Source organism: Ziziphus jujuba, chromosome 11 (genome assembly GCF_031755915.1).
Source record: "Ziziphus jujuba cultivar Dongzao chromosome 11, ASM3175591v1".
NCBI lineage: Eukaryota > Viridiplantae > Streptophyta > Magnoliopsida > Rosales > Rhamnaceae > Ziziphus > Ziziphus jujuba.
In genome coordinates this window covers 21662326-21734414 of record NC_083389.1, presented here as the reverse complement: position 1 = coordinate 21734414, position 72089 = coordinate 21662326, and the positions used below count along the sequence as shown (strand labels likewise).

At 29.0% G+C, this 72089-nt stretch overlaps 4 protein-coding genes and 2 long non-coding RNA genes across 7 annotated transcripts in view; 4 read left to right on the top strand and 2 right to left on the bottom strand.

Annotated features, from left to right (window-relative positions):
* The first annotated feature begins 39887 nt into the window (after positions 1 to 39887).
* On the top strand, positions 39888 to 41547 carry LOC125419653 (uncharacterized). Its single transcript, XM_060812999.1, has 3 exons — positions 39888 to 39990; positions 40082 to 41191; positions 41323 to 41547. Exons 2-3 carry the CDS (start codon positions 40085 to 40087, stop codon positions 41458 to 41460), a joined length of 1245 nt encoding a protein of 414 aa, XP_060668982.1. The 5' UTR covers positions 39888 to 39990; positions 40082 to 40084; the 3' UTR covers positions 41461 to 41547.
* A 5057-nt stretch (positions 41548 to 46604) lies between these two features.
* On the top strand, positions 46605 to 50088 carry LOC112489898 (uncharacterized). Its single transcript, XM_025069010.3, has 2 exons — positions 46605 to 48894; positions 48979 to 50088. Exons 1-2 carry the CDS (start codon positions 47701 to 47703, stop codon positions 49186 to 49188), a joined length of 1404 nt encoding a protein of 467 aa, XP_024924778.3. The 5' UTR covers positions 46605 to 47700; the 3' UTR covers positions 49189 to 50088.
* Positions 49889 to 53371, bottom strand: LOC107405245 (uncharacterized). Of its 2 annotated transcripts, none has more exons than XM_016012275.4 (3): positions 52917 to 53371; positions 51467 to 51635; positions 49889 to 50155 (listed from the first exon to the last, which is right to left on the bottom strand). In XM_016012275.4, the coding sequence occupies exons 1-3, from the start codon at positions 53094 to 53096 to the stop codon at positions 50088 to 50090; spliced, it is 417 nt and encodes a 138-aa protein (XP_015867761.1). In that variant the 5' UTR covers positions 53097 to 53371; the 3' UTR covers positions 49889 to 50087. The 2 variants fall into 2 exon arrangements, with proteins under 2 accessions (XP_015867761.1, XP_015867759.1); XM_016012273.4 differs by having other exon boundaries at positions 51374 to 51635; positions 52917 to 53292.
* Positions 53372 to 57881: 4510 nt separating this feature from the next.
* Positions 57882 to 59054, bottom strand: LOC125419611 (uncharacterized). The gene is made up of 2 exons (XR_007238470.2): positions 58829 to 59054; positions 57882 to 58502 (listed from the first exon to the last, which is right to left on the bottom strand). It is a non-coding gene; the product is annotated as an uncharacterized LOC125419611 (long non-coding RNA).
* Positions 59055 to 59236: 182 nt separating this feature from the next.
* LOC132800085 (uncharacterized) lies at positions 59237 to 61351 on the top strand. Its single transcript, XR_009634984.1, has 2 exons — positions 59237 to 60026; positions 60957 to 61351. It is a non-coding gene; the product is annotated as an uncharacterized LOC132800085 (long non-coding RNA).
* Positions 61352 to 70448: 9097 nt separating this feature from the next.
* Positions 70449 to 72089, top strand: part of LOC107409807 (cation/calcium exchanger 2) — a 2345-nt gene continuing 704 nt past the window's right edge. The window contains exon 1 of the mRNA XM_016017231.4: positions 70449 to 72089. This exon is cut by the window's right edge and continues 704 nt beyond it. Within this exon, the coding sequence (XP_015872717.3) occupies positions 70814 to 72089 (1276 nt within the window). The 5' untranslated portion in view covers positions 70449 to 70813.

The window sequence follows — 72089 nt, the reverse complement described above, 5'->3', positions numbered from 1 at the left end:
CACCTTTCCATCTCCATCAAGGTCCTATTTTTTCTCTCACAAACACCATTTTGTTGTGGTGTATATGGTGTTGTGAATTGATGCACCATTCCATTTTCTTTGCAAAACTCCTCCATAGCCAAGCTTGTATATTCTCCACCATTGTCGGTTCTCAAGCACTTCATCTTTGCATTGCTTTGGGTTTCCACTATCTTCTTGAATTCCATGAACTTCTCAAGCACTTATGACTTGGTTGTTAGAAAATATACCCAACACATCCTTGAGTAGTCATCAATGAAGGTTAGGAAGTACTTACAACCTCCAATTGATGACAAACTCATCGGTCCACACACATCCGAATGGACTAGCTCAAGCTTCTGCTTAGCTCTCCATGAACCGGCTTTAGGGAATGGAAGCCGTGTGGATTTCTCTAGTTGGCATACATCACATAGGCTTCTCATCTCCTCGATATTTGGCATGTCCTTCACAATGGCATTGGTGTTTTTCATGGAACCATAGCTAGAATGCCCAAGCCTTTTATGCCAAAGTTAAGAAATGGACTCCACTTTGGTTTTTAAGGCTTGTTCATTCTTAACTAGGTCCAATCTATAGCTTTTGTCCTTCAATGGTACCTTAAACATCTCATTACCACAAGCATCATATATAATACATCCATCTTTTGCAAAATTTAAAGCAAAGCCTCTTTCTACCAATTGTGCTACACTAAGCAAGTCTTCTCACAAACTAGGAACATATGGCACATCTTATAATTTTGGTACCTTCCTTGGTGTTCAAGCACACATCTCCTTTGCCTTCTACTTCCATGAACCGGCCATCACCAATCTTCACTTTAGTTTTGTAATTTCGGTCAAGCTCCATAAAACCATCCTTTTGGAAACTCATGTGGTGTGAGCAACCACTATCCACAAGCCAACCGAGACCACTACTTGTGGCCTTAAGGCATGTGGCCACAAATAGGTTCTCGGCTTCTTCATTAACCACATTGGCTTGTTGTCTCCTTTGCTTGCATACTTTGGTAATGTGGCTTTTTCCTCCACATCTTTCACAATATGCATCCGGCCTCCAAAAACACTTGGATGGTGGATGTCCAAGCTTCTTGCAATGAGGGCAAGGTGGATGCCCTCCTCGGTTTTGATGGCTTTGTTGTTGTTGTTGTTGATTTCATCCACTTTTGTTGTTGTTTGTGTTGTTGTTGGTTGTAAAACTAGTTTGGTTGGTGTTGTTGCTCTTCCTACCTTTATTCTTCTTTTTGTTGCCGTGGCCACCATAGAATGCACTCTCTATGGTCTCCTCCTTTCTAATGGCTCTCCTTTGTTCGGTTGCTTAAAGAGCATTGATGAGCTCACTTAAGGTTATTTCACTAAGATTTCTAGATTCTTCAAGGGAGGAAATCTTAGCTTCAAACCTTTCCGGTAAGTTCACCAATACTTTCTCTACTACCCTTTGATCGGTCAATTGCTCATCAAGGACCCGAATTTGATTTACCACTTTGAGCATCCTTTTCGTGAAATCCTTGACAAGCTCATTCTCCTTCATTTTCAAGGTCTCAAATTCTCTTCTTAGGTTTAAAACTTGCATTTATCGAGTTCTAGTATTTCCATGGAACTCCTCTTGAAGCTTTATCCAAACCTCTCTAGCACTTGTGCATGACATTATCCTTGTAAAAATGGAATCACTCACGGAGGAGTGCAAGGTAGTGAGGGCCTTGAACCCCTTGGCAACTTCGGCTTCATGTGCATTTTTTTGTGCTTGGGTTGCATTAGCTCTCAACTCTTCCACTACATAACCTTCTTCTATGACTTCCCATAAACCAAAGGCTTGAAGGCAGGCTTTCATTTTTATACTCCAAATGGAATAGTTTTGGCCTTCAAACTTAGGTGGTGTTGGAGTTGCAAAGGATTGTGAGGCCATTTGAAAAAATGGTTTTTGAAAAATTTTGAAAAGTGGACACAAGAACAAGCTCTCGGGTGGTGGTGTTTTGGTGAGTTTCAACTAGCCTTTTTGGCAGGTTTGGTTTCAGTTGGAAGGCTTTAGGTGGGGGATCCTCTCACAAATAAAATGGTCTAGGTTGAAAACTCACAAGGTCCTAAGAAATTACACTATGCTCTGATACCATGATGGAATTTGGTGTAGGTTTATGTTGTTGTACCCTAGAGCACAATCATTCAAGGTATTAGTCAAGAATGAATGTTATTGGTTCTTGGTTCCTGATTTTGTTTTTTTTTTGGTTTGTTAAGGTTTTGTTTCTGGGTTTAATGGCAGTTTGGGATTCTTGAGAAGGTTGTTAGTGTTTGGAAAGAAGAAGAAAATAAATGTAGTAGTCGAGAGAGAGAGAGAGAGAGAGCCGAAATTATTGTTTTTCAAAATTTTTTGAATATTTCTTTCCCCTTTTTTTCATTACAATTTTCATATTTTTAAATACATCAAAAAAGGCAATAAGACAGCTGCCATATTGAGCAATAAATACAAAAGCATTAAAAGTAACCAACCAAGCCAAACTACCTCAACTAACTCTAATCAATGTGTTGGGCATGCAAGAAACTTTTTTTAGTGGGCAGTTCGGCTTGTCTAAGGCATTTGAATTTGAAAACCAGCTGCATTTGACTTGAAAAATGGAGGGAAGCCTTTTTGAATATTAAACTATGTTCTAGTCAAAAAACAGATAAAACAAAGTCCATTTTTCCATTCAAAAATAATCAAACCCGAGGCAGTTTTGCCCAGATTTCTGGGCAACAAAACTGCACAAGGGTCAGATTGTTTAAGGCTTAACTCAACCTTCCTAGCTCCAAATTGGGCCCTTTTTTTTTATGTTGCTTCCTCTACGTTCCTAGCTTATTATATCCAAAATTCAGATCCAAATCCCAAACCTTCTTTAAACGGCATCCAAGGAAATGGACTTATGTTGCTGGAAATACAATTTCAACAACTAGACAAAAAGGCCCTAAGCTTTAGTTAATGAGCTTAGGGCATTACAAAAAGGATATTGTTCTTAAACATTACAAGATAAAATAAAATGCATAAACATAAATAATGTTTGGTCTTTGATGTTACAAAACAAAGAGTGCAAGTGTAACCGAACTACCTTGCACATTGTGGCAAGATCACCACATTTCAACGGGGTCTTCTTTTCGAATCCTTCACAAGTGAATCATCTAACCTCTATTAGAAACTCTCTACTAAATGACAGAGAACATTGGATATCATATGCTATTTCACTATCTTTGCTTTGTTTCATGTAGTGGATTAGAACGATATTTAATAAATCCATATGGATTTTCTTGATTTTCCATCCCCTCCATCCCAAAGCCAACTTTACTTGACAGCTAAATCAACATGGATAATTATTTCAAAATAATAATAATAATAATAATAATAATAAATGGTCATAAATTCTTTTTTTTTTTTTTAAACAAAACAAAATCTATTAATTGGGTAAGGAAAAAACAAAGATCAGTTTTTTTTAGATATGTACAAAAAACTTAGCTTTTAGTGTTTTTTCATGCCTAAATAATAACAAGTTAAGCTTTTTTGTGTACCTTTTTACTGTTAGAAAATATTTCATATATGTCTTTTGAAATTTGGTTTAGTAACAAAACTTTCTTCAAGTTTCATAAAATTCATCCACACCCTCTACCATCCATGCATCATTTGCAACATGTAAATGGCTCTACTATATGGCCGCTGAAATTACTTGTATACCTTTAATATAAAATAAATAATTTTTTAAAGTTATTTTTAGTTATGTACAATTAATAAATGACTTTTAAACTAAAAAAAAAAAAAAAAAAAACTGAAATGATTTTAAGATAATTTTTTAAATAAATATTTAACCAAATAAATTTTTGAAAAATATGCATGTTTTTATTTTAAAAAGAAATAATATACATAAAAATAAAATATATCAAACAAAAAAAAAAATATATATATATATATATATCAATATGAATTGTATGTTCTAAAATATATATGTACAAGGCATGGTGTAACACCCCATACAAAAAATACACATATTTTTTTACTTTTTTCAATGGTTAATATTTTTTATTTGACTAAGGTATCATTGTGTAGATTTCATTGATACAAGTTCATAGACTAATGGCACATCAAATTCCGAGTTACGGATAAAAAGTTATGATCCTGAGAAGTTTTAAGCATATGTTTTATATCAGTGTCCAAACCAGTCTCCAGTTTTTGTCTGTTAGTGACCCAAGGCTCTACATAATACCCATTTCATCCCCAAAACTCGAAAAATTCCTTCTCCAAACCCGTGGGTCCGAATTGGGTCGTTTCGACCAGTTTAACGGGAAACCATGTCACCGTTGTTTCTGCCCATTCCAGCAACCAAGCTGTTATACGCACCATCCGTGGAGGAAGACCACATTGAGGCCAGCTTGGTTGTGAAATTTCATGGCGAACAGCGACCGGACAAGCCCAGATCTAACCGGCGAAGGCAATGGTGGTTGGCAAGGTGGGTCGCTGGATTTTCCCATTTTTCAGCTGTTTCAGGCCAACCCATAAATCTTTCTTACCATATTTAAACCCTGTGAGCTCATTTCCTTGGTTATTTTTCCTAGATTCCTCACCGTTTGAGAGATCTGACAACGGGAATTCTACCGAAGCTTTAATTGAGTTTTTGGGCCACCGGAGAAACTTTTGGACCAAGATACTACTGAGTTCCTTGTCTCTTAGGCTTTCCGTCAATATAAAATTTGTGAATTTTGGAGGTCGTTTGATAATTTTTTCATTTCTGGATAAATTAGTTAATTTTTAGATAAATTCGGATTGTGTTTGGACAAAATTGGTTAAATTGGACAAAATTGGAGTTGAATTAGTGAAATTAAATATTATTAGGACCCATTAGAAGGTTCAATTTTGAAAAATTAGCTTTCGGATGAAAAGACCAAATTTTGAGTACCGGGTCCTAAAGACACATGGTGTTGGACCTCCCTGTGTTCAATTTATATAATTTTATAGTAGTATAAATTAATTTGAGACATTTTGGTCATACAAGTGTCTTTGGTTTAGTTATTTGGAGCTTGAGAAATATTTTATTATATACAGACACTTGTATTGAGTCTGGAGGCGATCTTGCAGGGGAGTAGGAATGAGCATCTGCAGTACTGTGAGTGGTTATTATTTTTAAAATGTTTTGTGTATATAGAATAATATATATATGTGGTTGGATATTTTATGTATATACAAATTGATTGAAATGATTGCTTTATGCATAGATAATATCTGCTTTCACTTATATGAGTTATTATGTTATGCGGATTTTAATAAGATTTTTATTGATTTTTAATTTTGATAAGTTCATAGTGAACTTGTGAATTATGTTAATTAAATATCCTAGTATTTGTATTGAGATTTTAAATTATTTTTGAAAATAATTGATTTGAAAAACAAATTGAAAACTTATAAGATTTTAAGCATATGTTCAAATATTTCCTAAACTTTTAGTTACTTAAAATCGATTTATGGTGAATATATTTCACTGTGGTATTTCTGGTTTTCGCATGAAATGATGATTTGGAAATTTGGAAATATTTAAATAAGCAGTGGAATTTAAATATTAAATTATGATTTATGATACAGTATCGTTTGGGAAAAATATATATGATTTTACAAGAATATTTTAAGGATACTATATTAGTTATTTTTAAATTGATGTACCATGTAGTGCTAATATCTTGGATCGATATTATATTATATTATATTACAGTGCACTGGATTTTGCCACGGTACCATGAGGTTGGGTTCAGCCCACAGGATATTATTACCACAAACCGTGAGGTTGGGATAATCTCACAGGTTATTATTGCCACGGTACCGTGAGGTTGGGTTCAGCCCATAGGATATTATTACCACGGACCGTGAGGTTGGGTTTACCCCACAGGTTATTATTACCACAATATCGTAAGGTTGAGTGCAGCCCACAGGATATTTATTGCCATAGACCGTGAGGTTGGATACGTCCCGACGGTTTACTATTTTCATGATACCTTTCGTTTATTGAGGATCATGAGGTGGGTGTATCCCACGGTTTTTAGTTTGGTACATCTTGGTATACATTTGAATATATTGTTGGTTTCAAATATTGTGGTTATTTCTGCATCTTCATATATTTTCGTGGAAATATATTTATAAGATCTTATGCTCAAGATTTATATCTTGTTTAAGATATTTTCTGATATTATATTGATCATTCATTTTTTTTAATACTTTTGAGCATCATTTTTATGATATTAAATTGGGGTAAAAGATCGGATTTTATGAAATGATTTTTAAATGAAGAACTTTTTAGACGAGTGGAACGAGAGGTCTTGAAAGAAAGATTTTTACAGAAATAAATTAATATTTTTTTATTATATTATTCCATTCATTAAGATTTTTTTATCTTATGTTTTATTTGTTTTAAATTCTTTCCCTTAGGCCTAGGCAGCTAGTAGCAGTCTACCTCGCGCACCATTTATCACTTTGTTCTTCCACGACAGCAACAGTATTTATCTTTTCTTATCTTGCCTTTATCTTTCCGGACTCGTTCATTGCTTATTTGTACTTCTAAACTTTGTTAACATTCTTAGAATGCTCTAATCTATGTTTTGGACTCAGTAGAGACCATATTACTTATATGTGTAGTTATGGCCTGTGGTACTATAGGCCGGTTGTAGACTTGTGCTGTTGTGGATTCATTTTATATTTGTATATTAAAGTATTATTGATATTGTTGGTGTTTGTTATCCACGTTTTAATATGAGGTTCTATTGAATATTCTTTATGGGTTGTCCAATAGAATTTCACTAAACGGGACCACCCGGGAGATCCTGTGAGGATTCCCAGGGCAGATCCTGTCACATGGTCACGTGCATTGCATGTGGACCGCCATTTAATAATGTTAAATATTGTTTTATTAATTTTTTATTTTATATAAAATTAAACAATTTGATTTATCTAATAAATATTTATTAACTTAGAATACACATTTAAGATATTGCAAATGATACTATCAATTTCAAAAAGGTTTTATCCAAAAAATAAAAGTATAGAGAACTAAAATTAATATGCATAAATCGTTGTATGTATTAATATTGTTATTATTTTTGGTTGATGAATTTTAAAAATTTTTATTTGGAATAGGATAAAACAATTTTGTCCCTTCTTCTAAAATGAATGAGACTATTGGATGGGGATAAGTTATATGTCAAGTCATGCTGACAATTTTTATATTCAAGTTTAAAATTCAAAAATTAGAATTAAAAGATAGAAAAGATATAAAAATAATTTAAATAATTGAAAAAAAAAATAGCTTAAACCGCTTAAAGACATATTTAACTTATATATCTTTAAAGATAAAGAAGTGAAGTATAAAAATTTTTCACCACTTTTCCTCACCATTATAAAACTGATATTCATCTATATATTTATTTCACTTTTTTTTTTCAACGTAGCTATTTTTATTTATTTAACTAACTAAAACTATAATAAATTTATATAATATAATTACAAAACTAATACTGTTCAAAAACTAAAATAATAAATAAAATTTGATAAATTAATAAATATGTATCGTTAATTAATTAATATGTGAATTATATTTTTATTTCCTTTTTAAGTTAGAATCTTTTAATTTTTTTATTAAAATTCCCCTTATTTTTCATTCCTACTCCTATGATATTTTTTTATTAAATTATATTACTTTTATAAATCCATTTATAATTTATATTTTTTATTTTAATTAAAAATAAATGAACAACTATCAAATATTATTGTTTTCTTCATTTTAATTATAAAACAAATTAGCATTACTTTGTTAAAAAAATTTAAATCTGGATTTACATTCCTGTAAAGGAAACGCCTGGCAGTTTCATAATATATACTAAATTCTATAGCTTTTATTTTAATTAAAATATGCTTCGGTTTTGTAAAAAGTAGAAGACACGTGGTGGATGTATGAAAGGGTAAGTGTATAAGCGCGTGCCGAAAAATGTGCCTTTCACTGAAATCATTGTAATGTCCAATTTGGCATTTATGCAACTTGCGACATAGTGTTAAAACAGTGCAATTTGAGAAGAAAAAAACCGGCACATTTATATTTTCAAGAGGGCCCAAAAAATGGAATATTGTTGGAGAGCGTAGCTTTTATATATATCTATAAATATATATATATATATATATATAGAGAGAGAGAGAGAGAGAGAGAGAGATAGTAAGTAATTTTATGGTGCAGATCATTCGCATACGGAACGCATTCAAATCTGATATTTTTTGATAAAAATTATTTATTTTACTGTATATGTATACATAGCATATACATATGTAAAAATTAAATGCGATCTGCATGCAGATGGTCCACATTATAGAATTTTTATATATATATATATATATATATATATATATATGTTTTCTTTGTTACTTTTAATTTATTACAAAGTATCGACTTTGGATACAATCTGCATGCAGATGGTCCATACCGTAGAAACTCTCTATATGTATATATATGTTTTTTCTGTTACTTTTAATTTATATATACATTCTACTTACTCCAAATATTTTTCTCTCTCACTTGCTATTAATGGTACTTAAAAACATGCCCGAATATATATATATATATATATATATATATGCGAAGGGTCTAATAATCTTCTCAATGCCAAACGATGTTCTTCTTCAAGGTCGCAGGACCTCCTGAGGTTGAAGGCGGAGGACATCTTTTTTGACTTAGTTGTTGATGAACCTAGACATAGAGCATCAACATCCATACATTTCATGAGAAACCTCACACTATTGCAGCCCCAAATTCTCTCCCTTTATTTCCTATCGCCATTTTCTTATATTTTTATTTAAAAATTATTATTTTAACATTATAGCAAAATTTTATTTGAACGCGAAGACTAAGTCCTTTTGGACTATATCTCTTTTTGAATTTTAGTCAAATTGATTTTTTTACCTTTATCCTTTTATGAACGATGTATGGTTAAATGAATTTGAGATAACATTGATTTTGGTTGCACTAAATCCGTAACGTATATTTTTATCCTTTATAACAGTTATTTATAACTCTACAAATAGAGTTGTATTTGTCACTTAAACATACATACAAGCTTTTAAATTCTGACTAATACCTCTCTTTGTTGAATAATTTTCTATGTGTTTTAGGTCGTAAAACTAGATTTTATTAAATTTTTATTTATATTATTTTTAGTATGTACTTTGAGCATTACTTCTATGTTAAAATAGTTCGTGGGAAGTTTTATTGCTATTCTTTAAAACTCCTAGAGGATCTTTGTATTTCTAAAAAGGAATGCATTAATATTGTCAGTGCAGAAGAGGATATACCTTTTCTAAGGACAACGCATTATACATGCCTCGATCCATTATTTACAAGCTATGACTTATTTAGTTATGTTTATTTATTTGATATTTATTGGTTTGTTTAGTTATGTGTATTTATTTGATATTTATTTATGAATGAAGTTTACGTTAGTAGATATTTCTTACCTGTGTTATTTTTTTCAACATTTTTAGAGAAGGTATGGTTTTGAAATATCTGTTATTTATATTATGTACTTTTATATATGTATAAGTTTGAATTCTATTTATAGTTTTATATATATTTAGATAAATCAATATTTTCTAAAAAAAAAAAAAAAGCAAAATATTATTTGATTTCTTTAAGTATTTTAGGCTGTGATACATTATTATTTACCATCTAGAATGGTTCTTGTACTTATGAACAAAGAGAATAAATTTATCATGTTTCTTAACCAAAAAATAAAAATAAAAACTATAGTTACAATATGTACTTTTCATCTTAGAAATATCAATATTACCGTTTTGAATGTATAAAATTTACAAAATTTAACTATATTATGGCATCTATGTGCCCATGTGAAAATTACTCATTATTAAACATTTCTTTAACATTAGAATATTATTGGGGTTATTATTAAAAAAGAAAAATAGTAGTTCTAGTCGCACTACCATTTGAGCTCTATACACTTTTATTATTGATTTACATTTTTATCCCCATTTAAAATTACTATTAAAAACATTTGTTAACTAAATCTATATTTAAATAATTTTTTTATATAGTCTCATTCTTCCTCTCAAATAATACGTTAAATATATCCATCTAACTTATACTCCATTAAAAATTAAGATTGCAGATACAACAATTATTCATAAATTATAGAAGCTCAAAAATATGAAACAGTAAGATGAATTTAGTTTTTTCTTTATTTTTTTCTTTATTTTTTTTATATTGTGATGATTGCTTTAGTTTGGATTTTTCTTTCTATCGCTTAACAGTGACCAGGTCGGAACAACATTTTTATATTTGATCTTGATATGTCAAAATTCATCTTTTATTTGGAAGTTTAAAACTGAATATTTTATAAGCATCCATCTTAACATTATTTAGATATTTAGCTTTTATCTATCGAATATTGTATGTATATACAGATATTAAATACCGTACCGTACATTATGAAATATGCTAAAAAAAATTTTAATCATTAATAATTTATACGTTGTTGAATGTAAAAAATATACAGGATGAAAAAAATATAGATAATGAAATTGTCTTGAAAAATGATATGGAAAAATAGTAATAAAAATTTTTTGGTCTTTAAAAGAGCAATTATCTTGAAAAATGAGATGGTCATGTCAATCCCAATCTCCAGTATCCTCCATTATTCGTTGGTTTTTTGCTTTCAAATAAATAACCTTTTATGTCATTAAAAAAATTAAAATAACCCTACTTCAAAATGAGAAATAAGAAAGAAAAGAATAAGAATATTTTAGTGAAATTAATTTTTATAGGGCTGTATATAGTTATTTTAGAATTGTAAAAAAAAAAATTATTTGTAAAAGATATGTAATTTTGAGATGGTATGAATTAGAGATATTTTAGAAATAAATAATATTGTAATAAGTAATTTTATATTTTTTATACATTTAAGTAGTAATATATAACAAATGGAACTGTAAAGAGTCATTTTGAAATTGTAAAAAGAACCACCCAAAAAAAAAACCATTTCACCAATAACCCATCTACAAAAGATAAAAGAAAAACGATCTCCGCTATCGTCTTCTTTTCAAGAAAAAAAATTTTAAAAAAGAAAAAAAAAGAACAAAAAAAGTCGTGTTGAATGGGAGATGAAATCAAATTTTTATCGTCATTTTTCGTCTCTGCAATTTCACCCTCAACCTCCCAAAGAATCTTTGATGAAGAGGAAGCCAAATAACAACTTTCTTTGAAGATTTTTTGGAAGGTTGAAGGATGCATGGCAGTGAAAATTATCTTTGTTACTTTGATTTTTTTTATTTTTTTTTTGGGGGAAACTTTTTCAAGGATTAGCATTGGCTTAATGTATGTATGAATATATATATATATATATATATATTATGTATGTATCGAATTGGGAAAAAAACTCTTAAAGGTTTTAAATTATAATTATATGTTCAACTTGAAATATATAATTAGAGTTTAAATCCTTTAAGAATTCTTTTCCCCGTTGGATAATACATATATTAATACATATACATATATATATATATTAATATATATATATATATATATATATTAAGCCAAAGCTAATCCTTGAAAAAGTTTTAAAAGAAAATTAGAGTAATCAAGATAATCTTCACTACCATGCCCCTTTAACCTTCCTAAAAATCTTCAAAAAAAGGTTGTTATTTGGCTTCCTCTTCATCAAAGATTCTTTGGGAGCTTGAGGGTGAGATTGCAGAGAAGAAAATGGATGATAAAGATTGGGCTTCCTCTTCCATCCAATTCGATTTTGTTTCTTCTTTTGTATTTTATTTTATTTTATTTTATTTTTTTTGTTTTTTCCTGGCAAAGAAGACAATAACGAAGTTGGTTTCTTTTTATTTTTATTTTTATTTTATCTTTAATCGTTAGCAGATGGTTTATCAGTGAGTTTTTTTTTTTTTTTTAACCATAATAATATTCTAATAGAAAAAAAAATGTTAAATAATGGGTAATTTCACCACGTAGAGGACATAAGAGATCAATTAAACTTGTAAATTCCATAAAAAATGATAATGTATATATTTCTAAGATGAAAAGGACACATGGTAACTACAATTTTTGTTTATTTTTTTAGTTAGGAAACATCATAAATTTCTGCTCTTTAGAGCATCTTCAAAGGTTCTCTATCTATTTAAAAATCGTTTGCCACATCAGATAAATAGATAAGATTTTTAAAAAATCTTTTCCAATGGTTCTGTGCATTAGTTCTTTCAAGCTGATGTGGTAACAAAAGAAATAGAAACTGTGAAAGACACTGTTTACTTCTGAAAAGCTGATGTGGTAACAAAAGAAATAGAAACTGTGAAAGACACTGTCTACTTCTGAAAGTTCTGTTAGACATGCTGAGTCAGCATTTTATTTATTTTTATTGATTTTTGTTAAAAGAAAAAAAACTCCTGTGTGAGTTTTTGATTTTCTTAATTAGATATAATTTTAAAATAAAAAATTACATATTATCATTTAACGACATTTTAAACAGAACCCATTGGAGAGAAATTACCTAAAACATTATTTATTAAATAAAAAAAATATCATATAAGTATAAATATTTTCCAAAATCAATGCCACATAGACTCCAATAAAAATAACCATTAGAGATGCTCTTAATCATAAATACAAGAACCATTCCAGATCCTTAACTAGAGACCTCGAGAAGATTTAAAACACAAAGAGCTAATAACTTATTCACCCAAAAGAAAAAAAATAAAAATAAAAAAAAAGCTAATAACTTGTAAAGTTTGTTTTTTTTTTTTTAAGATAGAAATTTCCTCGATTCTCCTAACCTGTTTTTGGTAACTTGGATGTGCAAATATTCAAATTGATAATTATTCTTGCAAAAATTAAAATGATTTTGTTATTATTTTTTTTTTGGGTTCTTGTGATGAGGCCGATGAGCATGCAAAGATGATATTTCTTTTGTCATTAACTCTTTGATCATAAATTTGTAAAAATTAAGCTTCTTTACCGTGAATTAATTATTCAATGACGGTAAAATAATTTGGTAAAATAAGAAAAACTCAGTAAAATAATCAGTTGGTTAATATCTATTGTAGTCTTTTTGACCCCTCCAATGCTTAAGTTACTGCCAATTGCGTGCCCTAGCTGCTTATATCATGCGAGGGTGATCATATCTTTATCACCACATGTCTTCATCTAGCGTCCTTTTGACAGATCTAAGGGCTAGTATTACTCTTTGAGTTATGCCCAGAGGACTTTTGCTTGAAGTGTAGAAGTTGGATAAATAGCCACAAGACCTTTGACTAGCATTGGGGTCCTTGCCCTCGTCATTTAGCCCATTGGGCCTCCATATAAATAGTAAAGTAGGACCAAACATTATGAATATCTATTATAATCTTAGAAATTTCATACGTAAATTTTAGAAATTTATAAAAACATTTAATAAATATTATTGATATTTAGTAAATTATTTTATTAAATTAATTTTAATGATATTTTTTTCTTATTTTTTGATTGTTTTTTAAATATTTAATAATATAAATAAATCGGAATGAATTAAATTCAATAATTTTGAGAGATTCTATTCATTGATAATAGTTAATAATTGATTATATAAAAATAAAAAATAATAATATAGAAATACAATATTATGTATAATTGGTGTCAATAGCATTTAAATTAATAGTATGAAGCAAATAAAAATTTTAAAAATGATAGAATATATTATATTAAATATTAATAACAACTACATTTAGCACAATATTCTTATAGTTGACATATTAATAATTATATGAAAAATTATTAAGGAGATATATTCTTTAATAATTATTTTTTATATTTCACATCTCAAAATAAAAACGATAAAGATACTAATAATTTTTAGTTAACTAAAAATTCTATGAGTATTGAGATAATATTTACAAAATATAATATAATTGTAATAATTATTTTATCTTAATTAATAAATAATTTTATCTAATATATATTTTTTTGTACATATTTATCAATAATAATTTATTTATAATCATTAACACTTACTATAAATTAAATTTATTAAGAGAAATATAACATCTATTCAATATTTTTGTAATTTTTATAATTAATTTGATAATTGATTGATTAAATATGCTAATACTAAAGTTTCAACAAAAATTTTATTTTTTTAAAAACATTTCCATCTTTTTTTATAAATTTTTATCAATATTCAATTATTTTCGATATTTCTATGAAAATTTTCATATTTTGAATTTTCAATATTTTCACCGATATTGAAATTTTGAACCTTACAACTAGCTTTTAGTGTTTTTTTCATATATATAAATATATATTTAACTGAAACACAATTAGATATGTTTAAATTTTTATTAAAAATAAATTAATATAGAAAAGGATTTTTTTTTTTTTGGGGCCCAATTAATAACAAGTTAAGCTTTTCTGTGTACCTTTGTACTATTATTATTATTTTGGACGATTTTGCCAATGTTTCCATTGTTCAGAATTCTATAATTTTAAAAAATTCCAATTGCATGTGGTTTCAATAATTCGGTAAAAATAATTTTTTTCTTTTGGAAAAATAAGGAGTTAGTAAATATATATATATATATATATATATAGAGTGTTTAGAATAAGGACCAACTGTATGACTTTCATCATAACCAAAAACGTGATAAAATAATGACCATTGGATTGTAACACTTGGCATCAATGACCCAGCTTCAATTGCAACCCTCACGTGAGAATTTTGGCCAAATCTGACATTCCAGCTTGCAGCAGCTCACATTCCTGCTCGTACCAACTCGAAACACCTTTGTCAAAATTCTCAATCGCACCAGCTCGCACCACCATTGCCACCCTTGCACCCACCAGCTCACTCCTCTTCTACTCTGCTTCCTCTTCTCCTCTTCTAGTTCCAACCCAACCGTTCCAACCACCTTTCGAGGCCATTTCGGATAGTAGCCGCAGTAAATTCCTTGCCGACAGAGTGTGAGTTCGTTGCCATTGCTTCATTCCAATTCTTCATTTTGACTTTACTTCTGTCATTTGTGGTGATTTTATGTTTTGTAATTTTTTTTTTTTTCATTCTGGTTTTATATTGGTGATTTCATGTTTTGACTTCACTTCAGTTTGGTTGTTTTAAAGGTGAGATGATAATTTTATGGAACTCTTCTTTTAACACAAGTATATGAAAATTACAATTATATAAATATTGAAAGTTTTGAAATTAGGATATTCTAAAATTGAGGAACAGTGACAGCCTGGTTCGAAAAATCATTGTTTTCTCCATCAATGATCCGAATCCCCCCACCTCTAATGTAAATAATAATAATAATAATAATAATAATAAAGTTACTCTACGTTTAAATTAGTTTTTTTTACATAAAAGTTGTTCTCCCTCAATTCTACCAAGCATAAAAAGCAACCAAATTAAAAAACATGAATCCAAATTCCAATTGATGAACTTTGACAGTGACTACTAACAAAAACCAAAATACTGAATGTAAATTGGAAAAACAAATATTTAGAGGAAGTAATCATTTTTTTTTGTTTTTTCTTGCCATATTTTCCATCGTCTACAAGAACTCAATGATGGGAAAGATGGAAAAAGAGTTGCTTCATGGAAAGGGAATCCATGGATGATGACTGTATTGATGAATTTAAAAGGATCTTTTGATAGTCATGGGGAAGAAACTTTCTCCAAACCAAATCAGAATTAATGGCTGATCTGAACAGAGGACAAACCAGAGACAACCTGCAAGCCTCTTTTGGAGATGCGAAGGAAATTATTTGGGAAATACACTCTTCTGGCAAGTGGGTAATCTCCATGTTTTCTCTGAGTATATTCCTCAGAAAAAATACACATAATGAAAGGTTTTTTTGTCAGATTTGGCTAAAATTGTCACGTGAGAGTTGCAATTAAAGTTGGTCCGTTGGTGCCAGGTGTTACAATCCAATGGTCCTTATTCTATCATATATTTTGTCCTGATGAAAACCATGCAGTCAGTTTTTATCCTAAACACTCTCTGTATATATATATATATATAAATACAATCTGCATATATATATATATATAAATACAAGCGCTGCCATTAATTTTAGATAAGAACAAAAATTGTCTTCCTGCAAAATGGAACTTACGACCCACTCAAATCCATGTCGGAGCTGCTAAATGGACCCACACCTTTTTCTTTTCTTTTTTTTTGTTTTTTTTTTGTTTTTTCTTCTAATGTCTATAATCAGTTGAATTATAGCACTCATAATATCAGACACAATATCAGATAAATTTATATTTGTAGGTTCTACAACAATAATAATAACGATATGATAATAATAATAATTAATCACACCTTATTATATGCAGTTCATTATTACCTTGAATATCATAATAATACTAATATTGTATATACATATTTTAGGTGGAATTTATTATAATTAAAGTTTAAATCTTCCTAATTGGGTAATAAGTTGACAGAAGAGTGCTTATATGCACTGCCAAAGCAGGTTTTACGAATAAGTTCAAAAAACAGAAAAAAAATAATAAAAAATAAAAAAGGGAAATTAGGAGTCTAGAGTAATGAAGATTGTTTGCACTGATAAAAATGTGTGATGCCGGTAAAATAGAAAATGCCCTTAGAAAGCTTTTAAAAGCGATGGTTAAAGACTATGCTCAAATTAATATGGAAACTTCGGACTTTCAATGAAAGTATAAAATAGTGATCATTCCCATTAATGACAAATGACAAAACTCTTTCTGAAATCAGAATATATGCAAGCTTTCTCGCTTATTATGTGGCTTACTTTAACGACCTATATTATGTTTTAATTGACGGAATTAACCATTATAGACTGCAAAACAGAGAGCTTTAGAAACTTCGTGAAGATTGATTCTTAATTTTCTGTTTCCTTTTATATATAATTATATAAAAGCTAGTTGGTGTCAGCTGGTAAATTTGATTCTTAATTTTCTGTTTTCTTTTATATATAATTATATAAAAGCTAGTTGGTCTCAGCTGGTAAATTTGATTCTTAATTTTCTGTTTTCTTTTATATATAATTATATAAAAGCTAGTTGGTGTCAGCTGGTAAATTTGATTCTTAATTTTCTGTTTTCTTTTATATATAATTATATAAAAGCTAGTTGGTGTCAGCTGGTAAATTTGATTCTTAATTTTCTGTTTTCTTTTATATATAATTATATAAAAGCTAGTTGGTGTCAGCTGGTAAATTTGTACAGGTTTGTTTATTCAAATTCATCATGATTATTGTAAAAGATCAATTTCCTTACAAACATTAAGTTAATTGTTTATCAATTTTATTTACAAACTGAAGTAACGATTGATGTGGTTTCTTTATTTTAATCATATTAATTTTTTAACCGTGAATTATTGTCACATCATTTGCTAATTGATTAGTAAATAAAATTAGGGTTCAAATTTGTTTGCACACAAAGGACTAGTACTTTTTTTTTTTCCCCCTCGATGATATTGTACATAAAGTATTACTAAAAAAATTTAAAATGAATTATGAAATAATTAAAACTTTATATAAAAAAAAAAAGAAAGGAATATTTAATAATGTAAAACAAATAAATTATTTTACTAGAAAAAAAAAATTTAGATGTATGTATTTATATGTATTGACATAGATGAAGAAACCTAAAATCAAACATACGTTTTAATGATAACTAGCATTGACTAAATAATGGAATAAATCTAACTGCAAAGAATGGATTCCAGGAAAAAATTATTTATAATGTACATTTGAGTTGAATGGAACATGTAATTATAGTTTATATGTTTTAAGAATTCCCTTCTATTAAGGAAACAATAATAAAAGAATCCCACTACACTTTTACTTTCTTTCTGTTTTTTTTTTTTTTTTTTTTTTTTTTTTTTGGTTGATGACAGAGTAACTAGAATTGAAAGTTGAAAATAAGTAATTGAGTTCTTCAAAAATAATTAATTAATTAATTAATGCAACATATATATGCAATCAATAATTTATGATGTTGAAAGAATATAATATTTAGTCCATAATAACTTAGAAATTGATAGGTGAATTAATGAAAGAATAAGTATTTATTAAATATAAACCAATCAAATAATGACATATGTTAATCATACTAATCATATTTTAAATTGAACATATAATTAAATTTAAATCCTTAAAGATTTCTTTTCCCAATTGGATAGTATCCAATACGTGTATATATTAAGCTACAGCTAGTCTTTGAAAAAGTTCAAAGCAAATAAAAAAAAAAATTTAAAAGAAAAGAATATAGAGCAGAGAGATCTTCATAGAAAGGTTGTTATTTGACTTCCTTTGCATCAAAGATTTCTCGGTAGCTTGGGGGTGAGATTGCAGAGAGGACAATTATGAAAGTTAAAGATTTGGATTCCTCTTCCAGTCAACATGATTTTCCTTCTTGTTTCATTTTTTTTTTTTTTCTTACAAAAAAGACAATGTTCTAATTACATGTTCAATTTGAAATATATAATTAGAGTTTAAATCCTTTAAAAAAAATTTTCCTAATTGGATACTCTCTCTCTCTCTATATATATATATATATAAAACCAAAGCTAATTCTTGATAAAGTTAAAAAAAAATAAATAAATAAAATAAAAATAGACTCAAGATAGTTTTAGGAGAATATCTCTCTTACAATTTATTAAAATAAAAATAGCAAACGAGGGGTGAATCAATAAATAAAAAATAAATAAATAAATAAACAAAAAAAAAATTCATTTATGTGGTTGAATAGACTCAAGATAGTGTAGACAATATCGATCCTACATTCCAAATTTCCAACCTAGAAATTAAAGGAAATTGGATTTATTATGTATAATCCACCTTCACTTATTTGAAGAAAATGGTGAAAATCATCTATTTATTCTGTGATTCTAATTAAAACATTAATATCAATTAACCAGTTTCCCAAGTACCTTCCTGAACCCAAGTAGAATTATCCCAGCTACGAAAAAAACCTTCTTCTTTAACAAGCCAAAAGACTGAATCATGACCAACATCTCTCTCAGGCTCAAATGCATGCCATGATGCAATATTCCTGGGAAGTCTTACAGCTTCACAGAAATACACAGCGTTTTCTTCAACAGGCCAATTATAATCTTTGCCTTCTTCGAGGACACGCGAACCCAGGTCGTTATTCTTTGACTTACAATGGATGTCCACCTGCCCTGAGTTCTTTGGCATGGAGTTTAGAATATGGACTGTAGTTGCACCTGAAATTGTGATGAACAAAGAAGATGCAATTAGAACAAGAACCAATGAAAAACTCCAAGTCTTCATTTTGGTCATGGTGGCTGGTGTATATAATATGGTTTTCATATAATATATTTGAATGTGGGTATATGTATATATAAAGGTGAAAAAGAAGCATATTGAGAAGGGTTATATTATATAATGGAAATAATATTTCATCAAGAGAAATGATTTTTATTTTTCCAATCTGTCAATTCCTTAATTATAGAATTCTTTTTGGTGAATATTTAATTTTAGGATTTATTTTTTAACATATTTCTGTTTTAGTAAATCTAAATGAAAATATGTGAGTGTAGTCTTTAAATGGGTAACATTCAAAGGTGGATAAATTTTACTAATTAACGGCCGTGATGATATTCCTTACAAATCTATATTACATGCCTTGGCATATATAATCGGCCTGAAAGGAAAATGTGAAGCTCTAATGTTTTGCTAATTAATAATAGACATTGCTTGTGTGATTAATTTATATAAATTTTAATATTTCAAAAGTGCGTTGGCCTTGTGCATTTTTTCAAGAATTTGTATGTTTTATTCTTTATTTTTACAAAATAAATTATTGAGCCCAAATTAAGTAGGAGATTTGTAAAATCTTGGTTGTTTAGGAAACAACAAGAAAAGAGATAAAATTGATAAAGTATGGAATTAAAAAAATAATAATTAATGATTCACTAATAGTTATTATTATTGCACCCATACACAAAATTCCTCAAAATGTCGGTAGGATGTATAATCCCACCAACTTGCTCAAATTAAGCATGCAATTAATTTTTTAATCAAATTAATTATCAGACAAACTGTCCTGAATTGTTGCTTTTGAACCCAAACCCACTGTAGATGCAACCTGCCACCCAGAATCATAATGAAACACCACGTTTTCTTCACGGATCAAATAAAAAATAAATAAATTTAAAACAAGAAAAATTATCTTTAACAGTGGTAGCACTCTTTATCAGAATCAAGATTTTCATATGAATGAACAAAAATTTTGTGACAGCTCTTTTGGACCTAATGTAATGTGGTAGCATGCATTCTTTGGAATTTTTTTTTTTTTTTAGGTAGATATAAATTAAATACAAGTTATCCTGGTCAAATTCAGCATCAAGATCCTAATTTAGTATGGAAATTGAAAAAAAAAAAAACAAAAAAACAAAAATCGATCTTCCGGGAGATCAAGATCTTCAGTCGAATTGTTGTCTTAATCCGAGTCTACCAATAGGTTTTGGTTAGAGTAATGCGAATTTAAGATATTGATCTGTACTACCGTAAAAAATGAAAAATAGAACGTATTAATTAAAAGAAATAAACTAAGAAAACCACAATCAAAATCAGGTAAAAATCTAATTAAAGAGTAGAAAAGAGTGTATTAAATATATTTTTTTGCTACAAAATAAAATAGAAAATATTTTGAATTACTTTTTTTTTTTCTTTTTTATGAACGGAAAACTAGCAAAAGAAAAAAGATAGCTTATCATTAGGATAAAGAGAATAGTACAACAGGAAAGATAAATTCATGATCATGTCAAATTTCAGTAAGAAATGGAATAAATAACTTATCAAAAAAATAAATGGTACATAAGTAAATTAATTTTCATATCTGTTTTCATATATTAACCAATTACATTTATATTTTTAATAAAGAAAGTTGATAAGGTAAACAGCATCTAAAACACTTATAATTTTTTTGGTCAAAATTTTCTTATGAGTTTGACCAAATAAAATCCGTCTGAGTTTATTTATATAAAAATAATAATAATAAAAAATAAAAATAAAAAAGAAAAAATAAAAAAGATTTTCTTAAGAGTTCATGGGTTAACGTCCCAGATCAAGAAAGGGGCAGAGAGATTGGGCTTCTTGGAGAGCTAGATTTTGGTTATTTTGGGCCTTAAGTCCGGTCCACGAACAGATTTTTAAAGCACTCTGATATTCAATGAAAGTTGGTGGAATTCTTTGGAAATAATTCTCCCAAAAAAAAAAAAAAAAGACCCAGTGGATACATATTTGCATTTCTTCCACTAAAAAACACTCACTGGGACGTATTGCTTTTATTAATTCGTAAAGAACGCAGAGTTTTTTTTTTTCTTTTTTTCTTTTTTTTTAGTGAAAGAGTTTTTATTCATATTGCTTTAATCTTTTCCAACAATATAATTTTATATAAATTTTTCTTTCTAAAAAAAAATAATAATAAAACATGCAATTTATACGACTCATTTCATGTCGGGACTCGTCCAAAATTCCTTACCGGAACCCTAGACAAGCCCTGATCCCAGAGAAATTCTACCGGACCCTCCAATGGAAAATCCGGCAGAACATCCCCTAAGGGTTGGACTTACCACAAATTTCCTGCACTGAAAACACACTTCTATATTCATCCCCTTATTCCTCCCACAATACTACAAATTGATTCCACAAATTTACAGCACTTCAAATGAATAACAGTAATCCAGTGCATAAATAACAACTAAATGTCCAATACAGTATACAGAGCATTATACAAATAAATGTGGAATTAATACAATGACAGATAAAGAAGTAATACAAGATGGAGAGGAAAAAGGGAAGAAATGCTTCTGGGACTTTCGGCAATGAACTGAGACGTAGGGCTCGCCCCGGACGATCAACGTCTCCCAACCTGGACCTAGAGGAACGGAATTTAAAAATATAAGATGCTAATCATCTCAGTGAGTGACCCTCTCTACTGAACACTTTTAATATTTATCATATAACAAATAAAGGAATTTAATTAATACCAACAATTAAATAAATAAATAATAATAACAATTGAAGTAATATTTTCTCTCAAAACCCTCACTATTCACTCCGTTGGAAATGTTCTCCTTTTAAAACATTTTCGCAAAATCCGTTATTCATATTTCCCAAAAACCAAGGAATTAATTAATTTAATAAATAATAGATAAATACCCCAAGTAAAAATAAAATGTAATAAAATATAATAAATAATTTTTGAACACTTTGGGGTTTGAAACTTCTATCCAAAAATTTATACTAGACGCACCATACCATATACCAGTAATGCCCTCCGATACCCAGCGTCCCAAGTACCGACTGGCGGGGAGATTAAAGAGAGAAACTTGCATACAGCACTTCGGCGTTCCGACAGTACCGCTGCTGAAACCGTCATCCCGGCCACGGAGGGGGGCGGCTGATGTGCAATATATAAGACTTGCCTGCCCTCGGTCCAATGGCAACTCACGGGAGACATAATAACTTGCACGCTAACCATATATACAACCAAAACACCAATACTGTATGAGTGCGTTTAAAACCAATTATTAAATTTCTTATTACCATACCGATTTTCCAAAAATTACCGTGAGAAATATACCAGTTTTCAAACTCACCATCCCACATTTTTCTTTAACATTTCCTGTACGAAATCATCGATAACAACATACAAATAATTTTCTCGTAACATGAGGTCCAATAAATAATATTCCACGGGCATAATTATCAAATTTGAAATCACCAATTTAAACAAATATTTTTCTTAAAATATTTAAACCAATTATGCCCAAAAAATAATTTAAAAATCCAGACACAATTAATTTATGAAATACCTTGCTCATGTGTAATAAATACTATTAAATCACAATAATAAAAATCGGGGATTTCTTAATAACCCAAAATTCCGTTTAGCACCAATAAACATATACGTACTTATAAAATAATAATTTTATAAAATTATAATTAAATTTCCACCACATGAGCAAAATTCTAAATACTAAATTAACACCAAATAAATATAATTAATTATCCCGAAATATTTTTAAAGGTGGGTCACTCACCTGGAACACGCAATTAAACCACGATCCACCATAGGATCGATTCCAAAATGCACACGTGCTCCTAGAACAATGATTCACACACAGTCAAATAAATAATATAATATTCGGGTAAATAATACCTGGTACCCGGGGGTCTAACACAAACGTTAACCAAAATTGACAAATTATATGTTTATGGAAAGCTTGTGAGATGAGGATCACATTACCGACCTCCATTGAGCTCAATTCAACTGGCGGTGGTCGGAATTTGGCCGGAAAGCTTCAGCCGAGTTTAAACTTGAGGGATCTCTCAAACGATGGGGATTTTGGGCAATCTAACCCCGGAAATGGACTGAGAGGGGTCGAAAATGGTGGGATAGCGGTATGGGTCGAGCTGGATTGGCCGGAAAACACAAGAAAAGAGGAGAGAGAAACTTTTCGGCCGGCGGCTTCTCCGGCCCGATCTGGGCGCGTCCGGCGACTGGTGGCCGTGAAATTTTGCAGCCGAGCTCGCCTCCGTCCCCCGCTCCTCTCTGGCTAGCGCGTGTAGCAAGATGGTGGCCGGAAATTAAAAAAAAACAACAAGAACCCGGGAGGAGGAAGGAAAGGAAAGGAAGAAGAAGGGGCCCGTGACCCTTTTTTCCCACATGGGGAAAAAAAAAAAAGAAATGAAAAAAAGAAATAAAAAAATAAATTAAAAATAATTAAATAATATTATTATATAAAATAACAATAATAAAATAATATGGTATTAAACATGGTTGACATGTGGTATCTCACCATGGTGACACATGGTCACATTTATTAAGTCACACGTGGCACATTGTTACACGTTTAAAAATAATATTAAAATAATATAGTATGTGAAAAACTCTACAGGTACATAATTTTTAAACCACATGTCCAAATCGGACGTGCCACTGGTCTACAGATTCGTATCGACGAGTACTTCACAACCATGTATGAGTCAAAGCTCAACTTTGCATGAATAAAAAGTTAACTCCGGCATCCCTGGGACAGTTTGGATCTCAACTTGTTTTACTCATATCTTTCAAACCGTAGCTCCGTTTTCGACGTGCTACTAGTCTACGAACTCGTGCCAACGTGTACTTCGTAACGGTACCTCAGTCAACCTAGAATTTCATCCGAGTTAAAAAGTCAACTTTTGACCCCTTCGGTCAATGGTCAACAGTCAACAGTCAAAGTTGGAAAATTTCCGTTATACTTTGGGACGGGGTGTTACATTTCATATTGAGTTATAAATTCTAAATCTTAAATTATTAAAAGGTAAATTTGTGATATATATATATATATATATATATATATATGTATAAGCAAATTTCTATTTTAAAAACATCATCAGATTGATTTGACATAAACCAATTATATATATAATAGCACTAATTAAGCAAATAATAATAAGTTATAGAGTATAATCAAATTAATTAATTGCTTTCCACACTGCCAAAACTATAGCGTAACATTATATGCAACTTCCTCTAAAGAAACATTATGTGGTTCAAGAAATAGTCGGTGCTGAATTATTGTTTCTATAGGACTACATGCTGCTTCACTTCGGAGCTTCTAGTAGCCACAACTACAACGAGTATTCACATTCAAAATAAATAAATAAAATTGTGCGGGTATTTCATATTTGATCTTTTATTTGAGGCTATAAATTAGAAAACGTGGATTTGAAAATGAATTTATATTGCAATGTGTTTTCGAACTAACACAAAGCCTTATTGCTTGGCTGTGTATTGCAATGGACTGCAAGTAAGCCCCAATAAGAAGGAGGTTAAATGCTTATGAAAGGATATATATATATATATATATATCAACCGTACGTTAATTCACTGTGGAAAAAAGAAAATGCTAATGCCAGGAGAAGGCTAGAACTCAACTACAGTAGATGCTACAAGATTTAAGAAAGTTCAAAATTTAATTTTGAGGACATAAATAAAAGTTGGAACTTTATATTTGCCAAAAAACAATTGGCGGTTTTGTCACTAAAATAATCATAGGGGGACAAATTTTGTAGGAATTAGATGAGGATGATCTAGAAATTTTAAAACAAGGACTTGCCATTAAATTCTTCCAATTGGATGGAACCTCATCCTATAAAAAGGCACACTTTTTTCATAGTGTTTAGAGTTTACTCAATTAAAGCTGGTCTTCATGTTTTATTTTTTATTTTTTATTTTCTTTTGGATTAATTTAAGCTAGATATTATCTTTTAAAAATGAATTTAAAAAAAAAAAATAGCTTCAATGATTTTGAAAGCAGTATTTGCTTATTGGCGTGGTAGGAGTTTGATGATATATGTAGCTGTTTGGTTTTTTGGCTAAGCCATATATGTAGCTCTTTGAATCAAACACATGCTAGTATATTTTTCAAAACAAAGGGGAAGAGAACTTACTGAGCTATACATACGTGGAGAGAAAATACTATATGTATGTTCTATCCTTAATTTATTTTCTGATAGTCATATTTAGTATAAATTTAATAACATATAATTATGAACAATAAAATAAAATGCATTAATCTTATAAAAATATTATTACATGTTTGGTAATAAATATTTTATTATTTTATCGCATCATTCATAAGAAATATTTTTGTAAATGAAAAATTTTTATATATGAAATATATGATGCATGACTATATATAGGGATGACAATTTGCACCAAACATCTCGAAAATCACAGTACACCTTCCCTAATGGGACGATTATTTTCCGAAAAATAGGAATGACAAAGCGGGCTCCGGGTTTTAGATGAAAAACATATTCGGGGCCAGGCCGGATCCAGGAAATAAATATTCTGACCCGAACCCGGCCCGATATATATATATATATATATTTAGTTAATTTAATTTAATTTTTTATTTTTTATTTTTTTTACCATTCCCAATTTTTTACTAACAAAGGATATCCAATATTAAAATCTTTTTTTTACAGCCTTCTAAATGCAATTTTATAAAAGTAGATGATACTAAAATATATTCTTGCTTTAATATATATTCTGACCCGAACCCGGCCCGATATATATATATATATATATTTAGTTAATTTAATTTTATTTTTTATTTTTTATTTTTTTTATCATTCCCAATTTTTTACTAACAAAGGATATCCAATATTAAAATCTTTTTTTTACAGCCTTCTAAATGCAATTTTATAAAAGTAGATGATACTAAAATATATTCTTGCTTTAATATATATGTGAAATAAGCGCTCGAATTAATTTTATTCCAACATCAAGCATAATATAATGTTACTTTGTACATTATGTCATATATATATCTATATATAGATGTTATTTCTCTATATAAATAAGAAATAGTAGTGTTATCGGAAAAACATCCTCCGCTACCCACATGCACATAACAGTATCTTGAAGTAAATCATTTTACTTCATCGTTTTTATCCCTGTAATGAGTAGAACTTAGAAACATATTCTTGTTTTGCTTATGAAGCCTAAATTGATCAGATTTATGCCAAGTTTATTAAAGTTGATACATGTAAAACCCAAGTCATTAGTTTTTACTCTATGTTTGGTGTCCACCTAATCACATTTGAATACCGAAATTCAAAACTTGATATCCCAAATTTTCATTACTTTACCATAATACTCATCATCAACCAATGATGGGTTTGTTCCTTAGCAACCATGCTTGCTTCGTTATTTTGTGTAACATATTTATTGTCTCCTTCAATGGTATGGAACCAAACTCTATTAATATCATATCCTAAATTCTTTATTATTTCAAATCGTGGCCGCCCCCCCCCCCCCCCCCCCCCCCCCCCCCCCAATACTATCCATCTCAGTGTTTCTGACACATTATTATTTGATTCATTCATCACCTTATAAATCTATTAAAGATAATCAAATTGTCATCTATTAAAGATAATCATATAGTAAAATTTAAATTGCATTATATTATTTTATATATAAGTCAACAGAATTATATATTATCTAATAAATCTTACTTTATCTCGTAATCGCTTGTTTAAAGTATTGCCTATTATGAAACCATTTTGGTCTCTTGGATCTATTATGGTTGTCTGACTTTAAATAATCCATATGGGCACTAATACAAAATTAAAAACACAATTTTTTTCACATATTAACCGACTAACTATTTTACTGAGTTTTTCTTACTTTACCAAATTATTTTGCCGTAATTGATTGATTAATTTGCCGTAAAGAAGCCTAATTGTTGCAAATTTATGATCAAAGTGTTAAACGACAGAAGAAATATCATCGTTGCATTCTCATTAGCCTCACCCCAAAAGCCAAAAAAATAAAAAAAGTAAAAATCAGGAAATAAAGATAAAATCATTTTAATTTTTGCAAAAATCATTTTGATATTTGCAAGAATCATTATCAATTTGAACATATGCACACACATGTTTAATTTCGTCTATAATCAGTGCACATATTACCAAAAACAGGTTAGAAGCAGAAAACAAAAAAGAATCCAGGAAATTTCTATCTTCAAAAAACAAACTTTACAAGTTATAAGCTTTTTTTTCTTTTTTCTTTTTTTTTCTTAATGTGTATAAATATATATATATATATATATATATCCAATTGGGAAAAAAAAGACTCTTAAAGGTTTTAAATTCTAATTACATGTTCAACTTGAAATATTTAATTAAAGTTTAAATCCTTTAAGAATTCCTTTCCTAATTGGATAATGCGTATATATAAATATATATATATATATATATTAATCCAAAGCTAATCCTTGACGAGGTTAAAAAAAAATTAGAGTAATGAAGATAATCTTCACTGCCACGCCTCCCTCAACCTTCCAAAAAATCTTCAAAAATAAGGTTGTTATTTGGCTTCATCTTCATCAAAGATTCTTTGGGAGCTTGAGGGTGAGGCTGCAGAGAAGAAAATGGATGATAAAGATTTGATTTCATCTTCCATTCAATTCGATTTTGTTTTTTTCTTTTGTATTTTTTTTATTTTAAAGACGACAGTAACGAATTTTTTTTTTTTTTTTAATCTTTAATCATTCGCAGGTTTATCAATGAGATTTTTTTTTTTTAACCATAATAATATTTTAATAGAAAAAATGTTAAATAATGAGTAATTTTCACCATGTAGAGGACATAACAGATCAATTAAACTCGTAAATTCCATAAAAATGATAATGTAGATATTTCTAAGATGAAATGGACACATTGTAACTACAAATTTTATTGTTTTTTTCAGTTAGGGAACATGATAAACTTCTGCTCTTTAATCATAAATACAAGAACCACTCCAGATCGTAAACTAGAGACCTTGAGAAGATTTAAAACACAAAGAGCTAATAACTTATTCACCTAAAAATAAAAAAATAAAAAAAAATAAAAAAGCTAATAACTTGTAAAGTTTGTTTTTTTTAAGATAGAAATTTCCTCGATACCTTTTTGCTTTCAGCTCCTAACCTATTTTTGGTAACTTGTATGCGAATATATTCAAATTGATAATGATTCTTGCATAAATTAAAATGATTTTGTTATTATTTCTGGATTTTTATATTATTTGTTTTTTTTTGGCTCTTGGAATGAGGCTGATGAGCACGCAAAGATGATATTTCTTTTGTTATTAACTCTTTGTACATAAATTTGTAAAAGTCAAAGAAAGTGTATTTGGAAATATTTTTAAAGTGTTTAAAAGTTTAGAAGTATTCAATTTAAATTTTAAAGGAGTCTATATATAAATCCAATGATATTCAATTCAAATTTTAATAGATTTTATAATAGTCTATTAAAATTTAAATGTATTAAATTAGAATTTTTTTAAAATTCAGTATTATTTAAAAAGTTATTAATTTTAAAATATTTTAAAAAAATGATAGATTTAAATGGATTTTAAAAAATTTTAATAGTGAAATTATGAATAAAATTGTCAATATAAAATTCAGCTTTAATATCAAAGATTTTATTGGATTTTTATAAATTTTTTATAAAATTTATAAAATTTCATAACAATCTATCAAATCTTTTAAATTGTATAATTCATTTTAAATCCATTAAACTCATACACACCCCCGAAGCTTCTTTACCCGAAGCTTCTTTACGATGAATTAATTATTCAACGGTGGTAAATTAATTTGGTAAAATAAGAAAAACTCCAGTAAAAGAATTAGTCGGTTAATATCTGTTGTAGTCTTTTTGACCCCTTCAATGCTTATGTCATGCGAGGGTGACATATCCTTCTAACCACGTGTCTTCATCTAGTGTCCTTTTGACTGATCTAAAGGCTAGTATTACTCTTAAGTTATGCCCAAAGGACTTTTGCTTGAAGCGTATAAGTTGGATTAATAACGAGAAGCCTCTAAGTAGCATTGGGCTCCCTGCCCTCTTCATCTAACCCTTTGGGCCTCCATACAAATAGTAAAGCAGAATCAAACATTATCGATATCTATCATAATCTTTCAAAAATTTTAACGAGCCAATTAAATTCAATACATTGATAGATTCTCTTTATTGATAATACATATATATATATATATATACATACGTGTGTTATATATTTTTTAGAAAATGGATTCAGTATAAATCTATAATTATAAGTTAATAATTAATTATATAAAAATAAAAAATAATAATATAAAAATACAATATTGTATAAAATTGATATTGATAGTATTTAAATTAATAATATTAAATAAATAAAAATAATATATTATATTAAAAATTAATAACAACTATATTTAATACAATATTTTTATAGTTGATATATTAATAACTATATAAAAAATTATTAATGAGATATATTTTTTAATAATTATTTTTCATATTTCATATCTTAAAATGAAAACGAAAAAGAGACAAATAATTTTCAATTAACTAAAAGTTCTATGAGTATTAAGATAATATTTATAAAATATAATGTAATTATTATAATTGTTTTATCTTAATTAATAAATAATTTTATCTAATATATATATTTTTTAAATTTTTATCAACAATAGTTTATTTATGATCATTATCGTTTACTATAAATTAAATTGATTAAAAAAAATATAACATCTATTCAATATTTTTGTAATTTTTATAATTAATTTGATAATTGATTAATTAAATATTCTAATGCTAAAGTTTCAATAAAAATTTTTATTTTTTTAAATAAATTTTCATCATTTTTTTGTAAATTTGTATCGATATTCGATACTTTTTAATATTTCTATGAAAATTTTCATATTTTGAATTTTTTATATTTCCATCAATATCAAAATTTTGAACCTTGCTATTAGCTTCTAGTATTTATATATATATATTTATATAACTGAAACACAATTAGATATGTTTAAATTTTTATTAAAAATAAATTAATATAGAAAAGGGTTTTTCTTTTTCGGCCCAACAAGTTAAGCTTTTTTGTGTACCTTTATACTATTATTATTATTTTGGACGATCTTGCCAATGTTCAAGTGGTTGCAATAATTCGGTAAAATATATATATATATATATATTTTTTTTTTTGGGGAAAAAAATAAGGAGCTTGTAAATTAATATATTTATATATATATATATATATATAAACATATCTATATGAAATAAGCGCTGGGATTAATTTTAGATAAGAACAAAAATTGTCTTCCTACAAAAAGGAACTTACGACCCACTCAAATCCATGTCGCGGCTGCTGAATGGACTCACACCTTTTTTTTTTCTCTTTCTTCTAATGTATATAATCACTTGAATTAAAGCATTCATAATATCAGACACAATTTCAGATAAATTTATATTTGTAGGTTCTACAACAATAATAATAACGATCATAATAATAATATTAATTAATACAACAATAATATAAACGATGATGAGAATAATATTAATTAATCACACCTTATTATATGCAGTTCATTAATAAACAACCTTGAATATCATAATAATACTAATATTGTGTATATATATATATATTAGGTGGAATGAATTATAATTAAAGTTTAAATCCTTTAGAATTGTTTTCCTAATTGGGTAAGATAAAAATGTGTGATGCCTGTAAAATAGAAAATGCCATTAAAAAGCTTTTAAAAGCGATGGTCAAAGACTATGCTCAAATTAATATGCAAATTTTGAATTTTCAATGATAATATAAAATAGTAATCATTATTATTGATAACAAATAACAAAATTCTTTCTGAAATCAGGTTACATGCATGTTTTCTCGCTTATTATGTGGCTTACTTTGACAACCTATATTATGTTTTGATTGACAGAATTAACCATTATAGACTGCAAAACAGAGAGCTTTAGAGACTTCATGAAGATTGATTCTTAATATCCTGTTTTCTCTTATATATCAGCTGGTAAACTTGTACACTTTTGTTTATTCGAATTCATCATGATTATTGCAAAACATCAAATTACTTACAAACATCAAGTTAATTGTTTATCAATTTTATTCACAAACTAAGTAACAATTGATGTGGTTTCATTAATTTGTTCAAAATAATATTTTAACCGTTAATTATTATCACATCATTTGCTAATTAATTAGTAAATAAAATTAGGGTTCAAGTTTGTTTGCACATATAGGACTAGTACTTTTTTTTTCTCGTTGATATTGCACATGTAGTATTACTAAAAAAATTTAAAATGAATTATGAGATAATTCAAACTTTATAAAAAAATAATATAGAATATTTAATAATGTAAAACAAATTTTATTTTACCAGAAAAAAAAAAATTTGTTAGATGTATGTATTTATATGTATTGATATAGATGAAGAAACCTAAAATCAAACATACGTTTTAATGATAACTATTATTGACTAAATAATGGAATAAATCTAAATGCAAAGAACGGATTCCAGGAAAAAATTATTTATAATGTACATTTGAGTTGGATGGAACATGTAATTATAGTTTATATGTTTTAAGACTTCCCTTTTATTAAGGAAACAATAATAAAAGAATCCCACTAGATTTTTCCTTTTTTTTTTTTTTTTTTTAATGAAAGAGGAACCAGAATTGAAAGTTGAAAATAAGTAATTGAGTTCTTCAAAAATAATTAATTAATTAATGCAACATATATATGCAGTCATTGATTTATGATGTTGAAAGAATATAATATCTAGTCCACAATAATTTAGAAATTGATAGGTAAATCAATGAAAAGATAAGTCTTGTTAAATATAAACCAATGAATTAAAATGACACATGTTAGTCATAATACTTGTATTTTTTCCCAATTGGATAGTATCCAATATGTGTATATATTAAGCCACAGCTAATCTTTGAAAAAGTTCAAAGCAAAAAAAAAAAAAGAAAAAAAAGAAAAAAAAAAAAGGTAAAAGAAAAGAATATAGAGCGATGAAGATGGATGATCTTCACCGCAATGCCTCCCCTAATCTTCCAAGAAATCTTCATAGAAAGGTTGTTATTTGACTTCCTTTGCATCAAAGATTTCTCGTAGCTTGGGGGTGAAATTGCAGAGAGGACAATTGTGAAAGTTAAAGATTTGAATTCCTCTTCCAGTCAACATGATTTTCCTTTTTATTTATTTTTTTTTTCCTTACGAAAAAGGCAATAATGTAGTTGTTTTTCAATTTTTTTTCTTTAATTTTTTCTCCTTAGATGGTTTACTACTGATCTGATTATAAAGTTTCTCTTTTGTTTTTTTTACCATAATTAATTAAAATAATATTCTACGATCTCAATGATGTAGTTGTGGATAAATTAAAAAGTTATTACTCTTTTTGGTAATTTTCTTGTGCGCACGGATGCCATAATAGAATTAAACTTTGTAAGTTCAATATATTAAAAATGTTCATGTTGATCTTTAAAAGAATTTATTATAATACAATTTTTTTTAATAAATAACTCGATTAAATGTGGCTCTTTGATCATAAATGCAACATAAGCTTCTTGGAACAGTACTGTTATTACCAGTTCTTTAAATGCAATCTTTTAAAATTCGAATTAAAAGTGATTTCTTTAATATAAAATAAGTAGTTGATTAATTTGTATGGGAATTCGCTTTACGGCTTTATGGCTTTTTGAATGACTATTTCATGCTAAGCAACTTGAATTCATAAACAACTTTCTTTGGATATATATATATATATATGTATATGTATGTGTGTATGTGTGTATATATGTAGAGAGTTTCTACTATGCAAATCGTATTTAAAGCCGATGTTTTTAAAAAAAAAAAAAAAAAGCATTAGCTTTGTTGTGTATGCTATGTACACATACATAATAAAACCGATTTTTTTTTCATACAGTCCGCATGTAAATGGTCTGCACCGTAGAATTACTCTATACATATATATATATATATATATATATATATATCTACATATATACAAGGTTTAAAAAATCTATATTGATAGTTTAATATACGGAAATTTTTATGAAAATATCATAAATTATCGAATATCGATAAAAATTTATAAAAAATTATGAAAATTGATTTTAAAAAATAAAAATTTTAATTGAAACTTTAGAATTAGCTTATTTGATCAATAAATTATTGAATTGACTAAAACAATTATGTAAATATTGAACGGATTTTATATTTCTCTTAATTAATCAATCTATTGTAAACATTTATAGTTATAAGTATAATGTTATTAATAAGAAATGCAAAAAATATATATGTTTGATAAAAATATTTATTAACTAAAATATATAAAATAATTATTATAATTAAATTATATTTCATAAAATGTCAGTTTAATACCACATAGAATTCCTGGATGATTAAAAATTGTTTGCCTATACTTCATTCTTATTTTGAGTTTCGAAATATAAAAGCAATTATTAAAAGTTGTATCTTCTTGATAATTTTGAATGTAATTATTAATATGTAACCATATGGATTTTATATTAAATGTGATTATTTTAATTGATAATCATTATATGATATTGATTGACTGTATGTAAAATTATTTTTTTTCGAATAGTTAAATTTGAAACGATATCCATGAGTTACTACTATGACATTCCATAAACATTCATCAACATTCCATTAATTTATTTAGTTATATTTGTATAGAATATATTTTCTGTACATATTTATAATATTCATCTACTTCATAATATTTATTATTTATTTCACATACATATTTGTATTTTGGTCTATATTATAATTTATATATTTTTTATAATATTTATAGAAATATTAAATTTATTATGATAAAAAAACAATGGATAAGTACAAAATTAAACATCAATAATATTTATTAATTTTTTAATACATCTTTTTTAAAAAATAAATTTAATAGAAATTTCCATGGAAATCATAGATTTTTTGACAAAATTGTGAAAAAATTAATATAAATATTTGATGAAAATTTTATAGAAATATCGAAAATTTAGGTGAAATATCGAGGAAATTTTCAATTTTTAAAACCTGAATATATATATATATATATATTAGTTACATGCAAGTGTTCATGCATGGTTTATCATATCAAAATGATCAATATGGTACTCAGGAAATTGGAATAGAAAATATATAGAATTAAACTTGTAAACTGTACATATTAATCAAAATTATCGTGATGATCTTCCTTTAAATTTTATTCTCAATTCTGTAATTTTTGAAAATTTAAATTAAACAGTGGTTTCTTAATGTACGTAGTTGATTAAAATGTACAATAAATAAGATTAATTTTATATCATCACTTCCTTTGAGGTTTAAAAAAGTTACAATCTTTCTTTTTTATTATTTTATGATTTATGAATATCATACATATTTTTAATAAAGGTATTAATTTTAATTTTTAATAAGGATTAAATTATAAATAATGTAAATTTTAGATTTTCAGAGAAAATATATCTAATATGAACGATAATTTATTGAAATTAATATTTATTTATTTCTTAAAAAATTTTATTTAATTGATAACCCATTCATGTTTATAATTAAAAAGTTATGATTTGAAATCCTAAAATGAAAAAAAAAATTATTATAAATTATTTTTAAAAAAAAACTCCGCAAATTATAGCTTTTTATTTGATTGTTTTTTTGTTTTTTTTTCCCCTACGAAAAAGACAATGACATAGTCTAGGACTAGGATAATATTTAATAAGTGGACATGGGTTTTGTTAATTTTTCAAAGATTTTCCGCTTCATTTCAGAGATAATCTTACTTGACTGCTGAATTAACATAGATACTAATTTTAAAAAGAAAACGACATGGATAAATTCCTTTTTCTTTTCTTTTTTTTTTTGTTTTTGGGAAAAACATAAATAAAATCTATTAATTAGAAGAGGAAAAAGCAAAATACTACTAATCTTTCAAATACGTACAAACAACTAGCTTCTAGTTTTATATATATTTATTATTTTTAACCAAAAAACAATTAGATATATTTAATTTTTATACAAAAAATTAAATTAATAAAGAAGAGGATTATTTTTTATTTATTTATTTTGTAGTGGTTAACCAAATTACATGTCCAAATTATATGTGTATTTTTACTTGTGTGCATATTATGTATTGTCTTGGATTTAAAACTTGTTCAGGATTTCAGATCAAAAAATTAATATATATATATATATATATATATATATATATTTATATATATAGTTGCTTGCAGAGGCGGAACCATAGCTGGGCCTGATGGGCACTTGACACCCTGCCTCTTTTACTTTTCATTATCACAATGTGTATTTTAATAAATTTCAAGCTTATATTTTATAGCCTCTGTATTTTATTAGTCTCCATGATTATCAACTAAAATATTACTATGTAAAGTTCGTAATTATATATAAGTTATCACTAAACGGTTAGAACAACTAATATTTAAAATCAAGTTATTTAAAAAATAAAATAAAATTGCACATGAACTTTCCTATGATTGTCTTATTTTCTTTGCAAATAACTATAACAAGCATAAATTCAATTATTTAATTTTATTGAATATAAGTAAAAATATGTCGAAAGGGAAAAAAAAAAAATCCTTTGAAAAGTTATACAAAATATTACGTTATCAACGGTCATATACAAAAAGTAAGAGGTTTTTATTTATCAATGTGATGGTAAAATACTCTTATAATCTCATACATGATAAGAAGTTTAATTTAGAGTAATAGATTATATTTTGTCAAAACAAAAAAATTTTAAAAAAATTTAAAAAAAGAGTAAAAAATTATAACACACATGATTGATTGATCAATTATATCTAAATGACAAATAAATAATTTTTTTTGGTATAAATGTAATTTATTTCTCGGCCTCCCAGTTATAACCTTCCTACCTCTTCCTCTGGTTGCATGCATGTGGTCATGCATGGGTTATCATATCAAAATGATAAATATAGCATTCAAGAACTTGTAATGGAAAATATATAGAATTAAACTTATAAATTACATTTATGAATCAAAATGATCGTGATGATCCTCATTTTGATTTTAGTCTCAATTTTGTAATTTTTGAAAATTAATATTAAAAAGTGGTTTTATATACGATTATGTAAAATAAGTAGTTGGTTAATATGTAAAATAAATAAGCTTAATTTTATAACATCAACTTCCCTTTTAAATTTTAAAAATTTATCATGTTCTTTATTTCTTGTTTCATTTACAATTTAATGAATATAATTCACATTAGTGCAATTCTAGATGTTCAAATGAAATATACCTAATATTTTAATGTAAATTTCAGAGATTCAGATGAAATATATCCAATACGAAATGACAATTCAATGACAGTAACGTTTACAAATTTTATTTTATTTTTTCTGTTTTGACTTTTTGTGTCTTTGTTTAATTTTGCAAACTATAGCTTTTAAAAATATAAGTTGCTAATTTGACTCTAATTTATGACTCCAAAAGGAGAAACGGATAAATCTAAAACAAAAGTACTTAAAATCTGTTCGCAGCGGATCTACAGGTACAAACATCAATATTGTATTCAGGTAAAAAAAAAAATTTTAAAAAAAATTTCTGGCCTTTTTTTTTTTTTTTTTTTTGTTTTGTTTAAATCTTCATGTTTCCAGAACAATGAAAATCGATCACGTTTTTTTTTTTTTTCTTTTTGGTTGCAAGAAAGCAGTCATTTATTTATTTATTATATTTTTTGCTAACACTGCAAGAAAGTTGTAATGGAGCACCCAATTGAATCACGAGTTAAGAAGAAGCAAATATCCACTTCAGTCATCAGTTGGCAGAGTGGGACCAACTAAAATCGATGTGGTAGCTGCTGAATGGACCCACTTTTTTTCTTTTGTATTTTTGGGCCATCTCATATATATTATCAGTTGAAGAAAGAATTTACGCATTCACAATATCAAAAAAAAAAAAAAAAAAAAAAAAACCTCTCTTTTGTTCCGGAAAAAGTTTATTAATAATAATATGTATATTATTATTATTATTTTTGATAATTGAGCTAATATCCTTTTAAGAATTCTTTTTTATTAAGGAAAAAAGAACAAAAGAATCCCACTTAAGTAATGCTAGAATTGAAAGTTGAAAATTTGATAAATTGAGTTCCTTCAAAAGTAAATACATAATTTATTAATAAAGATGTTCTTCATTACTATGCCTCTCTTACTCCTTCAAAAAATCTTCAAAGAAAAGGTTATTATCTGGCTTCTACCTCATCTAAGATTTCATGGAGGAATAGGAAATAGATTGCAAAGCATACAATGATGATAAAAAATGATAATATGTACATTGATCTTGCTACATATATGTATGAAAAGAATGTATTATAACTACAATTTTGTTTTTTCATTAACAAGAAACATGATAAATTTTGGCTCCTTGATTATCAAAGTTGGACTTCTGTATAACAGTTCCGCTATTCCCAATTGTGTAATTTTGAAAAAACCTAATTAAAAGTGGCTTGAATATTATTGTAATACATGGATATTTTATTTTCCTGCAATATATTTTCCTTTAAAGTTTTATTCTCATGTTTTTCTTTTTTTCTTTATTAACTTGTGGAATTTACAGAGTTCGAAAGTAAAATATTTAATCTTTTTTTCTTTGATAAAAGTAAAATATTTGGTTGGTTAATGTGCATTGTAGTCTTTTCAAGGATCTAACAACATATTTAATTTTATAGTATTTTTTTTATGGTCGTTGATAATTATGAAAAAAAATTATATTTTTCAGGAATAATTAAGTTATTTTCTTTTTATCTGGAATTTATTGCTTCCGAAATAGAAACAATGTACGACTCGTAAATCCAATTTAATATCCAAAAAAGGAAAAATCAAAGTCAATTTTACAGAAATCATAGATGAAATATATTAATTAGGACTGTTAAAACAATGATCAATCTTAGATATTATTTATTTATTTATTTATTTATTTAAACTGGAATACAGTTAGATATTATTTATTTTCTTTATACAAAAAAAAAAAAATTAAGATAGAAAGGAACTTTTTTTTTTGCGCAAATAGTAACAAGTTGAGCTCTCGTGGAACAATAATCCTGCCACTCAAAATTCTGTAATTTTTAATAATTCGAATTAATATTCTTTTTGATAATTCTTTAAAATAAGTAGTCGTAATTAATATGTAAAATACGTGCTGGGACTAATTTTATATAAGAACTGAAAATCTCTTCCAGCCAAAAATGTCATTTTTGCTGGACCTAAATAAGAAAGAACTCATTTCCTCCTCCTTTTCTTTTTTTTCTTTTTTTTTTTCCTTTTTTTAAACAAAAAAATTATATTTTACTGAGAGTAATATTTACATTTTTTTATTGTTTTCTTTCTTTCTACAAGCTACAGCTTGTCGAAAATAGAAATAATTTATTTCTAATTTGTGAATCCAAAAAGAGGCACGGATAAATTTATTAAAAGAATATTTACATTGTAGACCCACTGGTTTGCATGTGGCGGCTGCTGATATGATTAGTTTTTTTTTTTTTTTCATAATTTATCTAATTTACAATCTATTCAAATTTTTTTTTTTATGATTTAAATTTATATTTTCATAGATACAAATAAAAATACTCTACTATTGGAACTATCTGCTTCGTCATATATATATATATATGATTAGTTAAAAGAGAAAATTCATGCACATTCCACAAACTCTCAATTTATCTAAAGAACATAATTTGTTAGCACGTAGAGGATCAAACAAACAAACATCAAATTAATTATCACCCAAAATAGCGTAATATATATATATATATATTTGTAAGTTCTGTTATATATATTAAATTTTTCTTCTTTAGCTTATATATATATATATATGTATATATATATATATAAAAGAAGTTATAGAAAAAGAAGCTATGTTTAAAGAACGATGAATTAAATGAAAGAAAGAAAGAAGCTATAGAAAAAGACAGAAAGAAAGAAGTTATAGAAAAAGATAGAGAAAAAAACCCACTTCAGTAATCGGTTATAACTGCCACATGGGCATTGTAAGACCCACCTGAATGAACCAAACTTTATTCTATTTTATATATATATATATATATGATTAGTTAAAAGAGAGGATTCATGCACATTCAAAATACAAGAGACACAAACTCTCAATTCCAAAAGTTTTCCATCTCTTTTTCATCAAATTCTTGGATGATCAGAAAAATTAGAAGAAAATTTTAAAATTCAACCAAAAAAAAAAAAAAAAAAAGAAAAAGATTGATCTTCTGCTACACATTCGACTACTCGAGGTACTTTTTTCAATTTCAAAGGCCATTTAATTATCTTGAGGATTAATTTCTACTTTCTCTGTGTAAATATGTCCACCATGCCATGCACGTCTTCTTGATTGCTTTATGTCCCACAGCCCATTTCTTGTTTTTCTGTCTCTTTGATCCTTAAAATTTTTTTTTTTCCTCATTAATTTTCTTCAATTCTCGGACGACCAGAAAAAAAGAAAAAAAAAAAAAAAGTGGAAGAAAATTCCAAAGCTACAAGATTCTTGTACTGCAACTTCGACCACTCAGAATCCAAATTCAAGAAAAAGATCCACAAACCAGCTTAAGGTAAACACATTTCTTCTCGTTTCTTTCTTTCTTTTCAAAGTGGGATTTTCTACGATTGTTTTTCTTTTTATTATTATTTTTATTTTGACAGAAAATGCATGGACAAGAAGAACCCAGAAATGAAAATCCAAACAACGACATGATAATATTGAAGAGTCTTTTCCGCGCCGACTGTTTCACAATGGTCATGTTGATAATCAGCTTCGGCCCAATTGCTTTCCACCACTTGCAGAGCACGGACTTGCTCTTCCCATTGTTGACCTCCATATCAACTTGTGCAGTTGTGACTTTCTTGTGGCAATGGTTCATCTTCTTCAACCCTTCAAAAGCCATCGGAATTGCCTTTTCTTGGCGCAAAATCCTAACTTTAGTAGTTTGGGTTTTTCAAGGAATCTTCGAACCAGGCGTACTTGCCAATACCATCGTCCCCCCCATCACTCCCGGCCAAATTCGATACGCCAAGCGGATTTTAACGGCATCCATGGCCAACCCAAATCTTATCCCTATTTCCAACATAAACTCCATTCTAATCCCATCAATGGTTTTGGGTTTGCTTTCTTCCATTTTGTTCGTTTCTATCAATATTCTACTCATTGATGCCGACAGGTTCTCTACGTTTGTCCGAGTAAACTTGCTATTTGCAAACTTGCTACACGTCTTTTTAATAATGCAAGTAATCAGTAACATAATAGTGGTTACAATCACAAGAATCAAGTACATGAACCACACGAGGAGAAGGGAAGCCATGGATCCTCTCCCACAGCTCCGGAACACCCTTAGAAACTTCAGGGGGAACATATTTTTCGGCTCAGCAGCGGTCCCAGTTCTTGAACTCATTCACGTATTTGGTCGAACACTTAGCCTGCTTACGAGAGTCATCGACTTTGGTTTCGAACGAGCACCTGAGTATATAAATAGATTCGAGGGGTTGGCTCGGGAGATGACAATGGAGTGGAACTACTGGGGTTTTGTTCATGTCGGAGCCTACAATATGGAAATTGGTCGGGCTACTGCTGGGACAATGGAAATGTTTAGTCAAACTTTTGGGTTGGCAAGATTGATCGGATCTGATCTAACGGGTTGTTTCTGCTTTGTTTGTGGTGTTGGTGGGGGAGCGATTTGCAGTCTGGTTGGGTTCGCAATTATGGAGAGCTATCCAATGCAACTTTTACTTCATAATTTCTTCATTGGGTATCTCATGGTAAGTTGTTTATGTATGGAAAATTAATTTTATTTTCCTACGAAAATTTCATTTATTTTCCTGGAAAATATTACTGACAGATGGATTTTTTTTATAATTTTTTTCCTTTGTGGAATTTTTTTTCATTACAGAGTCGGATAGCTATGGCTTGGCCACATGCATGCGTTATTGCTTATTACGTGGCTTATGCAGAGAACCCAGAAAACTTTGAAAATGATACAACTATTCCAGACCGCATTGAAGAGCTACGGAGACTTGTTGACGATTAATGAAAAGCACAAAGCTGAGAACAGTCGTAGAAAATTTCTTTGATTCTTTTAATTTTTTTTATTTTTTTGGGGTTAATTTTCTTTTATGTTTTCCATATATACTAGAAATATGGTCTTTTTGGGTGGGTGGGTGGGTGGTGAGCTCGTAAAGTTTGTGTAAATATTATTGTTTGTCATGTACTTTTGGGTACAGATATATATGACATACGGAATTAAACTTGTACGTTGGTCAAAATTAAAAGAATGATTTTGTTTTTTTTACATTTTTTTTTAATTTTCATATTTTGATGAACAGATGGTATTTATTTATTGTTTCACTCTTTGGTGGTTATGATTGCTAATTAAATCAATGATTGAAATTTTTTAAAAAATTTTACAAATAATTATTGATTAGTACTTTAAAATTTTTAAGTATATACAAGTTATGAATCAATTTAATTCTTTAAAATTTCAAGGATACACATGTTACGAATCAATTTAATTCATTAACGATATTAATTTTGCCATAAAATGATATAGCACGATATCATATCATATTAATGCTATAGTTTGTTTTTCAGTTAAAAGGATTGAAAGAAATAATTTTTTTAATTTTTTTAATTTTCTATTATGATTTTTTATTTAAATACTTATATTCAATTCTATTTTATTTAAATTAAAATTCCAAAAAAATTAAATATTTTTGAACCAAAATTAAAACCATAAATAAAATTTTAAAATAAAATTAAAAATTTGGTCTACTAAAAAATAAAACCAAAACTTAAATAAAATTATTTTAGTGGACCAAAAATTAATAATATTTTTTTATGCCCAAACCATAATAATAAATTAGTCAAAATAGAAAAAAAAAATTAGATGGTTTTTTATTTTGATTTAAAAGGAAAAGGATGGTAGATTCACTCACTTGCTAATTACTTGATTATACAAATAATAAACAATCATAGAAAAATTAAAAATAAATGAATCACTTTTTAAGTTTTTACTTAAAAGGATAAGGACATAAAAATAATAAAAACAAATTATTAGATAAAATAAAAATAAAAAATAAAATCAATAATAATAAATTCATTTTTATTTTTTATATTAAACCAAAATAAGAAAAGCATAAAAATTAATTTTTATTTTTATTTTTAATTTTTGTTAATTTTTATTTTTTTATGGTTTAATAGTAAAAAAGTTATTAAAAAATTTTTATATGAAATTATTTTATTTAATACTTGATTCGATAAAAGTATTTTTACTAGAGTAAAAATTATAATTTTAGTTTTGTTTTTATTTTTGTCTAATTTTAAGTTTAATTTTCATTTTTGTAATTTTGATTTAGTTTTTTTATGATTTAAGCGTAAAAAAATATTATTAATTTTAAGTCTAGCAAAATTATTCAATTTGATTTTTGGTCTAACAATTCTTTTTATTAAGCCTAAATTCTAATTTTATTTTTTTTAAATTAACTTATTTTTGTTGAAAAATAGTTATGACATCATACTGATATCATTTAATGGTAAAATTATCATATATTCAGTTACATTGATTTGCAATAAATTTAAAATTTGAATATTCGATTAACATACTTATGAAATTTCAAAACTATAAATAACAATTAACTGTAAATTTTAATAAAAAGTTTGCTATGCATTGTAGAACTAGGAGTCTAAACTCGTAAAATAACACATTCCATCCTTTAAACTGCATTTTGAAATGTTCTTTCAGAGGATCAAAACTTATACTTCCTGCAAATAATTACCTTTTTTTTTTTTTTTCTTTTTTGGGAAGTTATTGCTTCGGAAATAGATATAATTTAACCCTATTTACAACTCCAGAAGTGACACATGTTTCTTTAAAAAAAAAAAAAATCATAAATGGAATTTCTTAATTAATTCGGAAAAGAATTTATCAAAAAATAAAAAGGAGAAGAACAATACAAACAAAGACCAATATTATCATGGAAGTCAAAAAAAAATTATAAAAATAAAAAAGAGAGCAATATCTTCATATTACAAACTACTTCTAGCCATTTTCCTTTTTTTCTTTTTTTCTTTTTCCTCTCTTTTTCCATATTTTCTTTAACCCAAGCAGATAAAATCTCTTCTTTATACAAAAATAAAATAAAATCAAATAAGAAATAAAGAAGTTATTAAAATGTCAGCCTGATTTCCTAGAGCACCAAATTGCATCACGAGGAGAGAGGGCAATGATTCACTTCAGTCAAGTCAGTTTGCTGACGTGTCCCTCTAGTATTAGGATCAGTTAAAAGGAGTGTTTTTTTTTGTTTTTGGCTGAAAGATATGGGTTTTATAAAACCAAAAAGAGCAACAAGTCAAAAAGGCCAGAGCTCATATTCCTTTCTATCTCATATCTTATATGTAACACATTTCCTCCTTTTGGGGGAAATTTAAGCATTTACAATGTATTGTCTCTAACTTCCAAAACGTTCCTTATCTTTCCAAACCTTGAAGTTACAAGGGAACCAAGCTCAGATCTTCAGAAACACATCCACACTCCAAATTCAGAAACACAATTTTCCATCCACAAACCCCATCAAGGTACGTATGTCACTCAAAAGCCAATCTTGGGTTTCTTCTACTTTCATTCCATAAAGATTGAAGCTATGTAATTGTGTATGTATGTGTGTATATACATTATATATTCATAATTCATCCCATCTCTTGTTTCCTTCTTTACTCTTAAATTTCTTTCCTGTAATTATTTCTTTCTCTACTTGTTTCCGTTCATACGCCATTCTGTGGACTTCATCTTATTCATATATGGAGTTGGTTTGCAGAAGATGAAGATTCAAGTACCCAAAATGTCGATCCAAACAACAATTCTGAGGATTTCCTTTAAATGTTTTTATACTTGCATTGCTTATTCATCGTCATCTTAAACTTCTATCCCTTAAATATGTGCATGTAGAAACTGCTTGACTTGTTACTTCCCTATGGGGATGGTTCAACGACCGGTACCCTTCAAATCCATTGGAATAACCTTTTGGCTCCTCAGCTCAATACCCACATTTTCCCTCTGTGTGCTACTCTATTTTTGTCGGTTCTCCAAAAAGTTTGGTAGCAGGTGTTATTGCCATCATCTGTAGCCCGATTCAATTGCTCTACGGCTGCTGGGTCACTAGCCAAGTCGAATATGCCAAGTTTGGTGGGTCACTAGCCAAGTTTGGTGGCAGGGTTAATTTGTCATTCTATCACTAGCTTTCAGTGCTGTTTATTCCTGTTTCCTTGCAGTCAGCATTTTAGGAGTCGCCATTTCCAGGAACAGAATCCATTCGGCCATTAGATCATAGGACTATGCAGTAAAATTGCACATGGTATCTAGATCCACAGTTCACCAAACTCTACCCATTTAACTGTGGCTCTGATCTGTCTATAATTGCCATTTCCAGAGAATACCAACTTCTTTGTACGAGTAGGTTTCACCAGGAACTTATTATATAAATGATCAATTATTATCCACCTTTCATCAGTTTTCCACGACCCTCCAAGCTGTTGATCTAGACTTTGTTTCTCAGGATAAAAAATATTGATTATAAAGTTCACAAGCGCAATAACTACAGTAAAATCAGAAAGAGCAGGTCTCAAAAGTTTAAGAATTTATCTATTTGCATGGTAACTGAAGTCCCTGAACCCACATATTTTCCCTGAAGATATTCCCAACCTTCCCAATTGGCACCAAATAGAATCTGAAAATTTTTTAGCAGGAGTTAAATTCCAGGAAATTCAATGTGTTTCTCCCAAAAGATCACACTAATCCTAATCTCTGTACACGAAACTCACTCCTTTTTATTTACGTGTTATAAAAGATATGGTAGTCCCAATTTTGTTTACTTCCATCACTACCTCCTTTCAGTCCTCCCTCTTCTTTCTGTCACATGAAACTTATAAAATCAATAATGTAACAAATTAGAAAGTAAAAAGCTACAAAATTTAGATGAAACATAGAATCAAGTAGGAAAAGTAGCCCTTTTGGAAGCACCATAAATTGCCCTTATAGATCAAACATATACAATTTAAGGTTAATGATTACTTCAATTTTCTACAAATGAGTTTACGAGAAACATTTTTAAAAAGCCTACCTAAACGTTTATAATGGTGGTAATTTTTTCTCACAAACCCAACAATATATTTGACATTAGTAGATATACATATTAAACCCACGTCCTATGAAATATTTAAGCCATTTCACCTACTTACCACAGTTCAAAAGCTTTGATACTTTATTCTTTATGCCAAGAACTTGTTGAACAAAATCAATTGTAATAAACAAAGATGACCCAAAGTGACAGTGTAGAATCCATTTGGAGGGAATCACTCAAAAGTTACCAATTTTGATAAAGACCATAAGGCCCAACAAGCCTCAAAGCAGGGAAATAACTAATTTAATCGCCATAATCAATTTTCTCCAACAAAGTTGTTAGTCTTCAAAATAAAACTTGTAAAAATATATAACCAGAAAAAAATTATAAACAAAAAAGAAGAAGAAAAGGATGAAAAGTTACAAACCAACTAGAAGAAGAAAGCAACAGAACCCATTCGGTCATTGGGGTTCGTGCTTCATAAATTTTAATCAGGGACGTCACAATCAGAGTACCAGAAGAAGTCATTAATGTTTTGAGTCGTATAATAGAGAGGCAGATTCGGAGACTGATGATCATAAAATTTTCCCTGGAAAAGTTTGGTGGGAACGAAAATTGGAGGATAAGTTTGGAAGAGAGTTGAAGACAGTTTAATTTTACTTTTTTTTTTTTTTAATGGAAATAATTCAGAATGGTTAATATAAGAAAATAACACGTCCCCTTTTAACCCATATACTAAAATATATATATATATATATATCCAAAAGAAAATTCAATTAAAAAAAAACTATATTAAAATACATATTGTCAATTTTATTGATCAAAAAGAATATTAAACAAATTTCCATAAAAAAAAGAAAGGGAATATTAAACAAAAATAATATTTAACTGAAAATAATTTACTTTTTTAGCTAGGATGAAAATAATTATACTACTTATATTTTACTGGAGCAAAAGTCTGCTTAAGTCAGTCAGTCAGTTGGCTGACGTGTCCTTTAACGTAATAGGATTCGTTAGAAGTAGTTTGCACGAAACGGAAAAAAAATAACCAATCTGCCGCTCTTTCTATCTCCTATATATATGATTGTTATCAGGGAATTCATGCATTTACATCTTCATTCAACAAAGAAAATTTTCCTTCTCATTTTCCTGGATTCTTGGACGAGAAGAAAAAGTTCCCGAGAAAATTCCCAAAGCTCATCAAACGTCCAAACAACAAGGCTTTAGAGTTATCATCGTCTCCAAAAAAGTTGTACTACTCTACTAGTACAACTTCGACCACTGATAAGAATCGCATCCCAAATACAAATTCAACAAGACAATCTTCAATCTCCCAAAAAACAAAAAAAAAAAAAAAAAAAAAAAAAAAAATTACCCTGCAAGGTATCTTTCTCAATCGACATTTTCTTGGGGTTTCTAAATTTCTTCTGGTAAAGCTCTTCTCTGCTTCTGTCTCTCTCTCGCCATGAAGCTCTGTAATTTGTATCCATTCTCATCCCCATTCTTGCTTTGTTTTTTCTGCGCTACTGTGTGTCTTACTGATTAATTCTTTATTCACTTGTTTCTTTTCAAAACTGTCAATCTTTGTAGTTGAATATCATTCTTTGAAGTTCCTGTTTTACATAGATGGACTTGGTTTATAGAAAGAAGCAGAACCCACAACCCAGAATTCGATCCCCATGAAGCTCTGTAATTATATTTATTTTCATCCCCATCTCTTGTTTGTTTCCTGTGCTGCTGTATTTCTTCCTGATTGATTCTCTCGTTTACTTATTTCTTTTCAAAACTGTCATTCTTTGTAGTTTGTCTATTTCATATATGAACTGCCACTCTCTGAAGTTCCTGTTTTTGATATATGGACTTGTTTATAGAAAAATTCAGAACCCGCAACCCAGAAGTCGAACCACAGTATCGTATCCATCCTGATTAATTCTATGTTCACATTTTCTTCTCAAACTGACATTCTTTGTAGTTCCTGTATTTCATATACGAACACTGTCATTCTTTTAAGTTCCTTTTTTTCATATATGGACTTGTTTTGTAGAAAGATTCGGACTCACAACCCAGAATTCGAACCCCAACGTCATATTTTTCCTGATTAATTCTTTCTCGTTTCTTTTGAAACTGTCATTCTTCGTAGTTCCTGTATTTCATGTATGAACTGTCATTTCTTTGAAGTTCCTGTTTTTCATATATGGACTTGGTTTATAGAAGATATGCAGGAGCCACAACTCAGAATTCGAGTCCCAACATCGAAGCTGACGATGTTCTTCAAGTATTTTTTCTACCTGCAATGTTTCCTCATGGTCATCTTGACAATCTACTTTGGTCCATATGCTATCTTTTCCTCCGGTGGCCACCCGTTCCACCGCATGAAGTGGTTTGCCCCGATGTTGACCTCAGGAGGAATTGCTGTACTTCTTGGTTTTCTGTGGCAATGGGTGATAGCCCGAAAACCTGCCACAGCCGTTGGAATGCACTTTTGGCTCATCAACTGCACACCCACATGGATCCTCGGTTTATTGCTCATCGCCATGTATACTCCAGGAAGTTTGGCAGCAGGCATTATTGTTCTGGTCTGTGGCCTGATACAATCATTGTATTGCTGCTGGATCACTTCCCGAGTCAATTATGCTAAGCGGGTTTTATCGGCTGCCACAGCAAACCCTCCTGCCAAGTTAAATGCCATACTCATTCCAACAATGCTTTACTCTATTCTTTATGCCTGCTTGTTGGTTTCTGGGATTTTAGGAATCACTGCTACAAGGAAACCAGTCTATCGGATCATTATCCCTGTAATTTTGCTAAGCCTGGTTTGGACAATGACTGTAATCAGGAATGTAATACTGGTTACAATCTCAGGAATCAAGTACATACGCTATGTAAGGAAGAGTACCGTGCAGACTCTTCCTGAACTCTGGGATTACCTTGACAACTCCATGGGATACATATGCATAGCCTCAGCAGTTGTCCCTGTTATTGAGTTCATTCGCCTTACAGCTCGAATGAGGCTGCTTGCAAGATTCAACAGCGAGTTTCTGTTATCATGTGCTAATTGGTACTCCAGCTGGGCTGCGAGGATGATCATGTTCGGGAACCGGTGGGGCTTTGTTCATGTGGGAGTCTACTCCCAGGCTATTAAGGAGGCTTCTATTGATACACTGGGGCAGTTGAGGAGGGCTAAGATGGAAGTACTGATCTTGTCGGACCTGACGGGTCCTTTCTGCTTTCTTAGTGCAGTGGCTGGCGGAGCAACATGCAGCCTGGTTGGTGGAATATGGACATTTGCAGTTGAAAAGAGCTATGCCACAGAGATTACACTCTATGCTTTCTTAATTGGGTATCTCATGGTAGGCACCTGATAAAAATTTTCCTGGAAAATACTGAAGCATATTTGAGTCTTTCTAACAATGGTTTTAACTTCTACATTTCAGATTCAACTAGCTATGGCATGGCCACATGCGTGCATTCTGGCTTATTATGTGGCTTACTCAGAGAGGCCACAACACTTTCAAAATGACACCACCATTCCAGATCGCATGGAAGAGCTTCAGAGAGAAAATGAAGAGAAAAAAGATGAGGGAAGTTCTGCCCCCCCAAGTACTGCCCCACCAACCCCAAGTCCCCAACCACACAGAAGCTGAAATTTGAATTCAATGGAGAGGGCCGTACAACAGATTACAATGACATCGAGTATTTTTCCTCGTAGTTGGTTAGTTAGATTGTAAAATTGCATATAATGGTTAGTTAGATTGTAAACTTGCATATAATGTTCTTTCGTTTTCATTTTGGAAGATGCTGGGGAAAAAAAAAATAAAATAAAATAATTCCTTTATGGACACTCCATATCCAGCACAACAGGATGAATTGCAAAATGATGAATATGGATGCATTTTTTTTTTTTTTTTGGTTCTTTTTTCTTTGCTTTATATGACTTAATCACATAATGTTTAGAGTTTTTTCTGGAGGGGAGAGAGAGAGAGAGAGAGAGAGAGTAGATAATGAGAAGTCATCTATGATAAAGCACAATTTGAAGAAATATTCAATCATCATATGAAACACCTTATAAACAAAATTTAAGCAAGTAAACATGGAAAATTCTTCAGTACTTGATGTCCAGAGTGGTAATTCTCTGCTATCACGTTTACAAACAATATGAAATAGGTTTACAATGTTACATCTTCTTTTTTTAATCTGTATTTCAGTTTACAACGTATACAGAAGGTAAAAAATACTCTCAGCAGATTCATATGCTTGTTCAATATATTGAATACCATAGGGATAGTTAAAGCAACAGATAAGCCCTGTTTGCTTTTCAATATAGCACATGTTGTAGTCAGCATATGTTCAAGAAAATTGTATTTGCCAAAAAGAATTAATCACATACAACTAGATATCCGTGTAAACTTATCAGAATTCACCAACCATATACTAGGAAAGGCTATGTGATTATGATGTATGTGACTCGTACAAGAAGATATATATCTGCATACAAAAAAAAAAAAAGCAAATACGGGAACAGAAGAGAAGCAAACTACACAAATCATTTAGGTCCAACATGACCTCGGCCACCACATTCTGAACACATGACGTTACCAGTTCCCCCACAGCCTGCATTTTGACCAATACCAGATTAGAACATTGTCTAATTTCAATACATATTTATAGTTAAGAGTATACAACTACAATATTTCGAGAAGGTAAAAAGGAAAATCAAACATTTGATGTTTGAAATGTAACATTAAACATTCAGTGAGTGCTCATAAGGTTGAAAACACTGAATAGCATCTAACTGAAATGAATCCCAAATACAAGATGGGAAATTTAGTAACAATTAAAGTAAGCAAAAATTAAGTTCTTCCCAAAATAAAACAGCAGCTAACTGCTCAGATATAATAATTCACCTAGCATGATAAGATTTTGATGGTATATGTTAGGTGGCGTCAGAGTCTTTATACAAAGTTTTAGCTAGTTTTATTCTTCTTTAGGTCATAAAATTAGGTCACTTTCATTGTTTGTCTAAGACTAGGTTTTAAGTAAGAAAGATGGCACTATGGTAGTATTATTTCAGTTTCTTAAGAGGTTCTAAAGTTCAGAAAATTCATGGGATTTCTAGATGCGCTGGAGATAGGAGCCCTAGCCACTTGGTCTTATATTGGGTTTAATTACGTTATTTCGGCTTCTTTCCTGGCATTCCATAGTTTAGTTTTAATTTTAGAACTTCTTGAAGTTAATCCAAGTTTCATTAGGATAAGCACAAAACATAAATCTACAGACTGTATGTCAAAACAAACTAATAACATTTATATTCTTGAGCTTCTGGGATTTCAATTCAAATCTAAGATTATCCCAAGGAAAGCTAGGTGCAAGGCCTAGAGATTCTCATTCTTTAATTTCTTTTTGAATCAACTTGTTTACATAGTGATTGTTCCTCTATATTGAACTTCAATACTGTTGCTCCTCCCAACTATGAGATTTCATGTAAAAACTGCTGTGTTAATACAGCATTTTTACTTGATAGCGATCAAACTAACATATATTCAAATAATGCAAGTTTCATAGAGAAAACCAATTTTTTTTGCATAATTAATTTGAATTGGATTGGATCGTTTAACATGTTTCCCCCTCAGAATTAGTTTGATCATAAGGATAACACTTTTTAACATTATTATGGAGAAATCCCCTCAAGAACTGCATAATGCTGATACTAATTTACTAAGATGGCCACTCATAATCATAAACTAGAATAAACAATTGTTAAACACCAAATCGACCAATGCACATGCACAAGCCTATTAAAATGTTGTTAGCAGAAGGAAGGTAATTCACCTAGGCAGCGAACTTTAACAAGAATGCCCTGGCTTTCCAATATAGAATCAACATACAAGCCTGAACCTGAGCATGTGGTACAGAGTACAGCACCTTTCGCTTGGCAATCATTGCATCGTGGATTATCTCCAATAACTTTTTCATCCAAAGATATTCCGACAGGCTTCTCAATTCTTTCCTCTGGTATAGCCTTATCATAACAAAATAAAGATTCAAGACTGCTTCTACGTCCATGCACATCTCCCACTGAACTTGACTCAGCCTACAACATCATTAAAATTCTTTAAAATATTTATAGGTTAAATTGACCCTGACTGCTCATTCACATGAGAACAAAATTCAAAGTCACGGCATTTCAACAGATATCTGGCTGCTTACACAAATACATTTTGCACATTATATTCTCAAAGCATTTAATATATCATTACACTGTTATTTTTTAAATGAAATTTGCATTTAAATTAATTCTATTTACACATCAATATTTTATAATATATATGCATATCTATATTATTTTATTTACCAATTTGTGCTTATTTGACCATGTCTATGGATCTGTCCATACTTTCCATTTCCAGACAAATAATTTGTTTACATTCAGATTGGTTCACCAAACTTATTTTATAAATGGCCCAGTAATTTCTTATTTTCATCATTGATACACAACCTTCCAGATATTCCTCATCTAGACTTTTTGTTTCTTAGGATAACAAGTACTGCTTAGAGTTCACATGTGCAACACACAACAACAGAATCAGAACGAACATGTCTCTCAAAAGTTATAGCATTTTATCTATGTAAATGCGTGAACTGACAATTTTTCCACAGGATCTTCCTTGCCTTGAATCTAAGAATGTTATAACAAAGTATCTCACAAGCGAAAACTCAAGACAGAGTTCAAATCTACTTAATTTAATGTGTTTCTCCATAAAGAGCGTATTAAAGCTAGTCTCCATTCATCAAAAAGACCCCCGTTTCTTCACTTCATATAAACGTTTTTGAAGTCCATTTTTTATTTACTTCTATCACTTTCTCATTTCAAACTTTTTAAATCAACAATGACATTAATCAGCAAGAGAAAAAGCGACAAATTATAGACTAAAAACATAAAAATAGCCCTTTTAGATGCATCGAAATTCTGTAGTGGGAGAACATATGTACAGTTTACTTCGTTAAAGTGTCCCGATTATAACAAATAAGTTTCAGAATTACATGAAAACCTTAAAGCCTAACTCAATGCTTACAACGATTCAAAGCTTTTGATACTTCATTATATATATCAGCAACTATTAGAACATAATCAATTGGCGATGAACGATCCAAAACTGACATGGTAGAAGCCATTTGGTACAAAGCACTTGAAGTTACAAACTTTAACGAAGAAAAAATTCCAACAAGCCTCAAATACGATATAGAATGCACCACTGCAACTTATTAATGCACAAAATAAAATAAAATAAAAACCCAACGCTCAATTCTCAATTTTTCTTTAACACAGAACCAAAAAGTATCACCAAAAAATATAAATAAACAATACACTAACCCCAGAAGAAGCAGAACGAGAGACAGAACCGTTTGAAGAGATAGCATAGATTCTGGTGATGGGCTCGCTTTCCTTGAAACGAAACCCATAAATAATTTCACCATTTGGCTTCAACTTCGATGAAGAAACAGGCATAAATTTAACCAGAGACGCCATATTCAGGGTAGCTGAAGAACCCATATTTGTTTATATATAATATATATATTGTGTATATATTGATAGTCGAATATAGATAGAGCAAGCGAGAGATTGGAAGAGAGATTATTTTTGTCTGCAATTTGTGTATGACAGATGCAAAATTGAATTAAACGGAAGCAAAGAACAAAAGACAAGGCATTGGAGGAATCGATGATTTTGATTGTGGAGTTGGTTGGTCATCCCCCTTTGTTCATGGGCCCCTTGTTCTCAACCATCAATTGGGCTGGGCTGACAGTCCCAAATATCTACCTTTTGTTTTTAAATTTGGCCCAAGAACCCTGTGAAATAAACCTATCCCATTTCAATTTTTTTTTTATTTTACCCTTTAGTTTTTTAATATTTCCAAATTATCATTTTCAAATATATATAAAAAAAAAAAAAAAAAAAAAAAAAATCTAACATGAAAACCTATTTCATTTTTCCTGAATGGAGCACGAAGGAAACAGGATCGAGTGGGGAAGCATCCTAGGCTCAGTAATTAGCTCCGCCACACCTTCCCGGTCTTGGCCTCGGAGTCGCCGCCTTCAATATCTACCTAGTCGAAAACTTCAACGAATCAAAAAAAAAAAAATTTCACTGTCCTTTGCTTTGATTTAGGTTCTGTTTTTTGTTTTTTGTTTTTTTTTTTTTTTTTTTTCGTGTTTTTATGTTATGGTTGTGCTTTTGGATGAGATTGTGCAATCCATTGAGCAATGGTTGACGCAGAGATTTTTTTGTTTTTAATGGGAGGGATTATCTGTGAAAAGAAGAAGAAAAGGGTGCAGGAACTGGGATTGTGGCGTGGGTTCTTGAAGGGAAAAGAAAAAAAGGACACTCAAGTCATTTTAACTAGATTCCCCCTTGGGCTAGATTCCCCCCCTTTTTTTTTTTTTTGGTCTTTTTTTTTTTTCCTTCAATTCCAATAATTTATTTTAATTTCTATGTAAAATATATATATATATATATATATTTTTTTTTTCCCTTTTTATGCTTCTGGAATTTTTTTTTTTGTTTTTTTTTTTTTTTTTGATTTACGACTAATGTTCTTGTATTCTATTTAACATGTTATAATTATTGACTAAGTCACATTATGTTTTGAAATCTAAAAACGCAGACCATGAGGACATGAATGAAAATGGATAGATAACACAGAAATTAAGTTGTCGTTTTTATTGTTGTTAAAGTCTAATTATAATTATTATTGCTTTTTAGTTAGCTTCTTCAAATAATGTACTATTAAAGTGAAATCCTATTTTTGGTAACAATTGGATTTTTATTTGAAAAAATAAAATTCAATCTATCAATAAAATTCAATAATCATAAAAAAAGAATTTTAAAAAAATAAGATTAAATCTTATTTGAATCTAACTATATTATTATTATTATTATTATTATTATTATTATTATTATTAATATGTTACATTTTCTCCATTCCAACATCAAATGAGTAGAAATTGGATTATATTTCTAAAATTAGCCAATTGGACTTTACATTTTTCCTGGATCTTATTTTTCAGTGATGTTCATTATGACACCTTTGAATGTAAATGTTTCATTTATTAATGGGATCTCTTTCTTTGTCCAAAAAGAAAAGCAAAGAAAAAAAAATGGATAGAAATTTACATAATTGATATAAAATGATTGAAAAGTTTATTAGACACTAATTTATGGTTTACCCCACGCTTTTTGGAATAATTACATTTTACCCTCTAATTATAGTATATTTGATACTTCGCTTTCCTCCCAAAAAATAGTAAAAAAAAAAAAAAAAAAAAAGGCCTTAGATTACATCCTAAATTATTATTTTATGGTCAAATAAGTTTAATTGTGCACTTATTTTACCACCCCCCCAAAAAAAAAAGGTTTAATTATTCACCGTAACAAATAAATGCAATGAGATTAAATTATACAAAATGTTCTACAATTTTGTTTAGAAATTGCTTTATTTTATATTTGGGCAATATATGTGGCTAATTTTGCTAACTTTACTAGATATTATTGTATGATATATATATATATATATATATATTTATTTTTTTTCTTTTTACGTATATTAATTTGGGAGAGGACCTTTTTTTTGTTTTTGTTTTAAGCAGTAGACTTGATCAGACCATGATTTAAAAGTTAAATAGCTTTAGTTATCGTCATTTAAATTGTTTCTAGAAAAATAACAAAATTGCATAATTGAACTAAATTAATACAAAAGATAATTAAGAGAAGAATATGAACAAAATAATAATAATTGATTTTGGGTGTCCATTAAGTGCAAAAAAACAAAATAGTATATTCTGGAAAAATTAAAAAAAAAAAGATACTCTTTTGATTTTTGATTTTTTTGTTTTGTTTTTTTCCTAATTTATATACAATTCATTACACATGGTATAATGGGCCTCAACAGGGAAGCTTTTCTTGTGAAAACATGGACCTTTTATTATTATTATTATTATTATTATTTTGTTCATAGTGAGGTTATCACGGTAATATCAACAAATTGTTTGGCTATTAATTGCAATTTGTACAATGCTTGATTCATATTCAATGTATATGTCAGATCAACAAGTGTCGTTTTGTTTTGATCGGTTCTATGATAGGGGGGGAAAATGCACCTTTTGACGAAGAAAGCCGATGACAATGAAAGCCAATGACATTTACATGTGAAAATCTTTTTAATTTCATATGGCTTTTCATTTGATTTAAATATAATTTAATTTGGATGGTTTAAAAAATATTATTTAGTTTTTAATTTTTATTATTTTATTTATATTTTATAAAAAATGTATTTATATTTTTTTATAAAAATGTTAGTTATAATTTTTAAAATTTAAAAGATTAAAATAAAATTAATATAAACATAAAAATATATATGTAGAATATTTCAAGAATCATTCACGTGTCACTTTTGAATCTATATCCTAAACTTTCTAAACATTGAATTTTCAATCATCAAATAATTAAGATGATTTATATCAAACCATCATAATGTGAAAGTGATCATTCTTTAACCCTTTGTAAATTGTCTAGATTTTTTCAATAATAAATTCAAACTAGGCAGAAAATTGCATGGTAATAAGATGGTGGATGGCTAGTTTTAAATTTGAACCTTGTAAATTTTAATGAGCACAAGATACAATTTGTCATCAATAGATCATAGATGTATAAGTTATTTTAATTTGTATTTTGACTTCAAGTATCTTCGCATGGTTGTTTAGGTTGAAGAAGGTCCTATATGGCTTTCTTAATGAATTCTTGTTTGATCGCACAAAATAATAATAATACTAATAATAATAATAATAATAAATAATTATATTTTGAATTTTTTTTTCTTGACATTTATTAAATTGGGGGAGGGGAATTTCTAAGTTTTGCGTTAGTGAATATTCCATGAATGTTGAGGATTTTAGTATTGTGAATAAGTTGCATTATGGAATTGTTTCATGACCAAATTAAGGATGGGATCATACTGGAATCGCGTGGCTAATACCTAACACAGTTTTTGGGACTTTTTTGTTTTTTCATTTTTTATTTATTTTTGTTTTGTTTTGTTTTTTTCCTGATGCATGAAATTTTATAAGAATTATCTTATCATTTTATTATAAATATCGAAAATCAAACTGTAAATGATTGTCACTAAATTGTTTTCAAGAGGATCAATTTATCACTAAATTGTTTTCAATATCACCAGTTTAGGCAGTAATGCTGAAGGCACTAAATAATGAAATATTTTTACTTTGAATTTGTTTGTTATTATTATTTTATTAATTGAAAAATTAATATCATTGAAATATAGATAAATGTAAGGAAATATAACTAATCAAAAAATGATAAATTATTATTTGGTAAACATATTGATGATCAGCATTTTTCCAAGTTTTGGAAAAATAATAATACGATGATAATTTTTTTTTTTTTCTCTTTTTGGTTTCTAATGCAAAATAAACTTTACATAATTTCATAAAATTTAAATGACCTACATGCCATTATTTAGTTATTGTTTTACTTTTCTTACTAATCCTCTCCAACTTCCTTATCAGTTACGAGAGCCACCAAGGGCATTTCATCCTATTGGAATTATGTTCGTCTCTTAAATATGCGGGTATACCATTTCAAACCTGTAATAGTTCAAACAAATAAAAAACAATGTGCGTCAATTGAATTAAAATTCTCAGATGATTGTATTAATTATTGGAGAATAAATATAATCTACAAGGTCAAATTGTCTTAATAATTAAACAACTTTTAAAAATAAAATTTTAACTAAGAACAATAGACTAAAGAAAGTAAATTCTAATCAGAATAAACTAATTAGTTTATATTTTTGTAATTGTATGTGAAGTGTGTAGAGATCGCTTTTCAAAGCTAATAGAGCTTCAATTTATATAAGAGAAATTGGCTCAAATACTTCACACGCTTCCGATGTGGGACTTTTTACAAACTTCAACTTCACAATTTTAATTTATATATGTGCAAATCATACAACCCTTGAATCTCCCATCAATGTGAGACTATTGTCAATTAATTAATCTTCCAAAAAATAATATTTCAATGAATTAAAAAATATTAATTTGGAAAATTAATATCTTGGTCCAAACGTTGCCCCCTTGCTTTGTAATTTTATAGTAGAATGAAAAAATTACAGAGCAATATTGAACTAGCTCTTCGACCTCAGTCTTGTAACTTTGTAAGATTTCATAAGTCTAAATTTCCATGCACTGAATATATCCACTGATTTGCATAAACCATCACATGATCTGCCAAAATAAACCTCCACCCTTGCAAGCATATAATGGCTTTAATATAACAACATATATATATATATATATATATATATTTTTTTTAAAAAAAAATTAACCACATCATCCATTAACTGGAAATCCCATTGAGCAACTCACTTGGAAAATCATCACAATACTATTTCTCTAGGGAGTAAGAAGACAAAGACCATAATCATAAATTTCTTTAAGGCACCAAACCTTTGTTTTCCATACTAGTCTGCCATCACTTTTTTATTCTTTAAAAAAAAAAAAAAAAAAACTATTTCTGGCATAAATCCTTGTTGCCAATCTTTTCAAAAACGTGTTCCCATCTAAACTCACATAATTTGGCATCATTCCATAAATGTCTTACTAAACTAATTCCTAGCCATCAGGAAGTAGGAATGTCAATGGGGCGGGACAGGACTGATTTTTAAAATCCTATCCCCATCCCTATAGGGAATTTCCCACCCCATCCCCACGGTTTTCCCCATTTCTTTAAAGACGGGGCGGGGAAAAGGCGGGATGGTTTTCCTCATTTTTTTCAAACTTCAAGTATCTTAGTTGTAGCCGAAACACAAATGCAGTCCAACGAAAAACACCACCATGCCCATCTCTATCAGACAATTTCTCAAGCAGTTTACGTGCCTCTTAAAGTCTACGTTGAGAAAGAAAATGAAAAAGCCATGAATCATTGAAAGTGAGTTTGGAATAATGGATAGTGGAAAACGCATATGGGGTCTTACAGCATTACAAAAAGCAATTCACAGCATGGGAGTTTACAGAATTTACACCCAAAAAATAAAATAAAAAATAGATATTCATATGTTCATAAGAAAAAGCTCTTCACTCATTTTTCAACACCGAAAGCTAACATTACCCAGGTACTCAAAATCTTAAATTTATCAAATAAAAGTTGAATTTCGACCTCGAGATCAATCAAAAGGATGAACCCACACAGTAAAAGATTAAAATAAATCTTACCTATTGAATCTGAGCCAAAGAAATAGTGCGTAAGAGATAGAGAGACCGCTCCTCTTCAGAGTGAGAAGTGGAGCAGACCATAGAAAGAGAAAAGAAAACGTGTGGGAGAGAGAAGAAAGAATGAGGGATTGAGAGAAGTTGATGTTGACAGCTTGGTGGTGGCGGCGGTAGCTATTTTTGAAGGTGATGTCTGCCAGAGGAGTTTAGTGTTAGGGTTTGTAACTGTAAGAAGAAAATATATCCCATAAATGAAATTAAAAAATAATAATAAATAAATATATATTGGGCCAGATCCGGGCTGGGATTTTTATTCCTTGGGGCCCGGCCTGGTCCCGATTCGGATTTTAACCTATTACCCTTAGCCCACCCCGTAATCTCAAATTTTCGGGGAAAAGCCACCCCGTTAGGGCCAGTGCACCCACAGATTTCGAGCCATTTGGGGCAAATTGCCATTCCTATCGGGAAGATCTTGTTATGGACAATTTCCTTTTATATCACCAAAGTTTTTTTTCAAAAACTAAAAATGTTTCCCTTTCTAAATCTTTCATTAACCCTAATTTTCTTCTCATAAATAAAAATCTTCAGCCCCTGACCATGTTCATACACAGTACATTCTCAAGCCTCCACAGCTCTCAAATCAGCTTTGAAGCCAACTGCCTTTTTCTTTTGCCACAACGCCAACAGCGAAATCGCATGGCTGATCTTACTGTTAGGTGCTCGATCTTAGAGAAAGTTAAGATTTTCTATACTTGCTTGTTTATTCCATAGGCCTCTGAAACTCATTTTGGCTCATATTATATTCCAATCTTTTGTTGCAATTACTAAGCATGTTCATTGGTTTGTCTGCCTCCATGATTTCAACCTCTGTGTCATTGGTTCTTTTTGAATGTTTTTAATTGAATGGTATCCTAACTTCAAACTTTAGTAGTTCAAATCCTATTGACTAACTACTTGTGAAGTCTTGTTATTGTTTGTGGGCAACTCACCTGAATAATATATATAACTGACCTTGCAAAGGCTTCATGGTTTTCTTTCTCTTACAGGTTGCAGTGTCCACATATATATCCATGCCATTGCAAAGCTTTTGCTGTCCACAAAAGTCGTTCCTGTATTCCTTGGCCTTATTATTTTTTTTAAAAGGGATGCCTTCAACATTGACCTACTATTAAACCGTGCATTGAACGTCTCAAGTTATCTAGTAATAACTTTCTCTTGAACTTATATAATGCTTCACTTTGCATATCTGGCATTAAAAATACCACTTGTCTATCATCTGGCCACTCAAACATGCTCCCAATTTTAAACTTATATATATAAAGCATCAAAGCATTAAAGCTATACTTATATACATATATATAGCATCACAACATCATCTAGCTCATGGGTTTACACACACACACACACACACACACACACACACACACACATATATATATATATATATTATCAAGGTATTCAAGTGTCTTTTATCTAGCCATTCAAGCATTCTCTCAGTTCCATATATATATATATATATATAACATCAAAACATCTCATGCTTTTTTAAAATTTTTTTTTAATATATATATGTATAATCATGTGAAGCATGAAAAACACTCATAATAGCACACGATTTCATATATATATTTATATATATATATCATCAAGGTACCCACATGTCTTTTATCAAGCCACACAAGCATTCTCTTGGTCCATATATATATATATATATAGCATCAAAACATGCAAGTAGCCTAATGACTATACGGTAACATCTTCCTCCTACTTGGTCATGCACAAAATGATGGGACTTTTTCTGTTTATTCACATGCCACCAATCTTCCTAATTTTCAACTCATGGCCATTTAGACCTCATTCAAGCCGTTAAACTAGAGTTTTCTTTCTTTCTTTCTTTTTTTTTTTTTTTTAAGATAATCGGCTTAACTTTTAAACATGAGAACTCAGCTTCACCAATGCTACAATACAAACAAACAATAGTGAGGCTCATGATTTATTCTCACGACCATAGATACTAGTGGCCTTAATTTAGCATACTAAGTATATGTATATATATATATATATATTTATTTATTTTAATTTTTTTAAAGTATGGTTCTTTTTTTTTAATTTTTTAATTTTTATATCGTAGGCCACCAATAAAGACAAATTGTCATACATGGAGCAGCTTGAGCATGCTGTCAATCACACCAAAGATGCTATTGATGACATGATCTTGATCAAGAGGAACCTACTCTACATTGAATTTCGCCTCGGTCCTCGATTCAAAGATAAAATGCCTTATGAAGTTGAAGCTATATTCCACACTTGCCCCGATAGAGTTTTATTGTTCTTCTCAACATCCTTAGACTAGGTTAAGAGGGAAGATTCTAAACCTTTCAAGTTGTGGCCGGTCATGCCTCCGGGGTGGATTATATGGATGGATTATCGGGTTACTATAGTACTTGGAAAAAATCTGTAATTTATGCTGTGATACATCTATCCTATCTTGACATCCCATGTGATAAAGGCCTGATTGCAACGGCACTTTGTTTTTTATCTTCTATTTCCAATACTTTTAATTTCAGGTTTGGGATGATGACACCGACTTTGATGGATCTAGCTATTCTACTCGGCCTTAGACCTCATGGAGACCTTCTATCCATTACTCCTTTACCTCGCGATGGCATGTCGCATTATGAAAAAGCCAACTTTCCAAAGCATGAATCTTCTTACAACCATTTTTTGAAGAACATCCAAGGCAAAGACAAACCAGCCTCTGCTCAAGAACACCTTTTTTTTTTTTTTCTTCTTTTATGGTTGTGCAAGTACATCCTTTATGTACCTTCAATGCAGGTGACAAAAAGGTACATTCACATAGTTGAAGCTCTTATTGTTAGTTCATCCTATGCCTTTGGACCATTTGTTCTTAGTCACTTGTACTGGGGAATCAACAATGTCATCAATGCTAACATGTATCCGCATTATGACAGTCTTCTGTGGATATTGCAGCTTTGGTTCCATGCTTATTTTCCTCAGAAGAGGCCGTCTATGTCCATCAGCCATCTCAATACACTCTTAGGCCATCAAATCCTATAAAATGGTTTACAGGGACATTCAGCCAAAGATTGCTTTGACTTTTTCTACTCCATGGACCATCGGGTTTCAGAAACTTTTTTTGTGTTGACCAGATATCCTTTTCTTCCTTCTTGATTGAGTACTGCACTTAACCCTTGCCGGCCAAGGCATAAAGAAAAACCATCCATTAATGAAGACTTTAAAAATTATTTGGTCCAGTATGCTGATCAATCAAGATCTTTCTTTCGGTCGAAAGTTCAAATCTAATCAATGCGGGGCAGAAATTTACTATCCAAACTTCGTGGCTTGACAATTTGGTCTTTGCCAAGCTATTCCTGGATCGTGGGTGTCTTCTCATAACCTTTGTTCTGTAGATTGATTGTCTTCTCCTCAATTGAAGAATTCAAGAAATGCAATACTGCCTTCAAGCAATCTAGTTATTCTTTCCAATACAGCATCTTGTTCTTCAATCCCAATATCACTCGGAACTTTAATGATTGATGGACCAAGATTACACATTCTATATTCAAGTGTCCTGTTGAGGATGTTGTCATCCGTGTCTTTTTCAAATACAATCCCACCACCAAGGCTATCGATGGTCATTCCGTGCAGATAGTGGATTCATTTTTGCCTCCACATTCCAACTAACCTTTAGACATTAGTAAGTTTTATGCCAAAAAAAACCTTTAACAAATATGGTATTGCTTAAACTAACTGTCTTAGTTTTATAAGTTATTCATTTGATGTTCAACTTTTATCCCCTTCGTCTGCTGATGAAATAACTTCCAAAAAACAAAAAAAGTGGGACAAACTTGTAGCCACAAATTAGGTTTAACTTAGCACTACATGAAGTACGACCTAAAGGGCCTGTACAATATGTTCTTCTTAGCCATTTCTATCGTTCTGGTCTTGGTTCTCAGTTGGTCTTCCACCATGAACTGGGTTTTGAGCTGGTGGAGGAATATAAGGTTGTCATTCTGGCACGACTACCCATCCTTCATTTCCATTTATTCTCACAGGAATGGTTGGTGCATCAGTCTTTGATCCATTAACTTCAAGCACGGTCGAAAATGCCTGCACTTGTTTTTCCTGGCCAATGATTGGCCTTGTGCCACTAAACGAGGCTTCAGTAACCTGCAATTATTGACGCAACAAATCTATAATGCCTTCCATCATTTGTTGTTAGGCCTCCTGGAACTGTTGCTAGGCTTCCTTGAACGCTTCCATCTTCCTTTAACCTTCCTTCAGATCTCGAGGCAGCTCGCGGATGGACTTTTGGGTAGACATCTTCATCGAGTATTGCGTCTTGTTAACTCATTCCTCCTTATTGTTGTCACAGGTGTTGGACTCCTGAGACATCAATCGAGTTTGAACCACTGTCCTCAGTGGAAATCTTGTGTCCTATGGGGTGTGCCAAAAAGATATGTTGGAATTATGTTAAGAAACTTTACAACAATCTGTCGTCTCCTAAATATGTGGGCGTGCCACTTCAAACTTGTAACAGTTCAAAGAAAAAAAAGAAATGCACAAATTGAATCAAAATCCTCAAACAATTGTATTGATTATTGGAGAACAAAAATAATTTATAAGGTCCAATTACTTTAATGATTATAGGACTTTTAAAAATAAAATTTCAACTAAAAATAACTAAAAACAATACACTAAAGAAAATAAATTCTAATGAGAATAAACTATTTAGTCTATATTTTTGTAGTTGTATGTAAAAGTGTGTAGAGATCTCTTTTCAAAGCTAATGGACCTTCAATTTATATAAGAGAAATTGGCTCAAATACTTCTAACGCTTCCGATGTGGGACTTTTCACAAACTTCAACTCCACAATTTTAACTTATACAAGCGTAAATCATACAATCCTTGAATCTCCAATTGATGTGGGACTATTGTCAATTAATTAATCTTTCAAAAAAATAATATTTCAATGAATTAAAAAATATTAATTTGGAAAATTAATATATTGGTCCACAATTTTATGTTAACTTTCCACTTCAATTTTCTTTTGCATTTTTTCTCATATTTATTTCATAACCAAATACAAATTTTAAAATCCTTAGACCTTTTTTTCTTGGCACTTTTGAAGTTCAAAACAAAACATAAGTAGATAAGTGAACTTTTAAGTAGTTAAATATATATAAAAAAAACTTAATTAAATATTATTATATTATTTGACACATGATTTAGTAAATATTTTGGTATTTCATAAAAAAAATAGTGAATATTTTGATAACTTTAGCATAATTAATACAGTACTATCTGGCTTGATAAAACTAATTCAAACATCAAAATATTTACTTTCATCAACAGGACAACATTATTGTTATTTATTTTTAAAAGGATATATAGGATTTTTTAATGGTACAGTAGGGGAATTTGTCAAAGATGCAAAGCACATCCAATCTCTTTAAATTTAACATATTCAATCTAGATTTTAAAATATCTTTCTTAACTTTTTTATATGATCGACTTTGGAAATTTATAGAATTTTATTAACTTCTATAAAATTTTACAGGTTTATGAATAACTTGTCTTTTACAAACTTCATTTTAAAAGATTTTGATAGATATTTATAGATTTTTATTGAATTATATATATATATATATATTGAAGAATTTGTATTAATAAAATTATATTTCTCATGAATATAACAATATTTTTAAAAAAATCATAAGTCAACTCAATTTTGAAAACTACTTATAAAAAATAGCAGTAACATTCATAGAGATGCCAAAACCATTTACTTCTGGTGCTCAGCATAAGAAAAAGAAAATGAAAATAGAAGTAGCCGATTCTTTTTCGACCCAAATTACAAGTTCATTACATTACACTAGAGATATATATATATATATATATTCAATTATTACTTTTTTATTAAAAAATAATAATTTTTTTATAAAGAACATACAATAAAATAGAAAAATAGGAGAAAATGAATAAATTCAAAAGTTTTTTTTTTTTCAAGTAGAGCTAAATTAGAGCTTTAGAGAAATATGTAAAATAAAATAAAAGCAATATGGAGAAAATTAATGAATGACAGTGATAAATCTAAAAATCTATTTGGTAAACTAAATGAAAAGTTATTATTAATTCTTTAATTATATTTTCATACTTAGACCATTATAAAACTTTGGTTTTTGGGGGTGGGATGGGGGAGGGAAGGGTGCATTCTCAAGCCTCTATAAGTTTTTCAGTTAGAGGGAAAAAAGCGTATATTGTTAAAAGTTTTGAGAAAAGTTTGTAAAAGTTTTGGAGGTGGGTGGGAGAGAATTTGTAAGGGAAAAGTTTCCATTTTTGGAGAAAAAAATCTATAAAAATTTGGATTTTTAAAAATAAATAAAAATCATTAATAATTTGAATACTCATGACTTTTATTGACATTTAAAAAATTTTAATTGAATACACCATAAATTTAAAGTTTTTCGAAATTTATATTGAATATTCATAAGTTTTACAGAATCATTAAAAGTCTATATTAAATACGTTTAGACTTTTTAATTCCAATAAAGCTTATAAAAATCATTTAAAATATGTACTAAATATACCCTCTTAAGTTGATAATGCAATCTCAACAAATTTGTTCTTACACCCTTGTATTTTTATCATTATTATTATTACTTTTTATGTTGCCTGGATTTTATTATGGGCTTTTTGTTGTGTTTGGATCACTACAAACTCATCAAATATGTTCTTATCTTGTGCTTGTTTTTTGTAATGGATATCATCTTTTTTGCTTTTGTACTTTTAATCTTTATTCATTCTTTTTTTTTTTTTTGGGGGTGATAAAAGATGGTATAATTTTCCTTACTTGTTTTGAATTGAAACCTTGTATAAGATATGAAATAAGTAGTACATGTTTTTAGTTAGTTTTTAAGCGAGTGTGATAAATATTTGGACATAGATTAATCTGTTGTGAAAGTGTTTTGGCGCTTTTATGTTTTTGGGTGATAAAATATTATATAGTTTTCCGTACTTGCTTTGTATTGAAACCTTGTATAGGACCATGAAATAAGTATACTAAATGTTTTCAATTAGTTTTTAAGGAGTGTGATAAATATTCGGACATGGTTAATCATTTCTTAAAGAATTTTGGTATTTATCATCATTGATGATTATCATTATCAATGGAATCCTTGTTGATTTGGCAAAAAATAGTTAGTTGCATTCAATATATATATATATATATATATGTATATTATAAAGTTAAAAATCTAATATGTAAAAGTAAATCCTAATTGATAGCTTATCAAATTGCTTTGTTAGCATGTAGTGTCCTCTGGTTATAGATCACCAATGATAACAAAATTAAAAATGATTAATAATAATAATAACAATTAATAAATAAAAAATAAATTGAATATTGTTATATAATTGCCGTATCATTTGATAAATAAATTTGGTAAATATTTTGGTAACCATTATAATATCAAATAGCACTTTGCTTTTTTTTTTTTTTTTTTTTTGTGATTACAGTTTTCATTTTAATAATAGAATAATACTATAAGCATCATCTATTCTACAAGCATATCTACTAAAAGTACACATATCATTATTTAATTGATATATATTTAAGGAATTCACTTATCTATTTTTAAGTTATATTAATGCAATAACGCTATATGTATCAAAATATTCATAAAATTTATTTATCAGGTGATATGTGCTAAGATGTTATTGATTCATATATTTATATAACTTAAATATGGATAAGTCAATTCTTAATTTAAATATAGATAAGTGAATTCTTAAGTAAAAAAATGAATTAAAAAAATAATTAAATATTATCACATTATCTGTCACGTCATTTGATCAACACATTTAAAGAATATTTTAGTAAGTTTAGTATTATTGATATTAATATGTTTACCAACCAAATAATAACATTTGTGCTTTTGGTAAATATTTTAGTAAACCAAATAGTGCATGTAGCATCACCCTTAGTAATACCAATGGCATTAGTTTAGAAGGATTATTTTTTTGTTTTAAAATTAATGTAAATAAGAAATTTAATTGACTGATATGGTACTTGTTCTATATGAATTTTTAACTTTAACAAAATATTTGAATTGATAAAAAGAAAATACAAAGAAAATGATTTAGATGATTAAAATGAGTTTGAAAGGAAAATAAAGGAATGAAAAGGGTAAAAATTGAGTCTTTCATTTTAATTAGTTTTGTTTTCCTCCTAAAATTGGGAGGAAATAAATAAAAAATGAAAAGATATTATGTGATTGTATTCACATTATAAAATTTAATATCCACACTACATTCTACACGCATTCACTTTTATTTTAATTTGAACTATTTACACTAATTCAATTATGTATAATCTACCTATAAATATAATGAAGTACATACACAACATATCATTACCCCTAATTCATTTAAAATTAAATACACACAATACACATCCTTAATTTCCAAATCCTCATTGCTTTTAATTTCCAACTCCCATTGCTTCGTCTTCAACAATCCCTGTTAATTAAAATTAGTTCATCTACCAAAAAAAAAAAAAAAAAAAAGGAAAGAAAAAAACAACAATGCAAGATGTGAGAAAGCTATTTGTTTGGGTTTGGTTCTTCATCTTCAACAATTTTTCTCGATTTAGATTAATTCATTTCGATGAAATATGATATATTTGGTATGCAAAACTCGAATGGGGTCAAAGCATCCAGGTTATGTATAGCGAACAACTACTTTATATATTGTTCATTTTCATATAGATTATATAATATGAATAAAACATTATATAAAAACTTAGATGAATTCAAATCATCTGGCTTTTGTATATCGAATTCCTACTTTACGTATTGCTTGTTTTCGTTTAAATTATATAATTCAAACGAAATAAGATACATCCATTGTATAGAACTTGGATAGGTTCAAATCATCTAGAATATTTATAACAGACAATTACTTCATGTATCGATTGTTTTCGTTCCGCTAATATAATCTAAAGGAAATAGGATATATCCGTTATAGAGAATTCATGTGAGTTTAAATCATAAACCATACAACTACTTTACGTATTGTTCTTTTGTGTCCGGATTATATAATTTGAATGAAATATGATACATTTGGTTTGCAAAATCCGGATGAGTTTAAATTATATATATTGAACGACTACCTATATCTTCGAAGCACTTATTTTCTCTGTTGTACAAAACCTAAATTTGTTCAAAGCGTCTAGGCTACTATGACAAATGACTTCAAAGTTTATATGACAAAAATAAAGCAACCAATATGAAAACCAAATAGAACAAAAAGAAAAAGAAAAAAGAAATAGATAAAAAAAAATCCAAAAAAAAAAAAAATCATAAAAGGAAGCTAAATGCTTACATACATTTTTAAGGTTGAAATGAATGATTTATCAATCATTTCTATGTATTTTTTTGGGTCTTCTTTGCTAAATTTTATTATTTCCTTTAATAAAATTTATTATTTATTCTAAAGCTCTATTATAGTGTATGTAGTAGTTTCTTTTTATTTTGCTACATATTTAAAAATGTTTATGACTTTTTAAAAAAGGATATTTTTAGAATATTAAAAATATAATGTGATAATTAAATTTTATAGGATGAATAGACCCATCCAAAAATTTTAATAAATTTTTTTAATATTCTAAAAGTATCCTCACTAAGGTTGTATGCTAATGTTTATTGCCCTTTATGTCCTTTTATTTCATTTCCATTTATCAGTTATTCATATTTTCATTTCCTTATTAAACTTATTCTCTCTCTTTTTTTTATTTTTTTATTTTTTTAACTTTTCTCTCTTCAATTTAAACATAGTGTAAACAAAATCAAATAATTATCAACATGTAATTAGCAACCAATTCCATTGATGATTTCTAGTTGTGACAAATGATAATATATTTTTTTACAATAATTTAAATATTGATTTTATATTTGAACATTTAAAAACAATTAATTAATTATCTTAAAATAATTAAAATTTTAAATAAATATATATGCATTTTGGCCCGACAAAGAGTCGTGAAATATGCTCCAAGTAGAATTCAAGAAAGGAAAAAAGTATAAACAATTAAGTTGACGAATTTATGGACAGCTTGTGACGTGTGAGCCAGATTGAAGAATAAAAAGAATGAAAAAGGCTTAGCCACGGTCGGAAAACGTGCAAAGAAAATATATGCATCGATTATCGATTTCACATTTTGTGACCAGAAAGTAAGAAATTCAACAATGCCGTGGCAATAACGCATTTTTTGTTTTTTTTCGAAGTCGGTAACACATCCTTAACTTTTAAACATCAACAGTATTGTTGTTAGGTGTCTTGGTGTTGCATTATATTTTTGGACTGGATATTTTTTAAAATAAATTTAATTAGAAAGAAAGAGATTATTATCTAATGTAGCATCTAATTATAAAATTTAATTAGAAAGAGATTATATATATACACATCATCAAGCTAATGTAGCATCTAATTATAAAATTTAAAATATTTTCTTAGTTATTTGCTATTTTGTTGTTTGAAAAAAATTATTTGTAATTGTTTATTTATTTTCTAAATAATTGATCTTAAATCTTGTGTCCAAAAAAATAAAATGAAAAAAAATAATTCTAAATCCTAAATTCTTCAGCAACTACTTACATAACAATAACAATAAAATAATAATAATAAATTTTCAGCAACTCATAGATATTTTCTTGGTCAAGGAAACCGAGTTAACCGAGTCAGCCACTCTACCCGTAGCAAAAAGGTAGTTTTTGAAGGAAAAATAATCATAGTTATTAAAAACGAAACAGAATTTAATCCCTTTCCAAGAAAGTCTACCAAACAAAGTACTTTTTTTCAAAAAATAAAAATAAAAATAAATTCTGTTTTCTTTTAATATCATAAATTCAAAATACATCTCTATCTATCTTCTATATAAAAATTAAAAGAAAAATATAAAAAATAATTTTATTTAAATCGAGAACAGAAGTATAATTTTTTTTTTTTTTTGTAACGATAATTTGTTTTTTCCAATTTAAAAAGATTGACCATAACTATAATAACAAATCTGCTAACAAAAGCATAAGGATAAAATAATTTACAACTTCCAAAAATAGTATTATTATTATTATTTTTTTTTTAATTTTCCCTTTCAGAGGCAAATACCAAATAGGTGTCTTCAACGAGTCAAAATCTTGGTGGTGACACTGAAACCGTCGAGATATACCTGCCACCACTACTACTTTCGGTGACCGACTTACCAATTACAACCTTTTTTCTGCAAATCAAACGGTTCTCATTAACTTTTGGGATTCTGCTAGCATCGCTGGTCCTTACTAATAAAATAATAAATAATAATTTACGCGTTTCAAAAAAGACAAAAAAAAGAAAAAGAAAAAACCTCATGCAGTGGCCGAGGCTATCCCGATCGTCTGCATTTCTCCACCTACTGCCACGTGACCTCTCAAACTCTCGCTTTTTCCACGAAAACCGTGTGCAGCTACGTGACACGTGTCACCATCAGTAGCACGACCAGGTCACCATCTGTATCAATTTTTATTCGTTATTTTTTAATTCTATTAATATAAACTTTATGTAAAAAGCTAACAAAGTTCCCACTTTGTAGAACTCTCCCATGGCTTCAACTTCACCAAATTCTTCTTTTCTCTCTCTTTCTTTGCACAGAAGAAAAAAAAGAAAATCCAATACCAAATCCAAAAACCCTTTTCACAAGAAACACTAATAAAGGTTGGTTCTCCTTCAATATGCGTTTTGTTTCGTTTTATTTCCAAGTTCAGTGGAAAATAGATGGTTGCCTAAAGAGTCTATTTTTTCTTTTCCCTGTACCCAAATTCCTTAACCATTGAGTATTCCAGTTTTCCTTTTTTTTTTTTTTTTTTTTTTTTTTTCTTTTTGTTGTTTTTTTGTTTGTCCATGAAAGCTCATTTTTACTCATAATCTCTTCAATGGTTTTCATGGTATCTGTTTCTGAGCACAAGAATTATGTTCTTTTCTTGAATATTTCGTTTCTATTTGTGTCATGTGCCTTTTTGGTTCTGCATTTTTACACTCCTGAAGATTTTCTGGCTCTAAGCACTAATCAAAACTCCCCAGAGATCAACAGCAGTGGTAAAGAAAGCTGCAGTAGTTTAAATAGTTTAGATGACTACAAAGCCAAGTGCTTTTACCTTAAATCCAGAGATCCATGCGTCTCTGAAGGCTATATTAACTATCTTTACCTTTTCTGTTGCAATTTTGGGAATTTTCCCCTTCTGGGTTATTTCCTTCTCTTGCTTTGGCTTCTTGTTTTGTTTTATTTATTGGGGAATACTGCTTCAGAATACTTTTGTCCTTCCCTTGAAAGCCTATCAAAGCTGTTGAAATTGCCCCCAACAATTGCTGGAGTTACTCTGCTCTCTCTTGGAAATGGAGCCCCAGACGTTTTTGCTAGCCTTGTTTCCTTCATGGGTGGTGGGACTTGTGAAATTGGTCTAAATACGGTTCTTGGAGGGGCTTCCTTTGTGTCCTGCGTTGTGGTTGGGATCATAAGCGTATCTCTTCGCAGAAGACGTATCCGGATTAACAAGCCTGACTTCGTTAGGGATGTCTGCTTTTTCCTTTTGGTTGTAGTTTGCTTGATTGTGGTCTTGATCCGGGATGAAATTGATGTGTGGATTGCCATTGCATTTCTGGCAATGTACATCCTATATGTGGTTCTGGTGTACATATCCCATATTCGTCGGAGGAATGACGAAGAAGTGACTGAAGGACATGCTAATTTGAGTCATAGTAGTGACTTAACCATACCAATCTTGCAAAACATGGAAAATGGGAAGCTCAACCAAACAGAGGAAGGGGATGTTGAAGAAAGGTCTGAAGTCGAGATCAAAAAGAGCCGCTTTTGTTTAGGATCATCAACTTGTTACGGTACGTTGCTTTGCATACTTGAAATGCCCCTTTGCTTGCCTAGAAGATTGACAATTCCTATTGTTTGTGAGGACCAATGGTCCCAGAAATATGCTGTTGCTTCTGTAACATTAGCACCATTGCTTTTGTCAACCATTTGGAACCATGAAATCGAAAATGAAACCTTCAACACATACCTGCTTGTCTATGGAGTTGCTTTAATCTTTGGATTAGCATTTGGGGCTTTGGCATCTGTGACTACTGAGAAATCAAGCCCACCAAAGAAGTGCTTGTTTCCTTGGGTAGCTGCTGGTTTTATAATGAGCATTACTTGGA

Coding starts and splice junctions, on each gene's coding strand:
- LOC112489898 (XM_025069010.3), top strand. CDS start 47,701: ATGAACTGTCATTTCTTTGAAGTTCCTGTTTTTCATATATGGACTTGG. Junction 48,895..48,978: donor TCTTAATTGGGTATCTCATG/GTAGGCACCTGA, acceptor TCTACATTTCAG/ATTCAACTAGCTATGGCATG.
- LOC125419653 (XM_060812999.1), top strand. CDS start 40,085: ATGCATGGACAAGAAGAACCCAGAAATGAAAATCCAAACAACGACATG. Junction 41,192..41,322: donor TCTTCATTGGGTATCTCATG/GTAAGTTGTTTA, acceptor TTTTCATTACAG/AGTCGGATAGCTATGGCTTG.
- LOC107405245 (XM_016012273.4), bottom strand. CDS start 53,096: ATGGGTTCTTCAGCTACCCTGAATATGGCGTCTCTGGTTAAATTTATG. Junction 51,636..52,916: donor CTCGTTCTGCTTCTTCTGGG/GTTAGTGTATTG, acceptor ATGATGTTGTAG/GCTGAGTCAAGTTCAGTGGG. Junction 50,156..51,373: donor TGTTAAAGTTCGCTGCCTAG/GTGAATTACCTT, acceptor GTCAAAATGCAG/GCTGTGGGGGAACTGGTAAC.